Here is a 53602-nt window from a genome sequence, read left to right on the forward strand (position 1 = left end):
CATAACAAAAGAACTGGGGAAAACTCAAATATCATTTAACTCGGGAATGGATAAACAATATGCCACACCCATTCATTGAAAACTAACAAGCAATAAAAAAGAAACAATATACGTAACAGCATAGCTGAATCTCAGATGCATTTCGCTAAATGAAAAGTAGCCACAAATAAAAGGTTACATATTATATGATTGCATTTATGTAAGAGTCTTGCAAAGGAAAAACTCTCAGGGATAGAAAACAGACCAGGGCTTTCCAGAGGCTTGCCTTTAGAACCAGAGAGGCCTGGCTGGCCGGATAACTACTCTGAACCTTGCTGGGCAATATCAACACCGTCAGAGGAATGTTAGGAATGAGTAAAGTAATAATATCTGCCATGTAGTGTGAGAATTGTTCACTGCCTCTACTCCCCGCGCCCCATAATTCTGTGATCCAGAAAAAAGGCCTCATGAAATTCCAACGGTTAACTGGGCAGGGAGAGGGCTTGAACACTGGTCCAAGTAGGAGCAGCGCTGCCTTCTGCGGTTCCCAGGATGATCTGGGAAAGTCTCCCCTTCATCTTCCCCGCAGCCGAGCAGTTTAGAACTGGGATCTCACTCCGCGGAGGAAGGCCGGTCCCCAGCCTCGCCCAGTCCGGGGCGGAACCCGCAGCGCAGGGGGTCTGCCCGGCGGCGCTCCCGGGCTGGGCGCATCGGCCCCGGAGCGCGCACCGCGAGTGCGGGAGCCCGCAGCTGGGCCACGGGACGCCGGCCGAGCGCAGCCGCCCCGGGGGCCCGCGGGGAGGCGCGCGCGGAGCCGGCTCCCGCGGCTCCCGCGGACCGGCTGGCGGGCCTGGCGCGCGCCGCGCCGGCTGTCTCGCTCCGGAGCCCGAGCGAGCGCGGCTGCTCCCGCGTCCCCGAGGGGCAGCGGGCCCCGCCGCCGGCCCTGCCCGATGGCGAGGCTGCGGGATTGCCTGCTCCGCCTGACGGTCACGATCCGGTCCCTGCTCTTCTGGTCCCTGGTCTACTGCTACTGCGGGCTCTGCGCCTCCGTCTACCTGCTCAAACTTTTGTGGAGCATCGGCAAGGGACCCGCGCAGACCTTCCGGAGGGTCGCCCGGGAACACCCTCCCGCGTGTCTGAACGACCCCTCTTTGGGTACCCACTGCTACGTGCGGATCAAGGTGAAGGCCGGCGCGGGCCCGGCGGTATCGGGAGGGAACGTGACGGCCGTGAGAGCAGAGCGCGCTGGGCTGCTCCTTCCATGACGCCCAGCGTCCCCTAGTGTTCCCGGGGCTAGCAAGAGCGTGCGGCGGGGACAGGGAAGATGCCAGGGGGAGGCAAGGCAAGAGGGGCGAGGTGTGGCGGGAGAGGGGTCGAGACCGTGTGTGTGTGTGTGTGTGTGTGTGTGTGTGTGTGTGTGTGTATGTGTGTGTGTGTGTAATAGAGAGAGAGAGAGAGAGAGAGAGAGACAGAGAGAGACTGAGAGAATGAGAATAGGTTATAAGGGGGTTCTCTCATCAGGTCCTATATATAATACAGTCCCCTCCTGCTCCACCACAACAACCCAGAATGATTCTGCTCTCTGTAAGGGAAGGCTGTCTCTCCTGTCACCTTTTTGCCCTTTAGAGCTCAGATCAGCTGTAGGGAATTGTTCCTGGTCGTGCCCTACTGTCTCATGAGGCTGTCCTTGCCCAAATATTAGAGATTGAAAGAGTAAATAGAATACGGAAATAGGACGTTATTCAGAGTAGCAGAACGGAGCATTCCCAGATGACCTACCAGCATGAAACGATAAATAAATGGTGTATGTTTGTGAGCAAAGAAGCTGACTTACAATGTCAGAGACCAAAGAATGGAGTAAAAAGTGAATGTCAACCGTGCATTCAGACTGGAACTGTTCATGCTTGTCCCAAGCCTCCCGGCAGCCCACGGATATTCCATTTCCTGAGGCGCCAGGTGGTGAGGGGATATGGCCCTTCTGGATGCCCCCTGCAGTCTGACTCACAGGCCTGTCAAACTAGCCTCACAGGAGGGGTTATTTATGTCACCAAGTGCAAGAGTCCTATTAGGAGATACACTGTCCAGCTGCTAGAGTTCAAAAGACGAAGGGCACATTTTTCATACCCTTATCAGCCTGGAGTATGTATGAGGATGAAATGAATTGATGTTTGTAAAACAAACAAAGAAAAACCCAAATAAATAAAAACGTAGAGCAGTGCCTAGTACATAGGAAGTGTAACAAAATATTTGTTCACTAAATCCAGTCAAGTGGACAAGACTCATCACCAATAAAAGAAGTTACTAAACTTCTAGAAAGGCATTCTGCAGTTGAGGGCAAAGTCAGTTTTGTTATCTTGGTCCAACCTGGGGTGGGGAAGCAGTGAAAAAGTGTCCTCTGGAATTCCTCATACTGCTTTTCCTCCTTGTCTGGCCACCTAAAGAGTTTCCCCCAGAGACAGAAACCATGGAGTGGAAAGAATATTGTCCTCTAAGGTGGGACAGAATGGGGTTCTGGTCACAGCCCTGCTCCCAAGCACCTTTATGACCCATGTGAATATCTTTGGACTTTAGTTTCCAAATCTGTAAAAATGATGGGGTTGAATTAACCTTTTAAGATTTTCTTACATCTGGAAACCCTCTTGCTTGGGTTACCTGATGTAAAACTCAGTCTCTGTGCTCATCTCTTGGTTCTCGGTTTCTTTCTTCACTTTTTTTCTGAATTTTTGTTTTCCATTCTTGCTCCCCTCCCCCCATTTTCTTCTTTTCAGTTTGCTTTGTGTTTGCTGTATTCCTGTCTCACCCCCATGCCTTTTATTTTCCTTGGGCAGCCTTGTCTCCCACATGCAGAGAGAAGTCTTGGGCACTCAGAGAGTTCTGCTGTTAGAAATACATTGAGGTGACATGAGGAGCAGGAAGCAAAGGGAGCTGTACATGCAACTCTCAACTTAAAATAATAATGTGGGAAGGAGAGAACTAAAAATAAGGAAAGGAGGTGTGAATTATATAACTGATGGCACAGCTCTTGACGGGCAAGCTGAGAAAAGTACATGACTAGGAGGTAAACATGGCAGGAATATAAATTCAGATCAGAATTATTTACATGTCCTGTGGAATTTGAATGAGATGAAATGTGACACATCAGTAAGATGAAAGTCACAAATTGTGACATTGTTCCAGAAGCTTGTAACTTAGAAATTGACCTTGTAAATAGAACAAGAAGGGAAAGTACTATAAAGGAAATGTCAACAAAAGTAAATCTAATTTACTCTATTAATAAATCATGGAGTTTTTTTTCTTTTTGAAATTGAATGATATCTACTTTATTTCTTGATATTAAAAATAATGCAAATGAGCTTTTTCTCTAATGAAATTAAAATACTGAATGCACTACTTTTGGCAAAATATCACTAAAATCCCATGCCTTCTCTTTTGTACTACAGGATTCGGGGTTAAGATTTCATTATGTTGCTGCTGGTGAAAGAGGCAAACCACTTATGCTGCTGCTGCATGGATTTCCAGAATTCTGGTAAACTTACCAACCAACTTTTTCTTTTGCATTAAGGCCTTGTCTAGTCACAGTGTCATTTTCTTGTTATGACTTTTAATCAACCTTACTTTATGGTCTCTTACCCAGTTATCCTTCCTGAATGCTCCTGAATAATAGGGATGGTTTTCCTTCTATCTCATGAAATGTGCGTGGTACCAGCCTAATTTTGTTCCGTCCTTCCTCCCTGCCTCCCTCCCACCGTTCCTTTCTTTCCTCCTTCCTCCCTTCCTCTCTTTCTCTCTCTCTCTCTTTTTGGTGAAAAATTAAAAGAAGTATTGTTTAGTGTTTCAAATTTCTGAACTAGTTACTAAACAGTTTTCATAGTGTCTACTGTGGACCATATGCCACGTTGGGCAGGGAAAGGAGATTGAAAAGAAATCAAAGGTATAGAGTGCCTGTTATCTGGAAGGTCTACAAGAAGCCTCAGGTGAGGGGAAGATGGAGAAAGAAGAGGACTCTTAGAAACTGAAGACGAACTATTTCCTATGCATGTAACAACAAACTCATGAATGCAGGATAAATTAAGGGCCTAAATATTTTGCATTAGGAAGAAACCTATAACCAAAAATATACAGTTGCTAGTTACCTAGAAGAAAATGTTCTGTTCTCCTTTGAACCTCCTAGAGCCAAATAAGTACAGATGATGGCAACATATGATTAAACTTTAAAAATATGAATATCTTTTTAAAAGATGCTACATATGGTGGTAAAAAGACAACCAAGCCTTTTGACAACAGGGCTATGATCTCAAGATAGTTCCCAAACTAAATGCGAAGAAATGGATGAAAAATAACCATATCCTCCGAGCCGACTGAAAGGCAGAATATGTTATATCTTTTGAAAGGTCTGGATTTATGCCCTGTCACCAAATTTTTCCCTTATTAGCACTCTTAACACTTAGAATTTCACCATTACGTATGGTACACCTCCTTCACAGTTTAAAAGATTTTGTCTTATCCAAAGTCCTAATTTTAAATGCATCTAGCTCTCAGAAATATGACCCTAATACACTTTAATTAATACATTATCGGTGAAAGAGACTTAATTAATAAATACACTGAGAACACTAGTGCATGAGGAAGTATTAGGTATTGAAGAAAAGAGTGGAGTGTGGCAAAACTCCATGGACCTCATCATTTTTCCAGAGCAAAAAGCCTATAGATGTCTTTTTTTCTGAGATTTTTCCCCATCATGAAGATTTTTCTCCCCTCTGTATTCACCTACATGAATAAACATAAGTCGCTTTCATGTTCAACTTTTATCTGTGCTTCCATCTGGAGACAACTTAATTAGGTGGTAAACAGCCCAGTGCAATTCAAGCGTATGTATGTAGACTCGGTTAGTGGCATGCTTGACATGATTGGCTCACAATAAAATTTAAGTCGGAAGCATTAGTCAAATCTGCATAAAGTAACATAGGCGGTGAATTCTGGCTTAATCACTTACTCTGCAGGATCCCGCACAGTCATCTGCAATAATCTTACCGAGTTGTTGGGAAGATAAAGAGTCAAAATATGCAGAAGGCCTTTCACAGAGCCCCAGTGAATACTCAGCAAATGTTCATTTTCTTCCTTCCTTCCTGTTCACCCAGTGCGGAGAGCCACGCGCCGGGGCTAGCATCTGCCAGGCATTTATTAATAGGGCCCCTCTCCCTAAGAAACTATTAACTAAAGTGCGCTGAGATCATACTTGTTTGAGAGCTAGCTGCATTTTAAATCAGGACTTTAGATGATACAAAATCTTTAAAATTCTAAAGGAGGTGAAATATACGGAATAGCGGAATTCTAGTTTGAAGAGCGAGAGTAATGAAGACATTTGGAGATAGCCCATCGTCCCAGACCTGGGCAAAAATAATTTCTTGAATGCTGCTGCTGCTGCTAGTTAACATTTATGGACTGTTTACTATGTGCCAGGCACTCTTCTAAGTGTTTTACTTACCTCTCATTTAAACCTCACAGCTAGCCTTCTGAAATCAGCAGGGTCAGAGCGTAAGGCATATCCTATCTTTGACCATCAGAACTGACCTCTCCTGCTTGTCCTCAGGATGTAGGAATGATAATCATCGGACATCAGGCAGAGCTTTTCACCCTTCAAATTTCACGCCTTATAGAAACATTCAAGAGGGTGTTAAAAGTTAGCTAACCACGCAAGAACACCTCCCTCTAACATTTTGGATCATTGTTCTAAATAAAATTCGTGATCTGTTGGGGGGGCGGTTGATATTTAACTTTGTAGAAAGAAAAGACTCAAAAGTTCTTCTGTCTTTCCACCCCACAGCAACCCCAGTACTCATCGATGCTCTTTTCTCTTGGGGAACTTCACTTCCTTTACACGTGAGGTTGTTACCATAAAAATAAACATAAACAAATCTACAACTTCTTCAGCAACTTGGTAATTGTTGCAAAGAAACAGCAAGTAGCAATGATATCCTTTTGATAGAGGACAGTTGGTGCTGTCTGTCATATTTCAGAATGATACTTTTGTACATTTTTCACACCACTGTCCCATTATTTACTCTTCATAAGAGCCTCCTTACAAAATAGAAATGCCTGGTGATTCTTGTACGTGTCTTCTAATCTTCAGTGGACAAGACAGCCTGGGAGAAGCCCAGCACTGGTCCCTCCCTGGACATCAGTCCAATTTGCTCTGGCAAAGTCAAGTCTTGGATGTGTTACTCTGGGAACTCCCTTGCTATGACTTTAAAAACAAAACAAAAAACAGTGAACCCCCATAGCTCAGCTACTCAAACAGCATATTGAATTTACTAAGCTTTGCTGCCCCTTAATCTCAAAGCTATCCGGTTGTTTAGGGAAAGTCTAAAAGCAACTACGTGGGGATTGCTGATAATCAGAAACCTCTGCTAGACTATGTCATACCCTAAACCAAGACTTCTGTGTTGAACTTTGTCCTTCCTTCTGGTCAGACTGCCACTATTACCTATTAGGAGTCTAGTTGATTCCATTCAGATGCTCCATTCAGAAAAATGTTAAATAAATTTCAGAAAAAAGTCGTTTTGATTAAACCACTTCCAGTCTCTCTCTTGGCCTTCCTCTCTTTTTTCAAAAGCCCATTCTCTTGCATTTCTATCTTCTTTAAAAGCCAAAAACAACAAAGCAAGAAACTCTGTCTGACATTTCAAACCAGTTCAAATTTGCATAATAAGTATAAATATTATTCCTCTATTAATCAAGTTTTGCCTAAATACATATGAAACTATAAGCTTATTTGTAGATCAAGTAGGTCAGAATATTTGACACAATGAAAACAAAATAATCATAAATTGGCAATGTGTATAAAAATGATTTTAAACAGAAAAGCACTGTACACATGCAAAATATTTTCTGCATTTATCATCATTACCTAAGAATAGCTGTTGAGAATTGATGACATTTAATATAAGATGTTACATGAAAACAATAAAAATTCTGGGTCTTCTTTCTTAAAATCTAAAGGAAACATCAAACAGGATCTGCATCTTGGAGACTGTTAGCTAAATTATCCCAAAATAAAGTTGTTTGTCAGGAGATGGTTTTTCTCCCACTCTCTCTCCACCTCAATTTGCATCGCTTTTAAAAATATTTGGAGCTGATGCAGGCAGTTTCTTTGAGTTGTCTTCATCACCAGCTGTACGGAGTGCATTCGTCATTACTCAAGTGCTGAGGCAAGGGAGGGCTCTTGGTACACACAGCTGAGCCCAGAGGCTGATGACTATGGCCTTTTCTCTGTTGTGAAGGGGAAAAGGATATTCTACATCTGAATGTGGCTATCCTGGTAAACCAGAAGTCCTCTTATGTCAAGAGTAATCACTAGGAAGGGGGTTGCTTTTTTTGAGAAGAATCATCTGCTAATACCTGAAGGTACCAGAAAAAAAAATGTGGATGAAAATAGCTAGCTGTGTTTCTTTGTAATATTTTTAGGAATTACTGATTTTTTAAAAGTAGGCTCCTTGCCCAGTGTGGAGTTTGAACTCATGACCCTGAGATCAAGCTTCACATGCTCTGGCTCTGTGGACTGAGCCAGCCAGGTGCCCCTGAGTTACTGATTTTGTAATATGTTTCATTTCTGGGTCAAGGGGCTCAATTTTGTTTACTATCATATGAATGAGATGCCCATCCATCTATCTCTGGGGTGATTTCTTTTTCAGCTTAGTGGGTGAATCAAATATGCTTTGTGAATTCTGGGAAGGTTACATTTAAGATTTTTTTTTTGCGATTTATTAAAATAGCAGCTGCCCTGTTTCTTAGAAATGCTGAAGATATTGTTTGGCTCCTCTATGGATGACAGCAATAGTTGAATTTATTTGTAAGACAATTTAAATTATTAATAAGAGAATGAAATATGCTTGTATTATGTTTGTATAATCTCTAATGCAATTTTAAATGTAAAATATTGCAGGATTCTACACATTCCTTTGAGTCAAATTTCACAGACGTTGACTATAAATTCCCCAACAGGAACTTGGGAACTTTAGTCATCCCTGCCTCATGGTTTGAACTGGGGCAGAGTTTTATTGAGCAGCTGGTCCTTCTAGCACTGTCAAGACTCAGTCCTTCCATTTGTTTGTTTCACTTATGCAACACATTTTTACTGAGCACCTACATAGTCTAAATATTGAGTGGAAGCACCCGACGCAGTAGATCATTGTAAAGCTCATGCCCAGTCCCCTGAAGAGTGTATGTGCAAGTGGGAGAGTAAGAAGGGCTTCACCCAACCCACCGAGAAAGGTGGGGGCCAGCGGGTTCCCCTGGAAGTGGAGATGCTCAGAGTGAGGAGTTCAGTGAAGAGGAAGGGCAGGGATTTGGGGGAGCAGGGAAATGGCAAAGAATGTTGTTGCAGACAGAAGATATCACAGGAACAAAGTCAAAGGCAATATGGCCATTGGATCGCTACAGGGGGCTTCCCGCTACAGGGGCAGTGTACCTGGGACTCAGGACAGAATACCTTGGTGTGAATCCTTGCTCTGCTCTTTGCTAATTCTGTGGCCTTTGGCAAGGCAATTAGCCTTTCTGTGCCTCTGGATTTTTTAGGTCTGCTGTGGGGATAATAATAATATCTACTTCACAGTTTTGTTTTGCAGATCAACATTACTATATGTGAAACACTTAGAATGGTGCCCTGGCATGTACTAAGAATGATATAACCGCCCGCTCCTTTGATCATACAGCAAATGACAAAGAGTGTAAAATAATCAGGCTGGAAGATTGGGTCTTAGTCAAATCTTGGAGGTTTTGTCTGCCATGGTGATGAGCTTGGGCTGCATGTTATGAGTACAGGCAGACCTTGTTTTATTGTGTTTCACAGATACTGCAGTTTTTGGTTTGGGGGTTTTTGTTTTTGGTTTGGGTTTTTTTTTTTTTTTTTGGATTTTTAAAATTTTTTATTGTTTTCACAAACTGGAGGTTTGTGGCAACCCTGAGTAGAGCAGGGCTGTTGGAGTCATTTTCCCAACAGCATTTTCTGATTTTGTGTCTCCGTATCACGTTTTGGTAATTTTTGCAATATTGCAAACTCTTTAATTATTATTGTTACATTTGTTATGGTGATCTGTGCTCAGTGATCTTTGGTGTTACTACTGTAATTGCCTTGGGGAGCCATATACCACACCTACATGAGATGGTGAACTTAAGGATGGATGCCTGTTGTGTGTGTTCTGATGGCTCCACCAGTAATGGAGCCATCTCTCCATCTCTCTCCCTCTCCTCGGCTCTCCCTGTTCTCTGAGACACACAATATTGAAATTAAGCCAGTTGATAACCCTACAATGGCCTCTAAATGTTCAAATGAAATAAGGAGTCCCGTATCTCTCATTTTAAATCAAAAGCCAGAAATGATTAAGCTTAGTGAGGAAGGCATGTCAAAAGTCGAGATAGGCTGAAAGCGAGGCCTCTCCCACCAGTTAGCCAAGTTGTGAATGCTAGGAAAAGTTCTTTTTTTTTTTTTTTTTTTAAGATTTCTTTTTTTTTTTTTTTTCTTTTTGACAGAGAGATAGAGAGAGAGCACAAGTAGGCAGAGCAGCAGGCAGAGGGAGAAGGAGAAGCGGGCTCTCTGTGGAGCGAGGAGCCCGAGGTGGGGCTTGATCCCAGGACCCTGTTAAGCACCCAGGCAGGTACTTAACCAACTGAGCCACCCAGGCGCCCCTGCTATGAAGAAGTTCTTAAAGGAAATTGGAAGTGCTATTCCAATGAACATACAAATGATAAGAAAGTGAAACAGCCTTATTTTTGATATGGAGAAATTATCAGTGGTCTGGGTAGAAGATCAAACCAGCCACAACATTCCCTTAAGCCAGAGCCTAATTCAGAGCCAGGCCCTAACTATCTTCACTTATGTGAAGGCTCAGGCAGGTGAGAAAGCTGCAGGAGAAAAGTTGGAAGCTAACAGGGGTGGGTTCATGAGGTTTGAGAAAAGAAGTCATCTTCAGAACAGACAAGTGCAAGGTGAAGCAAAGTGCTGATGTAGAAGCTTCAGCAAGTCATGCAGAAGGTATGGCTCAGATCAGTCCTGAAGGTGGCAACAATAAACAATAAATTTTCAAGTAGATGAAACAGCCTTCTATTGGAAGAATATGTTTTCTAGGGCTTTCCTAGCTAGAGAGAAGTTAACACTTGGCCTCAAAATTTCAAGGACAGGTTGACAGTCTTGTTAGAGGTTAATACAGATGGTGACTTGAAGTTGAAGCAATGATCACTGATTATTCTGAAAATTCTAGAGCCCTTAAGAATTATGCTAAATCCATTCAGCCTGTTTTCTATAAATGGAACAACAAAGCCTGGATGACAGCACATCTGTTTACAACATGGTTTGCTGAATATTTTAAATCCACTGTTGAGATCTACTGTTCAGAAAAAAAAAAAAAAAAGGTTTCTTTCAAAATATGACTGCTCACTGACAATGCACCTGGTTACCCAGGAGCTCTAATGGAGCTGGACAACGAGATTACTGTTGTTCTCATGCCTGCTAACACAACATCCATTCTGCAGCCCGTGGGTCATGGAGTAATTTCTACTCCTTAAGCCTAATTCTATAGGAAATACATATCATAAAGCTGTAGCTTCCATGGTGATGACTCTGATGGATCTGGGGGCAAAGCAAATAAAAAATCTTCTGGAAAAGATTCACGATTCTAGCCGCCACTGAGAACCTTCATGACTCATGGGAAGAGGTCACAATGTCAACATGAACAGGAGTCTGGAAGAAGTTGATCCCAGCCCTCATGGGTGACCTGGCGGGCTCAGGACTCCAGTGGAGGCAGGAACAGCAGATGTAGTGGAAACAGCCTGAACATGTGACTGGATGGCTGTAAACTCCTGATGGATCATTCACGGCTAAGGAGCTGCTTCTCACTGATGAGCAAAGACAGTGGTTTCCTGAGCTGGACTCTACTCCCGGTGAAGATGCTGGGAAGATGGCTGAAATGACAACAGAGGATTTAGAATATGACATAGACTTAGTTGATAAAGCAGAGGCAGGGTTTGAGAGGACGGACTCCAATTGTGAAAAAACTTCTACTGTGGGTAAAACACTATCAAACAGCATCACATGCTACAGAGAATCATTCATGAAAGGAAGAGTCAATCAATGCAGCAAACGTCATTGTTGTATTCTAAGAAATTGTCACAGTCACTCCAGTCTCCAGCAGCCACCACCCTGGTCAGTCAGCAGACATCAACATCGAGGCAAGACCCTCCACCAGCAAAAAGATTACAACTCTCTAAACATTCAGATGGTGGTTAGCACTTTTTTAGCAATAAAGTATTTTTTTCTTTTTCTGATTTTGTTATGCTTTTAACTTTAATTCTAGTGTAGTTAATATACAGTGCTATATTAATTTTTGGTGTTCAATATAGTGATTCAAAAGTTCTATACAAGCAATACTTCTTCTTTTTTTGAACTTTTTCATATGAGCTTATTTATTTATTTATTTATTTATTGCTGACATATAATGTATTATTTGTTTCAGGGGTACATATCTGTGATTCATCAGTCAAGCTATACTTTTTAAATTCCAATTTATACATTGTTTTTAGACATAATGCTATGTTACACACTTAATAGACTACAATGTAAATATAACTTTTATACTTACTTTATCGTGATATTTACTTTATTGTTGTGGTCTGGAACCAATCTGTAGATCTCTGAGCTATGCCTATAGTAGGGATTGAAGAAAAGATGTTAAGCAGTGAAATGACATTTGCGACCTCAGTCTGATTTTGTGGAAGACAGCACTGGGGGGAGTGAAATGCATACAGACCAATCAATAGGTTGCCGCATTAATGGAGGCCTGAATTAAGGTAATGATAGTAGGGATGGACAGGAAAAGTGATTAAATAAATATTTAAAAGCTTAAATCTGCAGAACTTTATTGATTAGGCATGAGGTAATCTCTGAAGAGGGACGAGTTAGGCTCCAGTTACAAAGACATAAAAAAAATCAATTGAAATTTTTAAGTAAGGCTAATGAGAAAATAATATTGTTGTTGACAGATGAGATTCTCTGAGGAAACACACTGCTTCATTTGTTGCAACCTAAAGACAAGATTAGTAAGATTGCTATGATCTCACTAGGAAACATACTTTTTCTTAACATTTTCAAATATGTCTTCATTGGTAATCCTTTTCAGATTTTCACAAATCATAGGTATCCTGATAATAAGTCAAATATTCTGTATCCATGCATAATTACAAATATGTGTCTGACACTCTTCCTGAGGACTTGTTGATGTAAAGCCCACAGTTTGCTTCATTGATCTTACTGCTTTGTGACACCTCACCTGGCAGTCTCTCTCTCACTATTGGCTTACAATCGCAGATCCCTGTGTGCACCTGGCTATTGCACTCCAAAAATCTTTTCAGACAGTTATCTCCCATTTGGCTCATGTCAGATAATTCTACACTGTTTCCATGAACAGATGTGCATGCGGACCCATTTTTTAAATGCCTATTTGTCGTTCCACAACAATCACTTCTCAGTCTTTTGGCTAAGATCAAGTGTGGAGTTCCACAACATACTGAGTCACTTTGAAAAATCCGCATCTTTTTTTTCCTCTTTGTTATCCAAAATAATGTTGCTTGTTTGAAGAAGAAAATCTCTTGGTTCTGGGTGACTGACTGGCTCAGTTGGTAGAGCACATGACTCTTGATCTTCGGGTTGTAAATTTGAGCCCCACATTGGGTACAGAGGTTATTTAAAAATAAGATCATTTAAAAAAGAAAAGAAAAGAAAGTCTCATGGGTCTTTTTATTTCATTTAATTCCGCAGTTCCCTGATCAAGCACAGCGGCGGCGGTGGGGTGCGGGAGCGGGGGGCACCTGGCGCTGCAGAGGTCTCCAGGACTTGGCTGTAGCACACTGGCCATTCATTTTTTTTTTTCTTAAAAAAAAAAAATTATTTATTTGACAGAGAAAGGGAAAAAAACAAAAACAAACAAACAAGAAAAAAACAAGCCAGGGTTTGGAGGAAGATGAGGAAGAGGGAGAGGTGGATTCCCACTGAGTGGGTAGCCCAACGCCAGGCTTGATCCCAGGACCCTGAGATCATGACTGGAGCCAAAGTCAGAAACCTAACCCACCAGCCACCCAGAACCCCCCAATGCTGGCCATTTTAACTGGTCAGTTAATGCCAGTGCCATTTTGGCTGTTAAGTGTGTGGGTCTTTTTGGGTTTTGTTTGTTTGTTTTGTTTCCTAAGATTTATTTATTTGGGAGCGATTGAGCACAAGTGGGAGGGTCATAGGGAAAAGGAGAGAGTCAAGCAGACTCTGTGCTCATCGCAAGCCTGATGCAGCCCAAGATCTCATGACCCTGAGATCCTGACCTAAGCTGAAACCAAGAGCTGGACACTTAACTGACTGTGCCACCCAAGCTCCCCTTAAATTTTTTTTTTTAAGATTTTATTTATTTATTTGACAGAGAGAGAGAGATCACAAACAGCCAGAGAGGCAGGCAGAGAGAGAGTGGGGGAAGCAGGCTCCCTGCAGAGCAGGTAGCCCAACATGGGGATGGATCCCAGGACCCCGAGACCATGACCTGAGCTGAAGGCAGAGGCCCAACCCACTGAGCCACCCAGGCACCCCTCCCTTAAATATTTTTAATATCACACTTGCTTGTACTCTTTCAGGATCTTCTCCACAGAAGCATATGTAAGTACAGATTCCCTGATAGCTGTGAGCATTATTTAAGGAAGGCTCGAAAATTGATTTCTTAAGTACATATAGAAGTATATTAGTTTTAGAATCTAATATTTTGTAGTGTCTATAAATAATGGTCGTCTGTTACACCCCACTGGAGCTGGTAAAAAAAAACAACAATAAATTTTTATAAAGAACTTCAGTGATCCCTTCTGAAACATGTCCCTTCCTCTGGCTCACAGATGGCCTTTATAACCTTTCTCAAAATAGACAGTTTCTTAGAGTTGTCCACGTAGAAAAGCTATGTTACTCTCTGGATTTGCTACTGTGGTATTTTTAGTGTTTCTTATTTCCTGCAGGTATTCTTGGCGTCACCAACTAAGGGAATTTAAAAGTGAATATCGAGTTGTAGCGCTTGATCTGAGAGGCTATGGAGAAACAGATGCTCCCATTCATCGAGAAAATTACAAATTGGACTGTCTAATTACAGATATAAAGGATATTTTAGACTCTTTAGGTAGGTCAGCTTTAAAAAAATAGTATACTCCCTTTTAAGGGACTAACATTCAACAAATTGTGAGTTGGTAACCTCATTTCTTGGGAGGAGGCATTTTCCATTTACCTGAGCTGTTGTCTGGATCCTGTCACCATGGTTTTGGGTATACAGCTGAGAATATTTATAGAGGATATTGAAAAGAATATATCCGGAATGACGATTCAGTCCACCAGCCAAGAATGACTTTGAAAACTTGTTTTTAAAAGTATTTCTAATGTATGCAATTAATTATTTTCAGAACTAGTTTTTGGAAATTTGATTCTTGTACTCAGAAAATTTGTTTCTTCAGAATGCACATCTAAATAATCATTTAAAAATGTTATAACATGCACAAGCACTTGCACAATCTTTCTTCTTTTTTTTTAAGTTTTTTTTAATTTGAGAGAGAGAACACAAGCAGGAGGAGGTGCAGAGGGAGACAGAAGAGCAGACTCCCCACTGAGCAGGGACCCCCCCCGCCCAATGTGGGGCTCAAGCTCAGGACCCTGATATCATGACCTGAGCCAAAGGCATATGAACCGACTGAGCCACCCGTGTGTCCTGCGCTGTCTTTCTTATGTTCTTCATCTAGTGCCACAATGTGCCAAACATGGCCATAGGCATTTATTCACATGCTTGTGGGTATGAAGGTCAAATGTAGGCTGGACCACTGGGTCTTTGCCTCAGGTTACAGGTCCTGCTGGGACTGACTTCTCCCTCTGAGTTGGGCTGCAACACAAGTAGTTTTTCCTCTTCTCCTGGAAATGACAGAAATGGCAAGAGGGTGAGCCCAGATGCAGAACCTTTTTTCAATTTTCTGCTTGCAGCACATTGATCAAAGCAAGTCATAAGGCTGAGTCCAAAGTCAAGTCATACTCCTATGACCAAAGCAAATCACATGGTTAAGTCTAGCATAAAAGGGATAGTAACATATACTGCTTTTATGACAGCAGGGAGAGAGGAGAAGTAAATATTTTTTTAACAACAGTCGAATCCACTACATCTTTTTTGGCTAAAACCCAGCTGCTACCATGGTATGTTAATGGAACTAATATTGTAAGAAACCCATGAAATCAAATTAAAGGCCTTTTCTACAATAATCTAAAGAGAACATAGATCAGGGCAATACTAAGAGGAGAAAAAAATGGATGAGGTCTGGGGTATCAAAGCAGTGTTGTCATTTAGTCTGATTACAATAAAATAGAATCAAAAATATTGATTTCCATCAACCATATTTCATTCTTCTTCTGTGGTAATTCAGTCAGACTTGGCCTAAATTTGTCTTCATGAAATTTTCTAGGCAAATTAATAATATAGTCTTGCTTTTGACCTAATTATGTGTAATTTTTACCATGGTTTTCCAAATTCGGGTTCATGGAACAAGAGCTGAACTAGCTATTTCTGATTTAAAATATATATATATATATATGTATGTATATATATTCATTCCCAGGACAGATTCTGAATCTGTAGGTCTAGAATGGAGGCTGGACATCTAAATTTTCCAAAAAGCTACTTAGGTGATTTGGACATACAGGTTTTGGAAACACCAAACTCAGTATCTTCATGAAGTGCATAATTAGAGTCAGATTATGATGGGAAGATTAGTTTCAAAAGTGTACCCATTTTATGTGTTGTAATGATGCATCCACCTTCAATGACATCAATATTTTTTTTCTCCATTACAGGATATAGCAAATGTGTTCTTATTGGTCATGACTGGGGGGGGATGATTGCTTGGCTAATTGCCATCTGTTATCCTGAAATGGTGATGAAACTTATTGTTATTAACTTCCCTCACCCAAATGTATTTACAGGTGAGTATAAATTTCAATTAAAATATTTTTGCTCATGATAATTCACTGTTGTCACTGACACTTTGGATTAAAAACAGTAGTTTTTTAAAATTAAATGACTAAAATATGATATTAGCATATGACAATGTCAGATACCTTGGCTTTAAATATTTTACAAGAGTGACAAATTGTAGCTTCATATTTGCTTGCATAATTTTATTTTTTAGAGAATATTTTAATGCTCACTTGGATAGGGATAAGCGGAAAAAATACAGTAACATTACTTTGACAGTAATGAATCTTGACAATCTAGAAATAAGTTCTCCTCTTTCCTGACTGCTTGGGCTATCAGGAATGACAGCATTCTTTAAAGCCGTAGTTCTCAAATTTTGAGTTTCAGGACTCTTTTATACTCTTAAAAATTATTAAAGATCCATTGAGCTTTTGTTTATATAGGACATACATAAAGATATTTACTGTATTAAAAATTAAAAATGAGAAAATTTAAAATTATATATTAATTCATTAAAAATAGTAAATTCATGATCTGTTAACATGATTAACATTTTAATGAAAGCTAGCTACATCTTCCCAAACAAAATGTTAGTGAGAAGAATGTCACTGTTTTACATTTTTGCAAACCTGTTTAATTTTTGGCTTAATAGAAGACAGCTGGATTCTCAGATATGCTTCTGCATTCTGTCTGTTACAATATGTTGTTTGAATTGAAGTGTGTGAAGAAATCTGGCCTCACACAGATTTGTAATTGGAAAAGGGAGGAGTATTTTAATAGTCTTTTCAGATAACTGGATTTTCTTCTTTAATACAACACCAAACTCGAAAACTGGTGGTTTCTTAAAGGTTAGTAACAATGTAGAATCTGATGTCATATTAATGAACTTCTTGTACTCTATTACTTTAAATCCATTAGTCTCTCTAGCACTTTGAAGGTATTTTTTACCCATGTGTAATTTTGCATCATCATGCAATGGAAGATATTGGTTTGTAGAGATATATAGATCTTCCATAAGCTGGCACATTTTATGTTATATCAAAGAATCACATTCACTAATATTGCCCCAGTTTCATCAAAATGTCGTTGAGTATTGCAATGCTGTCATGCTCGCAGTAGTAAATGCACGTCTCCAAAATTCTAATTTTTATTTGAAAACTTGAATTTCATTGTTGGCAGCAAATACCCTTGATTGTTTCCCCCTGCAAGTGACAGGTTCACTTTGTTCATTTTCAAGAGACTATCTGTCAAATACTCAAGTCTGACCAATGATAATTTGTTAGCCATCCTTTCAAGTAAAAAACGGTATTCCATAAGAAATGTAGCTAATTCATCTAATCAACTCAAAGGATTGTAGGCATGCTATTCCTTGAGACAACCATTGTTCTTGGGTGACCAACAGAACTGCTTTATGTGTACATTCTGATTCATCTCAACGTTCAAAGGCCATGTACACAAGGGTTGAAATGTAATAAAATTAATAATTTTTGCTATTTTATCTAGGACATTCCTGAGTGAAACTGGCACTTAATTTTATGTGTTTATGTATTTGTTTGCTGCAAAGAAGACAATGACTGCTCCTGCTAAGACTGTTTAGTAACACCACCTTGCTTTGTGCTCAGGCAGCAATGGCTTTATCTACTATGGTTTTTGTACCATAAGCACGAATGTCAACCAAAGGAGAAAAGCTAAAAATGTCTTAGTATTATAATGAAATAGTTTTGATTGTCTGGATTGCTTAAAGGGGTCTTAGGGATCCCCAGAGGTCCACACGGGCTATACTCTGAGAACCTCTGCTATAAAGGGAACTCTTAAAATCCTCAGAGTGTTTAAAGACCAGTGAGCCGTGGCTAGGCACATTTTTATTTGGTTTTGCCAAAAACTATCATCTTATCCTCTTTAACTACCCTTGTCAAGTTTTCCGAGTTTCAGGTACTGCTATGACTCACAGCAGCCCTCTAGGGAACAAAAAAATTTATGTTGGGAACATGACTACATAAAAGGGAGAAAGGAAACATGACTACATAAATATTGTATAAGTGTAAGAGTTGGATTTTATTTTATTTTTTTAAAGTATTTATTTATTTATTTATTTGAAAGAGAACAAGAGAGGACAAGTGTGGCGGAGGGAGAAGCCGGCTTTCTGCTGAGCAGGGAGCCCAATACAATGAATGGCTTAATCTCAGGACTCTGGGCTCATGACCTGAGCTGAATGCAGTGCTTAACCAACTGAGACACCCAGGCATCCCAAGAGTTGGGTTTTAGATATAGATCCATTTGTCTCATTTCTGAACTGAAATTCCCTGTATTTTTCTCAGTTGTGTTAAGTAGCAAAAGTGGTGTTACATGCTTATTCCATTGATTGGGATCCTTGAGTAAAGGTTATTTTTGTGATGTTGCTAAAAGGACAAATTGTAATTGATCATTTCAGCAAGAAGATTCTTGAAATATTTCTGGAATTGTTTTATTCAGATTAGGTTCAACCTTAGTCAGCTTAATATAAGGTCTTCAAGTAATATGCCTGTATTTAACCCTTAATTGTATTGCTATCTCTCTTTTTTTTTTTTTAAGATTTTATTTATTTACCAGAGAGAGAGAGAGGGAAGAGAGCGAGCACAGGCAGACAGAACGGCAGGCAGAGGCAGAGGGAGAAGCAGGCTCCCTGCTGAGCAAGGAGCCCGATGTGGGACTCGATCCCAGGACGCTGGGATCATGACCTGAGCCGAAGGCAGCTGCTTAACCAACTGAGCCACACAGGCGTCCCTATATTGCTATCTCTTAAGGCAGGGCTGAATAAACTCTGTTCGATGATGACTTTACAAAAAGTATAGCATAACTTATCTCCACTTATCTGAGAATTATAGTTCTAAAAATTCCAACTATGTGAACACTAGCCATGTTAGTTACAAAATTAGAAATAAAAAAGATGACCTCTATAGCAAAAATTATATATACATAGTGCACAAGAAAAAATAAGTATGCATACTTAATGTGTGTGATTACACTACTCACCAGTTCAAAGCTTCAGTGTCTTTCCAAAGCCCTTAAAAGTCCATCTCCTCTGGCCCTCCCAGACCAGATTTCTGTTTTGCTCTCTGACTCATCTCATACAACCTCTCCCTCCTCATTCACTACACACCAGCCACACTGACGTTCTTTCTTCTTCCTAAATGTGCCCAGCCCAGGACCTACTTTTTGTTCTTGGATTTTCTCCCTAGATCTTTGCATAGCCACCTCCCTCTTACTTTTCAGGACTTAGTCCACATATCACATCCCCAGAGAAGCCTATTCTGATCACCTCTGCTAAATAATAGTCCTCCACAACACCCAATCATCACTCTCAATCAGATTACCTTGTTTTAATTTTCTTTATGATATTATTGCTATCTAAAATCATCTTTTAAAGTATCAATACTTATTGTATAAGCCCCTTATTTTTTTTTTTAAGATTTTATTTATTTACTTGAGAGAGAGACAGTGAGAGAGAGCACGAACGAGGAGAAGGTCAGAGAGAGAAGCAGACTCCCTGTGGAGTTGGGAGCCCGATGCGGGACTCGATCCCAGGACTCCAGGATCATGACCTGAGCCGAAGGCAGTCGTCCAACCAACTGAGCCACCCAGGCGTCCCTGTATAAGCCCCTTATTAATGGAAACCTCTTCTGTCTTGTTGACTGCTAAATCCCCTCACACACAGTAGATATTCAAATATTCCCTGAATGAATGAATTTTCTAGTATAAACTTACGGAAACACTTTAGTTTCTGTTGAGGCCCAATGAATAAGGTATTCAAATCCCCCTGTAAAGAAAGTCTTTATTTATTTTTTTTTAAAGAATTTTTATTTATTTATTTATTTGACAGAGAGAGAGAGAGAGCACAAGTAGGCAGAGAGGCAGGCAGAGAGAAGAGGAAGCAGACTCCCTGTTGAGCAGAGATCCTGATGCAGGGCTTGATCCCAGGACCCTGAGATCATGACCTGAGCCGAAGGCAGAGGCTTAACCCACTGAACCACCCAGGCACCCCAAGAAAGTCTTTTAAACAACAGAAAATTGGGGCGCCTGGGTGGCTCAGCAGGTTAAAACCTCTGTCTTTGGCTCAGATCATGGCCCCAGCGTCCTATATCATCGGACTCTGCTCAGCAGGGAGCCTGCTTCCTCCTCTCTCTCTGCCTGCCTCTCTTCCTACTTGTGATCTCTCTCTCTCTCTCTCTCTCTGTGTCAAATAAATAAATAAAATCTTAAAAAAAACAAAAACAGAAAATTACCTCCCCGTATATCCCTAGGAAAAGTGTGAGGTTACTGATAATAACCTTGGAGAAAAAGCAGTGTCGTTTGGGTTTCCCGTTCCTTTCTGAGTCAAGACTTCATAAAATGAAGTTTTCTTTTTATTTAAAGGGTTATAAACTTTCTAAACACTTGAAATATCCATAATAAAATATAAGAACATAGAAATTGTTCCAAAGATGATGTAGCCACTCTGGAAAATAGTATGGAGTTTACTCAAAAAGATGAAAATAGATCTACCTTACCTGAGTATTTACCCCGAAGTTACAAATGTAGTGATCCGAAGGGGCACATGCACCCCAATGTTTATAGCAGCAATGTCCACAATAGCCAAACTATGGAAAGAGCCCAGATGTCCATTAACAGATGAATGGATAAAGAAGAGGTGGTATATATATAATGGAATACTATGCAGCCATCAAAACCTCTGAAATCTTGCCATTTGCAATGACGTGGATGGAACTAGAGGATATTATACTAAGTGAAATAAGTCAATCAGAAAAAGACAATTATCATATGATCCCATTGATAGGAATTTGAGAAAAAAGAGGCTTATATAGGGGAAGGGAGGGAAAAAATGAAAAAAGTTGAAAGCAGAGAGGGATACAAACTGTAAGAGACTCTTAATCTCAGGAAACAAACTGAGGGTTCCTGGATGGAGGGGGTGGGAGGGATGGGGTGGCTGAGTGATGGACATTGGAGAGGATGTGTGCTATGGTGAGCTCTGTGAATTGTGTAAGACTGATGAATCACAGACCTGTACCCTTGAAACAAATAATACATTATATGTTAATTTTTTTTAAAGAAATTTTTCCAAAGAGAATATACAACGGCTTACTTGTGGATTTTTTTCATCTCAAAGGTGAAATTGCCTTAATTTCTTTCAATAGTAAGTGATGAATACACCTTGGATAAGGTCTAACGTAGCACTTTAATTTCAGAATATATTTTACGACACCCTGTCCAGCTGTTCAGATCCAGCCATTATTACTTCTTCCAAATACCATGGTTCCCAGAATTTATGTTCTCAATAAATGATTTTAAGGTAAGTCAATATGGTGATGGATGTTAACTAGAATTATTGTGGTGATCATTTTGCAATGCATATAAATATACATTGTATATTTATTATGTATATGTGTATATATATTATGTTGTATACCTGAAACTAATATAATGCTATAGGTCAATTATACCCTTAGAATAAAACTGAAAAACTGGAGCCCAAGAAGATGACAAAATTAGGAAGTCAAAACAAAATAAAATTATACAGAGGCACTAAAATAAAAAGAAAAAAAGAAAGAATTGGCCCTTTTTATGTTGTCTGATTTGTTTAAAATATGCATTTATTGAGGGGCGCCTGAGTGGCTCAGTGGGTTAAGCCACTGCCTTCGGCTCAGGTCATGATCTCAGAGTCCTGGGATCGAGTCCCGCATCGGGCTCTCTGCTCAGCAGAGAGCCTGCTTCCCTCTCTCTCTCTGCCTGCCTCTCCATCTACTTGTGATTTCTCTCTGTCAAATAAATAAATAAAATCTTAAAAAAATATATGCATTTATTGATTATTGTGATATGCTGTCCACTGTTAGGCATTTCCTCCTATGTAAGAAAAAAATGAGTCAAACAAATAATGTATTTATATTAATGAAAAACATTTCAAAATCTATCCTTCAGAAAGAAATATAGGCAAATGCTAATATTTAATACATGCTTCTAAGACCTAATCTATAGGCTTATTTTTACAGTCTCTGTATATTTGAATGACTGGATATTGTTCAATTTTTTCTAAGAGCCTGTGCCCCTATAGGCATATCTCTTTTCAGAGAACATTCCATGGGGAGACAAGGGAATATGAATGCCAGGTGAGAGAGTTTGACATAGCAGAAGTGGAGGCCTTTGGGTGTAAACAAAACCCTGAAACAAAGTAAGCATGCAGGAATTGTGTACCATATACGTGGACAACCAGGAGTCATGTATTGTTCCTATTTCTTGAAGGTCTATCAAATGCTTCTTGTTTATCTAACGGGGTGTTAGGTATTTAAGGCAGCTTTAAAAAAGACAATATTATTTTACTTGGAAATACTTCTGCATATATCTCTGACAGAAAAGGACTTTTTTTTTTAAAGCATAACTCCAATACCATTATCAAACCTAACAAAATGAATAATTACTCCCTACTATGACTTAATATTCAAATTTTCGTTCCATTGACTCTCCATTCAAATTTCCTTAACACTTTACTTGTTTGAATCAGGAACCAAACAAGGTCTACACACTGTATTTGATTTTTATAGTTTTTTCAATCTACAACAGTTCCTTCTTTTTTTTAACCACATTTTTTAATTGAGGAAATTTGGTCATTTGTCCTGAGGAATGACCCACATTTTGGATTTGGCTAACTACTTCATCATGGTGTTATTTAACTTGTTCTGCTAACCCTTGTTTCTACTTCATGGATGATACTAACCTAGAGACGTGGTCAGATTGATTTTTAATTTGATGAGAATACTTGTAGGTGGTGCTGTGTATTTCTGAATGTATTATATCAGGGAAGCACATAAGGTCTAGTTCTCTCAGCTTTCATAACACTAGCACTGACCAGAGGGCTCACGAGTTGTCAGATTATCTAAATTTCCTAACATTTCACCAAATAATTTTAGCGTACACTGATCATCACTGCCTCGGTCCGTTATTTTATTAGGATTTGCAAAATGGTGATTTCCTAATTCTATCATTTTTATCTGCTTATATTAACTGGAATTCTTCCTTTTATTAACTGGAATTGTCCACATCTACTGTTTGGTTATTTTGAAATACAGTTCACATAAGAATGGCAGGATAAATGCTTCATTCTTTACCTTTATAAACAACTTCCAGAGTAATGACTTGGTGCCCTAGAACTCTCCAATGATAACCAATGAAGTTTTCTTTTTTCCATATTATTATGAGCTCGTGAGTTTTGAAAATATATTTGGCATGTATCAATCAATTACAGTTCTTTCTGATGCTCAGATTGTCTCATATTAGGCCAGTGGAAACTCCATCTGGTTGGCTCCTATGTCCTTTTGACATAAATCTTCAGTCAGTAATAGTTTGCTTTCTTAATGTCCTGGGTTCCTTTTTTATTTGCTGCTGCAGATCTGGAATCAGACATTCATTGAAGGAACTTGGGCTCCTATTGGTAGGAAATTTTACTTAGAAACCATAGTCCTGGTGTCAAGGTTATCATTGTTACTGGGTTTTTATTGCTTCTAGATATTTCCATTGGATAGAATTTATACATACGTATTTTTAGAGTGAAAAAAATCATAAGTTCTTATTCGAATTTCCAAAGCAAAATTGAGACTACAAAGTTTTGCTTAGCTTTTATATTTTATAAAAACCATTTAAGCGGTTCTAGTCATAATTCTACTATAAGGTGCAGAGAGGTCTCGCTTAGGTCTCTGTTTCCTGTTTCTCTGTCTCTATCCTATTTCCTCCTCTCAGTAGGGAAACCGCTTGGTTAGTTTTTTTTTTTTTTTTTTTTTTTTTTTTAAAAGATTTTATTTATTTATTTGACACAGAAATCACAAGTAGATGGAGAGGCAGGCAGAGAGAGAGAGAGAGGGAAGCAGGCTCCCCGCCAAGCAGAGAGCCCGATGCGGGACTCGATCCCAGGACCCCGAGATCATGACCTGAGCCGAAGGCAGCGGCGTAACCCACTGAGCCACCCAGGCGCCCCTTGGTTAGTTTTTGTTTCTTTTTTTTTATGGTTTCTTTTTTAGAAAATATAGGCATATATGTATGTATTTTTCTACTCCTTCTTACACAAAAGATAACATACTATAAACACAATTTTACACACACACACACACACACACACACACACACACCCCTTAAAACTATGTCCTGGGGATCAACTACTCCATAGTACAGTAATCATCTCTATCTTCTCTTGGAGTATTCAGAACACATACCATCATGTGGCTATACCATAGTTTATTCAACCAACCTCCCACTGATGGAAATTTTGTTTCCAGTCTTTTGCTATTACAAATAATGTTTCAATTAATCACCTCCCCCATAAATCATTTCATAGTTTTGCAGGTGTGTTTTGGGGCTGAGGGATCTGCATTTTATTTTGTTTTTTAAGGACTGATTTATTTATTTTGGAGAGAGAGAAGAAGGAGCAGAGAGGGAGGGGAGAAAAATCCTTAGCAGATTCCCCACTGAGCATGGAGCCAGACATGGGGCTCATCCCAGGAACCTGAGATCAGGGTCCCTGAGACCCTGAGCTGAAATCAAGAGATTGATACTTTGTGGACTGAGCCACCCAGGTGCCCTGAGGGATTTGCATTTTAAATAAGAATCCCAATGATTCTGATGCAGGTGATTTGATCTACACTTTGAGAAATGCGGGTAGAGAGCAGTGTTTTTAAATTTGTGGGTGGGGCCCACTCGTGAGTCAAGAAATCAGTTTAGTAGCTTGCAATTTGAATTTTTAAAAATAAAGTAGAACAGAAGTGAGTTGAAAATATCACTACACACTATAATAAGAGTAAGGGATATTTCTTTTAACTTTTGTTTCAGAAGTGTAAGTGTAGGAGTATAGACTGGATCATGATATAAAATGTGTTTGTTACTCTGGATTGTGGTTAAAAAAAAGTTCATACAGTTGTGGGGGGGAGAATAGATTGGTTGTCAGTAAACAGATCAACTACTGTTAGAATATTATGGAAGGCTTTAGAGTGGTGATACTATCTGAGCTTAGCCTGGTAGAAAGTGAATAGGCACCAAGAAAGACAGGTTGCTTTTCCTAAAGGTGAAGTGTACATGGGGGATTCAAAGGGAAGAATATCAAAAGTCAGGCCAGGAAAGCAAAAATGTGTCTAATGTGTTTGTAAACAATGAGGTCTTCTACTTGGCTAGAGCAGAAAGGGGGAGTTGTCACTCACACTGACCATTCTCTTTCAAAAGCCAAAGCTTTAGTTTATGGTGAGGTAACTAAAAAGTTTTAATTATTTTCTTTTCACTTAAATTAGGCTTTGAAACATTTGTTCACCAGTCACAGCACTGGCATTGGAAGAAAAGGATGCCGATTAACAACAGAAGATCTTGAAGCTTATATTTATGTCTTCTCCCAGCCTGGAGCATTAAGTGGCCCAATTAACCATTACCGAAATATCTTCAGGTCAGTATAATTTCTTTTTAGCTAAATGAAATATTCATTCCCTGAAAAGCCAATATTTTTTTTTCCCAAGTTTTATTTAAATTCCAGCTAATTAACATACCATGCAATACTAGTTTTAGGTGTAGGATTTAGTGATTCAACACTTAACATGCAACACCCAGTGCTCATCTCAAGTGTCCTCCTTAATACCCAATCCCTGTTTAACCCACCCCCTATCCACCTCCCCTCCAGTGATCTTCAGATTGTTCTCTATACTAAAAGGTCTGTTTCTTGGTTTGCCTTTCCGCCCCCCGCTGGCGTTCATTTGTTTTGTTTCTTAAATTCCACATATGAATGAAATCATATAATTTTTGTCTTTCTCTGACTGACTTCGTTTAGCATAATACTCTCTAGCTCCACCCATGTCATTGCAAATGGCAAGATTTCATTATTTTTTATGGTTGAATAATAGTCCATTGTTGTGTGTGTGTGTGTGCGTGTGTGTGCATATATATGTATATATATATATATATATATATATGTATATGTGTATGTATACCACATCTTCTTTATCCATTCATGAGTCGATGGACATTTGGGCTCTTTCCATAATTTGGAAACTGACAACAGGAAAAAACAGGTGTTGGCAAGGAAGCAGAGAAACGGGACCCTCTTGCACGTTGGTGGGAATGCAAACTGGTGCAGCCACTCTGGAAAACAATATGGAGATTCCTCAGAAAGTTAAAAATAGAGCTACCTTATGATTCAGCAATTAAATAAACTAGGTATTTACCCAAAGGATTAAAAAATGTGAATTCAGAGGCATACATGCAGCCCTGTGTTTATAGCAACACTCTCGACAATAGCCAATATTTTATTTTTAAGATTACATTCACTGTTTATCCAAAGACTCAAATAAAGTGTTCTGATTTTGTAAGTTGCATAATCTTTTCTTAAGGAAACTTTAAACATGGAAAAGTAGAGAGAATAGTATAATGGATCCCCCATGTAGTTGTCACTTATTTTATCTGTAACTCTATCCACTTCTTCTTTACCTTTGGATTATAATGAATAGATGTGTATTTGTAATCTTATTTTTAATGTTCATTATTCATTCAAGAAATATTTATTAAGCACTTTCTACATTCTGGCCTATGCCAGCACTCAAGATAAAGTAATAAGCAAAACTAGACAATAGTTCCTGATCTGACTAGCCAAGGGGGAAAAACAGACATCAAGCATGTAACCACAGCAATGAATATATTGTTATAAATAAAGACATTGAAAGAAAGGGATGAGAACTGAACAAATAATGTTTGAATAGAGAAATGACGAATGAGTTGCATAATGACTAGATAAAGTTGGGGATGGAGGGACTGACATTCCAGAAAAAGGAAATAGCATGTACCAAAGCTGCATGGGAAGACAGAGAATTGTGGTTTTAAGTAATACAACGAGGGCTAATATGGCTAGCACAGAGAAGACATTGAAATGAAAATGGTTCCAAGAATTACAGTGGCTGGTCATGCAGAGCTGCATAGACAATATTAAGTACTTAAGAGCTATGAATGTGACACTAATAAATGAGTGTTTCAAGCAGTAAAGAGAAACAATCCAATCTCTGTTTGGATAAATTCATTCAATGTAAGAAAAGTACAGTGGTCCAGGCTAAAGAGCATGGTAGTAGCCTGAAGTAGTCTGAAGGCAGTGGATATGGGGAGAATCAGTAGATTTAAGAGACATTTAAGAGGAAAAGTGACAGGGGTTGGTGATGGGTTAGTTGGGGGTGGGTAGGATGAGAAAAAGAGGGATGTCAAGGATGGCTCCTGAATTCCTGGCTTGAACAGCTGTATGGATAGTCATGCCATTCACTGAGATAGAAAACACTAGAAGAGAACTGGTTTTGAGGGGAAGTTCATAAACTTTATTGATCTTGAACTAGTGGAGATTGAGATGGTACCTTAAATATTCAAAAAGGTAGATAGATACGAGGGTTTGGAATTCAAAGGTTGGGAATCTGTGCTGAAGAAATGTAAAATCTTGGTGTCACTGGCAGAAACAAATGACGCTTTTGTTCAGAAGATATTGTCTAGGGAGGGGCGCCTGGGTGGCTCAGTGGTTTAAAGCCTCTGCCTTCAGCTCAGGTCATGATCCCAGGGTCCTGGGATCGAGCCTCTATCGGGCTCTCTGCTCAGCGGGGAGCCTGCTTCCCCCTCTCTCTCTCTGCCTGCATCTCTGTCAAATAAATAAATAAAATCTTTAAGAAAAAAAAAAAAAGAAGATATTGTCTAGGGAGAAAGTATAGAATGAAAGACAAGATATGGAGATTTGTCTGTTTGGGTTTGGGCTCTAGATGGGAGAAAAATATTTCCCTTAAGAATTTGCAACCCAGGGGCACCTGGGTGGCTCAGTGGGTTAAAACCTCTGCCTTCGGCTCAGGTCGTGATCCCAGGTCTTGGTCTCGAGCCCCGCATCGGGCTCTCTGCTTAGCAGGGAGCCTGCTTCCCTTCCTCTCTCTGCCTACCTCTCTGCCTACTTGTAATCTCTGTCTGTCAAAAAAAAAAAAAAAAAAAAAAAAAAAAAAAGAAAAAGAAAGAAAAAAAAAAAGAAAGAAAACAAAAAGAATTTGCAATCCACAGCATGCCTTGAAAAGGGTTTAGGACCTTGAATTTATGCTACCTCTGTAACACTAAAATTATCAGGGAAAACATTATATTTCAATATCATTCTAGGCTGGTAACAATTCCTAGCAAGCTTGGCAAAAACAAAGGCAGAATTTCTCTGGAGGATACATGTCAACTAAGACTTACAATATTCCCACAGATAAAAATCCTGTGAAGATGAGTTCATAATCCAAATTATGAAAAACACTAATCTACCATGAACGAGTCAGAAAACAATTGCAGCAGAACCCTTACACATTTCAAATACCGGAACTATCAGATTATGAAGTATGTTTAAATCATTAAATATATGAAAGAATAAAAAATAAGAGAAAGAATAAGAAAATATCAAGACTGCTGGAAAGAGCAGAAAGGAACAAAAGAAGTTCTCGAAAAGAAAAACTTGGTTATTGAAATCTAAAATTCCATAAATGAGTTAAATAGCAGATCAGACAAACTAAAGAGAATTATGAATTGGAAGATAGCTCTGAAAAAATCACCTAGGATCTAGCTTAGATAAAGAAGTGAAAATATAAAAGATAGGTTATATTTGACATAGAGGATGAAATTAGAAATTATATAGATAGATGATAGCATTAGATACACATATTCATGCTAAGAATTTTTTTCTAGTAAAATAAAATAGAAATAGAGTGTATTATTTTCTTTTTAAAAGATTTTATTTATTTGACCGAGAAAGATACGGAGAGAGAGGGAACACAAGCAGGGGGAGTGAGAGAGGGAGAAGCAGGCTTCCCGCCAAGCAGGGAGCCTGATATGGGTCTCGATTCCAGGACCCTGGGATCATGACCTGAGCTGAAGGCAGACACTTAAGGACTGAGCCACCCAGGCGCTCTAGTGTATTATTTTCAAACCAGTAGAGGGTGACAAGAAAGCTATTTATTCAAAACAAGGCAGGAAAAGAGAAAAAGGAAGCAAATAGAAACCACAAAATAAGATGTCAAAAACAATTTAAATATGTCAGTAAGCATAATAAATATGAGTGTATTATACTTGTCAGTTAAAAAACTAAATATCAGATTGGATTGAGTCACAATTAAAGCATAAAGACACAAAAGGGTTGAAAGTAGGAAGATGGGAAAAAGTTACAGTGGGTATGTTTTATTTTATTTATTTAAAGATTTTATTTTAAGGTAATCTCTAAGCCCAACATGGGGCTTGAACTACAATCCCAAGATCAAAAGTTGCATGCTCCACCGACTAAGCCAGCCAGGTGCCTCTCTAGTGGGTCTTATTTTAAACAAAACAAAGTCTCTCAAACTCTTTGAATAGAGAATCCAAGGGGAGTCATGAAATTATATGAATGGTGGAGAAGAGGAAAACCCAAACCTTCTTTTTTGACTAACAACAACAGAATTTATAAATATAAATGTAAAAATCTTCAGCAAAACAGAGATGTTAATTTAAAGCATATTTGTGGGTACCCTTTTATCAAACAAGGCAATGATTAGAAAGGCAGACTGACATTGCTTATGCTACAGGTTATATCTCGTAGGATATAGCAGCACTGTCAAGTCCATGTTTTGTTATTTGTTTGTTTTTTAGAAATAACATTTGTAAAGAGAGCTCTAAGAGAAAATAGAATGACATATTTTCATACAAGTCTAAATTTTTAATAGGAGAAAAAAATAATAGTTTTTAAATGTTCTTGATTTATCCCTTTATCAAAGTTACCTTTGTGATACAAAGCAAGTAGCTACAAGGAAAGAGAGAAAATATTCTCATCTTTCTGAGGCTCTTTTACTAACAATTGTTCATTAGGAGGCCCTGCATTCCCAAGAGTAAGCTCTAGAATCCTACTAATTAGCATGGAGAGAGAAAGAGTGAAAAAAAGCAGGCCTGTGAAGGTCAAAACTTAAAATTTTATATAAAGGTGAAAGACAATTTGAAACTAGTTGCTATAGGTTAAATCTAGCTGGGTCAAGGTCACATCAGACCTTCTGGAAGCTCAACTGACCTCTTCTGATGGTTCTTTACAAAGGGGTAATTGAGACCACGTACATAATTTAAAATGGTTATGCAATATATAATGACTACAAAGTATGGTATATTATACTCAGCTAGGGAAATCCTTCTCATTTATCACCCTGTTTCCTCAGGACCATAACCTCAAACATTGGGAGCCAAGGAACTAGAATGAGCTAGGAATTGGATTAACAGTAGGATCTAACCTGCAAAAAGATAAATAAGAGAAACCTATAACAAAACATCAAATAATAAAGCAAAAACTGAAACTTACAAGGAAAAATGACAAATCCACAATTACTACTTGAGATTTAAATAACTTCTCTCAAAAGTTGACCAATCAAGCAGGAAATAAATTAAATAAATTAATACGGAAGATTTGAATGACATCTTTGATCTGATGAACAATTCTAGAATCCTGCATCCAATAATCAGAAAATACACAGTATTTTTAGGTACATAGAAATGTTTACAAAGATTGATTACATACTAGAGTACAGAGCAAATCCTAACCAATACTAAAGAAAGGATCAATATCATATAGATTGTTTTCTCTGAATATAATTCAGTTAGAAATGAACAATAATGACAAACTTTTGGAAAACTCCATATATTCAGAAACTTAAAAAACTTTTATATTACTCATGGCTATGATCCATTAATTGCACTATTAGGTATTTACTCAAAGAAATAAAAAATACTGACTCAAAGGGATACAAGCATTTTTATAGTAGCATTATCAGCTATAGCCAAATTATGGAAACAGTCCCAGTGTCTGTCGACTAATGAATGGATAAAGATGTGGTATACAAATACCATGGAATATTACTCAGCCATAAAAAGGAACGAAATTTTGTCATATCTAACAATATGGATGAAACTAGAGAGTATTATGCTAAGTAAGAAAAATAAGTCAGTCAGAGAAAGACACACACCATATGAATCCATGCATATGTGGAATTTAAGAAACAAAACAAATGAGTAAGGGCTAAAAAAAGAGAGAGAGAGACAAAACAAGAAACAGAGTCTTAACTATAGAGAACAAACTGATGTTTACCAGATTGGAGGAGGGTGGAGAGCTTGGTTAAATAGGTGATGGGGATTAAGGAGTGCACTTCTGAAGAGCATCAGGTGTTGTATGGAAGTGTTAAATTACTATATTGTACGCCTGAATCTAGCATTAAGCTTTATGTTAACTACCTGGAATTTAAATAAAAAGTTTTAAAAAATTATTCATGGATGCCTGGGTGGCTTAGTTGGTTAAGCATCCATCTCTTGATTTCAGCCCAGGGTCATGAGTTCAAGCTCCACATTGAGCTCAAGGCTGGGCATGGAGTCTACACAAAAAATGTTTTTTAAAAAATTACTCACGAATGAAAAAAATAATGGAAATTAGTAAACACTAACAAAAAATAATAAAAGCAAAACAAAAGCAAATAAAATCAAAGACTAAGACGCAATAAAGAGAATCAAAAAAATCAAAAGCAGATTATTTGAAGATCATTAATACAGACAAAATTTTGCCAAGATTGGTTTAAAAAATGAATAAACAATATTGAGCAGAAAATAGATATAAGTATAAACTTATAACTTACAACATATATATAACTCACATAAGTTATAACTTATATATATATAACCTATATAACATATATAACTTATAACTTATATATATGTATAACTTATATGTTATAAGTTTATACTTATATCTATTTTCTGCTCAATATTGTTTATAAACTTTATTGTTTATAAACTTATAACTTATAGTATAAACTTATAACTTATAACATATATATATATAACTTATATAAGTTATAAGTTTATACTTACATACTTATATAACATAACAGAGACGACAATATAAAATTTAGATTAACAAATTGGAGAACTTCGGCAAAATGGGCAGCTTTGAAGAAAAATATAGCGGCTGTGGCACCTGGGTGGCTCAGTTTGTTAAGCATCTGCATTTGGCTCAGGTCATGATCAGGGTCCTGGGATCAAACCTGCGTGGGTTCCCTGCTTAGTGGGAAGTCTGCTTCTCCTTCTCCCTCTGCCTGCTGCTCCCACTGCTTGTGTTCTCTCTCTGTCAAACAAATAAATTCTAAAAAAAAGAAAAAAGAAAAATACAGCAACCAAATTGACACGTGAAGAATTAGAAAACCTGAATAGACATAACAGTTATTGAACTTGAATTACTAATTTAAAGCACTTCCGCAAGAACACAATACACATCCACACAAACAGGCATAGGTGGTTTATAAATAAGTTCTGATGCAGAAATTCCACTTTTTTTTTTTTTTAAGATTTTATGTATTTAATTGAGAGGGCAAGGGAGCATGAGCAGGGGAAGGGGCAGAGGGAGAGGGAAAAGCAGACTCCGCATTGAGCAGGGAGCCTGATGTGGGGCTTGATCCCAGGACCCCAAGATCATGACCTGAGCTGAAAGCAGACACTTAACTGACTAAGGCACCCAGACACCCTTAGAAATCCCACTCTTTAATAGACACTTTTAGACATTATAGAAAGAAGCCATTTGCTTCAGCTCATTTTGTGAAGCTGGTATAACTTTCACTCCAAAACAAGACAAGGACTGTATAAAACAGGAAAATTATAGGTCAAACTACATTATGAACATGATCCATAAATGCAAAATGAAATAATTTTGAACTGAATCCAGCATGCTTTGAAAGTTAAACCAGTTAGCATTAAAATTCATTACTTTAATTTACCATAGTAACAGATTAAAAGGAAAAAAATGATCATCTAAATAAATTAAGGGGCACCTGCGTGGCTCAGCTGGTTAAGCATTTGCCTCTGTTCAGGTCATGATCCTGGGGTTCTGGGATCAAGTCCCATGTAGGGCTTCTTGTGGGGAGACTGCTTCTCCCCCTCCCTCTGGCCTTCCTCCCTGCTTGTGCATGCTCTCTCAATCTCTCTCTCTGTCTTTCAAATAAATATATTAAAAATCTTTAAAAAACAAAATTAAGAAGAAGGATTCAATAATATTCAACACATACTCATGTAACAGCTCTTGGTAATCTAGAAACAGAGGATGTGAAATTGGGCCTCAAGCTAGATAAGCCAGAATCTCCTGCAGGGATAGTTTGAGAAACTAACCTTTGCTTTACTTAATTGTCCAAGAAAAAAATATAAGGTTTTGAAAGTGTTTTTGCACTGGTTTTTTGCATTTGGGCAGCTGGCAGGCACATAAAAATATATTCCAGGAGTCAGGACCAAGAGAATAAAAAGCCTATACCAAAAGCAGAAAATACTTTGTGGTATTGTCCAATAGCTGTATCGCCATGGGAAACTTTGGAAGATCTGGGAAGTCCTTCCTCTATCTGATAGAATAATGTTATCTTCTGTTTATAAAACCACCTTTGTAGGTTTCTTTTCCCTTTGCCATTAAACTTGATATTCTCTGTGTCTGTTAGTGTCTTTCTATTAATCACAATATGGTTCCATTATTACAACAATGCAGAAGGGAACTTCTGTCTACCAGAAACCTGTAACAAATATCAGACTTTATGATGACACACTGAAAAACATTTTCTTCAAAAATGAAGTCTAGGGGCACCTGGGTGGCTCAGTGGGTTAAGCCACTGCCTTCGGCTCGGGTCATGATCTCGGGGTCCTGGGATCGAGTCCCGCGTCGGGCTCTCTGCTCGGCAGGGAGCCTGCTTCCTCCTCTCTCTCTGCCTGCCTCTATGCCTACTTGTGATCTCTCTCTGTCAAATAAATAAATAAAATCTTTAAAAAAAAATGAAGTCTAAAGATAAACTTGGTGACTATAACTGCCTCTGTATTGGAGGTCTTAGCCATATAAAAAAAAAAGCTGGAAAAGTGTAAGTATTAGGAAAGCAGGAAACAAAGCCATCAATACATATATAATGTGGTTGTTATCTAGAAAAAAAACCTACAGAAAACTTATTCAAACAAAAATAGTTCAGCGAAGTTGATATATGTAAGTGTAATATACAAAAATATGATCTTATAAATGAATAATTTGGAAACACATTTTAAAAATAGATACCCTTATAATAGCAAAAAAAAAATTATGTATATAGGAATGAATCTAACAAAAGATCACCTTTATGGATTGTCAAAGTTGATTGGAATTAGTAAAGAATACAGACTAAGGGCAGTAGCTAATTACTAATCAGTAGAGAAATATTTTAATATTTTAACAATCCATAAAGACTTGCTATTGTAAACCAGTGAAAATTAGTCCTGGTTTATCATATTCATGATTGAAAAACTTCAATATCATAGTTGTTGATTTTTCACAAATTTGCCTATAAATGTAATTTCAATCAAAATCATAAGAAATTTTAATGAAACTTGAAAAACTGATTCTGAAATTTGTATAGAAGAACAAAAGGCTGAGGATGACCAAGATAGTTTAAAGAAAAGGATAGATGGGTGTCTAACCCTATCCAATATTAAGGCTTATAATGAGAATCTAAAATTAATAAAATATGGAGTTTACTCTGGGATAGAAAGGTTGATTAATGGAACAGAAAAGAAAGCCCCAAAATGGAACTGTACATATGGAAACTTGCTATGACATAGAACATTTTAAACCAGTGGTTAAAATATTCCATACATGTTGCTGGAACAATTGGATATCCAAATAGAATAACATGAGATTAGATTCCTAGCTCTTACTAAATAAGAAATCAACCTTAGGGAAATTTTTTTTTAAAGATTTTATTTATTTATTTTACAGAGAACAAAGTAGCAGAGAGGCAGGCAGAGAGAGAGAGAGATAGAAGCAGGCTCTGCACTGAGCGGAGAGCCCGATGCGGGGCTCAATCCCAGGGTCCTGGGATCATGACCTGGGCTGAAGGCAGAGGCTTTAACCCGCTAAGCCACCCAGGTGCCCCAACCTTAGGGAAATTTTAAAAAATGAAATATGATAAGCAAAAATTTCAAATGTTTGGAAAGTAAGAAAAAGCTTTCATGACCTCAGGTAGGAAGGATTTCTTAAATAAGACACAAAGAGCTTAAATTATGAAGAATACTGATAAATTTGACTACATTAAAATGAAAAACATCTATATAATAAAAGATACCATAAGAGGCAAGCTTTAGATGGGGAAAAGTTAATTGCAATACACAATCAATCATGAACTAATAATATCTAGAGTTTATAAAGAATGGAATGGATAAAGAACATAAAATGGGTAAAGGATATAAAAAGGCAATTCACAGAAGAGAAATTAAATGGTCAATGACTTGAAAGATGCCCAAACTTACTAATAGTCAGATATAGGATATAAGTTTTACTGCTTGTAATAGAGATCTAAAATAAAAGCATAAAGAAATATATATATTTCTCTCACAAGTGAAAGTCTAGGCTGGTGTATTGGCTGTGCTCCATGAAGTCATGGAGTTCTTAAGTCACTCTTCGACCAGAGATGTAGGCACTTTATGTTTTGTTCTGCCATCCTTGGGGTGTTGCCCTTGTTCTTGGGATGCAAGAGGGTTCACCACCATGTTTACATTTCAGTCAGTGGGAAGACGGGAAGGGCGGGCATACTGGACACAACTTAGAAGATGCACACATTGTTTCTAATAAATGACATATCCTCACCTTGCTGCAAGAACGCTTGCAAGTGTATTCAGTCTTTATTCTGGGTGGCCCTTAGTCCAACTGAAAATTGGATTTTCTATCACTATAGTGGAATGGAAGAAGTTTTAGGGAACAATCTCTACATCAATGAGAAGTATTCCATCTCAAATGAATGGAAAAATTTAAACTTTCGAGAACAAGTGTTGGCAATGGTGTAGAGGAAGATGAATTCTTACATACTGCTTTGGAGCCTACAGTCCATTTGGAAAACAGCTTGACAATATTGACTAAAGTTGAAGATGTCCATATTCTCTGAGGAAACAATTCTGTTTGGGGAATGTACTTTAAGAAAACCTTCCATAAGTGCACAAGTGTACAAGAATAAGATCAATATTATCTGAATCATCAAAGTAATTGGAAAATTTTAAGTGGCCATTAACAGGACAATGGATCAACTGTGGTATAATCATAAGATGAAATTCTATATGGGAGTGAAAATGGAGTAGACTAAATGTATCATCAATGGATAATCTTAAAAATAAAACATTAAGGCACAAAAGCAAGTTGTGGAAGAATATGTACAGTATTAGATCATTTATGTGAAGTTATAAAAAATGTAAAACACCTCCATCTATTGTTTATAGAAATATATGTACTGTATTAGGGAAGAGCTGATAAATAGTACCCCTTTTTCCTGCTCAATTTCTGAGCCAGTTCAGAAATCAAACAAGAGTCAGCAAATGAAAACCAAACTATCACCTTCATTACTGATAAAGGAGAGACTATGGCTTAATATGAGAACCAGAATGGTCTTGCTAATGCTCTAGTGCCAGTCTAAACTTTAGAACAGATCACCTGTGGAAAAGTTTGCAGAACGAACTCTACTTCCCTTGCCTCTCAAGTCACTGCCTTCCACAAATCTGGTAGAGAGAGGAAGAGAAAGGGATTGAATTTCTTACTCTCAGGACATATTTGATAGACCCACCTAGTTCTACGCCCTGAACCAGCAACTGTCACTCACCATTCAGGGGCGGAACATGATCCAGGAGGGGTTAAGGAAAACCACTCCTCAAAGAAACCATAGGAATGGGGAGAGGTATCTTAATACACACAATACAAGTTTAAAAACATCATGGGGATGATAAGAACTAAATTCAACCTAGTCATTCCCCTTTGGTAGTGGTTCTTCACCATAGTGTGTATCAGAATCACGTGGAGAGCATGTTAAAACGCAGATGGCTGTACCCCACCATTCGGTCTGGGATGGGTCCTAAGTGTTGTCATTTCTGAGAAGTTCTCAGGTGATGCTGATGCTTCTTGTCTGTTGACCACACTTTGAGAACTACTGCCTTAGGGTGAGTAGAAGAAAAATGTTATCAAGGAAAGGTCAAGAGAAAGGTGTCATCATATTTGCAGTGTTTTATTTCTTAAGCTGGTAGTGAGTATATTGATGCGATTGTTTTCTACAGTGTCTTCTTAAAGTAGTAAAATATTTCCACATAGAAAAGTAAGGATGGAGTGTATAACACTCTGGAAATTGCTGGTTTAATACTTATACATCAGCTGATAATTCAGACTTTGGAAAAGTAATACGGTAAAACAGACTTATTTGAAATAAGTATGTTAAAAATATATTTTGATAGGTTGGATAATTAGCAATATTGACCAGAAATTGTTACTACTTGTTACAGTTTTTAGATTTTTCAAATTGTTTCTATACTTAGTAAGATTAGTAATTTTTAATCACATATATTTTATCAAGTGTTTTCCCAATAAGTTCTTCAGCTTAACATACTCTCCTAAAATAATGTTTTACTATTTATTTGCTTGTTTATTTGCTTATTTTTTTATATTGAGGTATGATTGACTTAAAACATTATAGCGGTTTCAGGTGTACAATGTAATGATTCAATATCTGTATACATTGTGAAATGATCACCAAAAGTCTAATTAGCATTGTCCCTATACCGAGTTATAAATTATTTTTCTTATGATGAGAACTTTCAAGATCTCTCTCAGCAACTTTTAAATATGCAGTACAGTATACTGTAGCCACAATGCTGTACATACTTTGTTTTTTTTAAAGATTTTATTTATTTATTTGACAGAGATCACAAGTAGGCAGAGAGGCAGGCAGAGAGAGAGAGGAGGAAGCAGACTCCCTGCTGAGCAGGGAGCCTGATGCGGGACTCGATCCCACGACCCTGAGATCATGACCTGAGCCGAAGGCAGCGGCTTAACCCACTGAGCCACCCAGGCGCCCTGTACATACTTTTTAATTATTTTTTTCTTTTCAGGTTTTTATTTAAATTCTACTTAGTTAACATATATGCTAAAATTGATTTCAGGAGTAGAATTCACTTACATACAATACCCCAGTGCTTCTCACAAGTGCCCTCCTTAATGCCCATCACCCACTTAACCCACCCCCCACCCACCTCCATCCATTAACCTTCAGTTTGTTCTCTATCATTTTTTCCTTCCCGTATGTTCTTCTGTTTATTAAATTCCACATGAGTGAAATCATATGGTATTTGTCTTCCTCTAACTGACTTAATTCTTTTAACATAATATACTCTAGCTCCATCTAGGTCATAGCAAATGGCAAGATTTCATTCTTTCTGATGGCTGAGTAATATTTTATTATATATTATTTTATAATATATAATATTTTATAATATATTATAATATTTTATTATATATTATATAGTTATATATAAATATTTTTATATATTTATATATATGGTGGTATATATGGTGAGATATATCTATATCTATATATCTATATTTACATCAATCTATCTATATCTATATCTATCTATCTATATATATGCCATAATTTCTTTATCTATCCCTCAGTTGATGGGCATTTGGGCTGTTTACATAATTTGGCTATTGTTGACAATGCTGCCATAAACATTAGGATGCATGTGCCCCTTTGAATCAGTATTTTTTATTTTTATTTTTATTTTTATTTTTATTTTTTTTTAAGATTTTATTTATTAATTTGACAGAGAGAAATCACAAGTAGACAGAGAGGCAGCCAGAGAGAGAGAGAGGGAAGCAGGCTCTCTGCCGAGCAGAGAGCCCGATGCGGGACTCGATCCCAGGACTCTGAGATCATGACCTGAGCCGAAGGCAGCGGCCTAACCCACTGAGCCACCCAGGCGCCCCAGTATTTTTTATTTTTTTGGGTAAATAGCTAGTAGTGCAATTAATGGGTCATAGGGTAGTTCCATTTCTACCTTTTTGAGGAAGCTCCATACTGTTTTCCAGAGTGGCTACACCAGTTTGCATTCCCACCAACAGTATAAGAGATTTCCCCTTTCTCCACATCCTAACACCTATTGTTTCCTGTGTTGTTAATTTTAGTGATTCTGACAGATGTGAGGTGGTATCTCATCCTGGTTTTGATTTGTATTTCCCTGATGATGAGTGATGTTGGGCATCTTTTCATGTGTCTGTTAGCCATTTGTATGTCTTCTTTGGAAAAGTATCTGTTCATATCTTCTGCCCAATTCTTCTCTGGATTGTTTATTTTTTGGGTGTTGAGTTTGATAAGTTCTCTACAGATTTGGGGTACTAGCCCTTTATCTGTTAAAATATTTGCAAATATCTTCTCCCATTCTGTAGGTTGCCTTTTATTTTGTTGACTGTTTCCTTTGCTGTGCAGAAGCTTTTTATCTTGATGAAGTCCCCATAGTTCATTTTTGCTTTTGTTTTCCTTGCCTCCAGAGAGGTGTCTAGTAAGAAGTTGCTATGGCTGAGGTCAAACAGGTTGCTGCCTGTGTTGTCCTCTAGGATTTTGATGGTTTCCTGTCTCACATTTAAGTCTTTCATCCATTTTGAATTTATTTTTGTGAATGGTCTAAGAAAATGGTCCAGTTTCATTCTTCTGCATGCCACTGTCCAGTTTTCCCAACACTATCTGTTGAAGACATTTTCTTTTTTTCATTGAATATTCTTTCCTGCTTTGTTGAATAATAGTTGACCATATAGCTGTGGATCAATTTCTGGGTTCTCTATTGTGTTCCATTGATCTATGTGTCTGCTTTTGTGCCATTATCATACTGTCTTGATTCTTATAGCTTTGTAATATAGCTTGAAATCTGGAATTATGATGCCTCCAGCTTTCCTTTTCTTTTTCAGAATTGCTTTGGCTATTTAGGGTCTTTTGTGTAGATTGCTTTGGGTAATATGGCAATGTACTTCCAATTCATGAGTCTGTAGTATTTTTCCATTTTGCTGTGTCCTCTTAAATTTCTTTCATCAGTGTTCTATAGTCTTCAGAGTGCAGATCTTTTACCTCTTTGGTTAGATTTATTCCTAGGTATCTTATTGGTTTTGGTGCAATTGTAAATGAGATTGATTCTTTGATTTATTTTTCTGCTGCTTTATTATTGGTGTATAGAAATGCAACAAATTTCTGTCAATTGATCCTCTCCTGTGACTTTGTTGAATTCTTGTATTAGTTCTAGCAAGTTTTTGGTAGATACTTTCCCTTTTTTATTATTTTATTTATTTATTCAACAGAGAGAGACACAGCAAGAGAGGGGACACAAGCAGGGGAGTGGGAGAAGGAGAAGCAGACTTCCCACTGAGCAGGGATCCTGATGTGGGACTCCATCCCAGGATTCCCGGATCACAACCTGAGACAAAGGCAGACACTTAATGACTGAGCCACCCAGGCATTCCTGGTGGATACTTTCTTTTATATGTAACATATTTCAGAGGCATCTGGGTGGCTCAGTCAGTTAAGCATCTGACTTTTGATTTTGGTTCAGGTCATGATCTCAGTGTTGTGGTATTGAGTCCCACATTCAGCTCTGTGCTCAGTGGGGAGTCGGTTTGAGAATCTTTCTCTCCCTCTGTCTCTCCCCCCACTCACGTGCACACTCTCTCTAAACTGGATAAATACATCTTAAAAAAAAAAAGTGTAATATATTTCATGTGAAGTTCAGCGATTTAAAACCCCAGGACCAGAGAATATGTCTTCTTTTCATTTTCTGGAAACTTCTCCCTTGTATCCCCAATTTGATCTGGTGATGAATTTCTATTTTTCTTGCTTTTATTCTTTTTTGTAATTCAAAAATTTTATTTATTTTTTAATTGTGTTAATTCAACTATAATTGTCATACAGTATTCTTTTAGGTTCAGTTATACAATATAGTGATTCAACGATTCTATACATTACTCAGTGCTCTTCACCTATTTCCCTCATTTCCCTGACCCACTTCTCTTCTGGCAACTACCAGTTTGTTCTCTACAGTGAAGAGTCTGGGTTTTTTGTTGTTTGTCCTTTTTTATTTCTTTGTTCATCTGTTTTGTTTTTTAAATTCCACATATGAGTGAAGAATTTATTTTTTTCTTTGTTTTTTGACTCGTTGTCTTTAAAAAAAATTTTTTTTTCATTTATTTATTTTCAGCATATCAGTATCATTATTTTTTCACCACACCCAATGCTCCATGCAATCCGTGCCCTCTATAATACTCACCACCTGGTACCCCAACCTCCCACCCCCACCCCCCACCACTTCAAACCCCTCAGATTGTTTTTCAGAGTCCATAGTCTTTTAAAACTCCTTTTACGTTACTGATTCAATTATTAGATGCTCACATATTGTTAAATATGTGGGTAACTGTTATAAAATGTTTTATTTTTGAATATTTTATGACCTCTAGAATTTGAGTGACTTGCACGTTTGTATAGCAATCCATGTATCAACATTAAGTATAAAGTTTATTTTTCTATTAGTTTACCCATTCACAAAGAAATTAATTTTTAAGAACATTATAATCAAATGATGGCCACTTGAATGGGAGTCAAATGTTAAGTCCTTAGTGAACATATGTTCTAGCAGCATCCTATCAAACCCAAGTAGCCACAAGTCATTATTTTTGATAACTAACAAAAATGGAAGTCAGTGCTGGAGAGTGTCTAGTGACATGTTCATTCTCATGCTTAGTCAACAAGAATGTAACTAATCCATCCCACCTTTCTGAAAAATAGTGTAGTAGTAGGTGTTCAAAGCTTTAAAAATATTTATTTTCCTTAGCTCAGGAATTCCACTTCTATGGCTCTACCTGAAAGAAATGATCTGAAATGCCAAAAAAGATTTAGGCACGAAATGCTCATTATAGCATCACTGAAAACATCCCCTTGTTTTAACTGATGATATCATCTAAACATTCATTTATACGACAATAGTCATTTATGGGTCATAACAACCACAAAATACTCTCTCTTATAATTACTTTTGAAAAACATTATAACATAATATATAACATTATAAAATGAGAAAATTCTCGATATAATTTTATACATAACTTTATATATATTTATATATTTTATTTATCATTATATATTAAGTATATATTATGTTATTCATATATAAATATATACTTAATATATAATGATGTATAAATATAAATAATAAAATATATAAATATATATAGTTCAATAAATATACACAATTTATATACAATATCCATACTCACACCTCATATTGAATTATAACTTGAGAATTTTCTCATTTTATAATGTTATATATTATGTTATTAATAGATATACACTAATATTTATATTATATTTATATTCATATATAATATATAAATAAATATATAATGTATAAGTGCATAAGTATATTATAAATATATTACATTGCATTTAATATAATATATTTATAATATATTATATAATTGCTATTTAAATATTATATAAATATTATATTCATATAATTTATGTATTTATATAATTTATATATGTAAATATAAATACATTCATATGTAATATAGTTAATAAATTATAAAATATAAATATATCATAAATATATTATAACCACTTAAAAATTAAATATGAATTTAATTTACATGGATTTGCATGTTTAATTACATTTATTTGCATGTATTATTCATTTGCATATATTATATTTTATACACATATAAATTATCATAATATTATTTATAGATTTATATAAATATATAAATAAATATATCTTTATATTTAATATATTTATAAATATATATATTTCTATATTATTCAACTATATGCATAGAAAATAACCAAAAGTTTATCTTTTATTATGGAATTATGTATGGTTTTGTTCTTTATACTTTAAGAAAATACACAATAAATCATTGTTTAAAAATAATCTTCCTGCAACATAAATATAGTGTCATTTAATAGTAAAGTTTAGGCTGTATATATTTTCTGAATTTTTAGTTCCAATTTCACATAAAATGTTATGTATCTAAGAAACAATTTAAAATATATTTAACACCATTTAAAACTCTTTCATCACACAATTCAGAAATTCTGGTATCCTTTTAAAGCAAATTATTCTTCATAGTGATGAATTTCATATTTAATTTATAATCTTTATTACAAGTTTTGCTGCACTCACCCAATTAAAAATTTTATTGAGCCCTTTCTTAAATAGCCTTTTAAATTTTTTATTGTATAGATTGATTGCCTGTTTCTCAACAGAATACCGTGTTTCTCAACCATTTTTTCATCATCACCTCCTTAAGGAGCCTTTTTAGACATTTTTTTCCCCTAAATTACCCCCCATGAAATTTTAATATCTGTTTATGTACTATGTGTATATCCATGACTTATACATTAAAAAAAATTTTTTTTTTTCACTCTCACAAGAATCGATTTTCACGCCATTGGTGGTGATATAGCCTCCTTTGAGACTATATGGCTTAAAGGAACATTATGGAAAAATGTTACTTTAACTTTTACAATGAGTCTCAAATCCACGTGTTTTGTTTTCATAGCTGCCTGCCTCTCAAACATCACATGGTGACCATTCCAACACTACTACTGTGGGGAGAGAAAGACGCATTTATGGAGGTTGAGATGGCTGAAGTCACAAAGATTTATGTTAAAAATTATTTCAGGCTAACTATATTGTCAGAAGTCAGTCATTGGCTTCAGCAAGAACAACCTGACATAGTAAACAAACTGATATGGACATTTCTGAAAGAAGAAACAAGAAAAAAAGATTGATTTTCTATATCTTCTATGAGGGGTCTATAATGAAATCTCTAAATAATTTTTAATAATTGTTCATCAACCTCTTTAAGCTTCATTAGGAAAAAATGTTTTAATATGCTTTATCATAAATATCCCAACAAATGATATTGAAAAAAATCTGAGAATGTGTGGATTTGTAACATGATGTTGATTTTCTTCTGTTGAATTTTGCACGGGAAAGCATCTGCCTTAAAATGTATACATTGGTACAAAAAGGAAGTTGGGGCAAGTGGCTTAGTTTTTATTTCCTGCATTCTTTACCCTGTTAACATCTGGTGCCTTTTATAAATGTATATTAAAGATTAGCTGTGCCATGTTTAAAAAGGCAAACCTGCAATGGTATAAATTTTCATTTTATTGTTCAAAACTTCTTTTTACTATTTTTCAACCATTAAAAAATTCTATTGTCAAATCTCTTGGATTTATAATATGCTTATGAGTTTGAAGGCAAAGATGATTAGAAGAATATGCATTCTTAAAACAAGTCATAAATTCTATTTATACTGGAAAGATTAACAAGAGATAATGTAGAGATTCTCATGTATATGTGTGTGTATTTAATACTGCAAAGTTGGAAAGCACATCTATCAAATTACTTATCTTAATTTTCCAGCTAAACTGGTAAGAGATTTAGATGAAAGATCAAAATATCCTTTTGTCCCTATTATGCAACCAGAATTGAATTCTGTACTTCCTATGTGCAGTAGAATCTAAGCTCCACAAAGCATAAATTTTTTACTGTTTTATTACCTGACACATATCCAACATCTGGAATAAGGGCCTGGCTCCATTGTGAGCACTCACTTACCTGTTTAATGAATAAATAAATATCTGACACACTGTTAGGCAAATATAAAGGAAAGATGGCATGGTAATATGGAACTTTCCTTAGGAAGTATACACAGGAAAGAAAAAAAAAAGAAGTATACACAGGGGCACCTGGTGGCTCAGTCAGTTAAGCGTCCACCTTCTGCTCAGGTCATGGTCCCAGAGTCCTGGCATTGAGCCTTGCGCTGGGGCCCCCTGCTTCTCACCCTCCTCCCCACTCATGCTCTCTCTCTCTCTCTCTCGCTATCTCTGTCTCTCTCTCTCAAACAAATAAATAAAATCTTTTTTTTTAAAGATTTTATTTATTTATTTATCAGAGTGAGCACAGGCAGATAGAGTGGCAGGCAGTGGCAGAGGGAGAAGCAGGCTCCCCGCTGAGCAAGGAGCCCGATGCAGGACTTGATCCCAGCACAGGACGCTGGGATGATGACCTGAGCCGAAGGCAGCCGAAGGCACCTAGGCGTCCCAAATAAAATCTTAAAAAAAAAAGAAGTATACAGAGAATGTAGTTAAGTTAAACAAGGATTCAAGAGTAGTAACAAACATTACAAATAGGAGTGGGAAGACTTACAGAAGAGAGAATGATACAAGCTCAAGGTAGTACTACCCATTCACTTGGGTTGGTCTCATCTGGCATCGGAGACAACCAGTAACATTGCCAAATCATGTCTCCTTAGAGGCTACAGCTATGTTCCCAACTAAGACTAAGTTGGTGAAAAAATGTCTCCCTCACTAAGTGTAGTTCTGATAGTGACAGAAGAAAGTGGAATGTTCTTAAGAATTCTCATTATTGTATCTTAAGCAACTTTTATTTATTAATAAAAACCCAACTTTCTATATACATTTTTGCTTGTGCTTCATAATAACATTACAAGATAGAGGGTATTACCAGTTTACAGATGTGAAAAATAAGGTTGGCCAATGCCCGTGGTATAATTGTTAGAAGCAGAATCTGACCTAAATTCATTTGGTTATAAAGCCTCTAATCTTTCCAATAAGATAACAGGCTCTGTATCTACACTGTTTTGTTTTACTGGTAACCTGATGTGCTCCAATAAATAGAAACATCTCTCAGAAACCTATAATTTGACTTTTAATTCTGGGGAAAGGAATTTAAATCAGTAATTAGCAAATTAGCATTGTCAGAGTTGCAAATGTTACAAGGTATAGAAGAGAGCCTGGTTCACAGCGACTTTGATTATGCTTCCCTCTTGATCATTTCTGAATGGCAGCAAGAAAGGGAAGAATAGGACTTTGACTGTTTATGTTGACCCAGTAAAATAATCCTGACTTGCTTTACTGAAAACTGGTTACTGACTAAGGTGATTTTAAGGTTTGTTGTTGTTATTTATATCAGTTTGGAATGGTGACTGGTTCATGTGGACTCATGTTAATAATATGAATCAAATGTGCTATGGCTAATTCCAGCCCATGATAATGGATGTATTCTAATTTGCTATGTATGTAGAAGAGGGCTTGTAACAGATATAAAGGCTCATGGGTGCCATCAGTTAAACCTCTTAGCATAAAGAGATATCATGGTCTCTGTAGAGATCAATTTGTAGGGAGAGTAAATGAATTTGGCTTACCAACTCCCAAAACATTTCACAGTAAGTAAACTTTACTGGTAACGGCATTTAAATTAAAAAGTTATAATTAAATATTCATCTATTTAAATTATTATATCCCTAGTAGGCATATAATATATCCTTAATATAAATGTAAGAAACCATGTGAAAATAATTAAGCCTATATGTCAAAAGGAAGACATTTAGAAAAAGCAAAAAAGATTGAACTGTTGATATGATTCTAATTCTATTACACTACTTATCATTTTTAATTTTTCTAATTTTAAGAAATCATCAAGGGTAAGACACCCTCATTTCTGATTAACCCACACTGTATCTGAGAGTTCTAATTATGTGTGACTAGAAAGGGCACTTAAATATGGGGAAGGGGTTTGCTTTGGGGGGTTGCCCTCAGACCCAGTCTACTGACATCCTGAGACCCCTGAGAAGTTGGCCTCATGGCTTGGCCATCCTTTGACTTGGAGATGGAGGTGTGAGAGTCTGCCTTCCACCACGGGATGATCAGGCCGCACAGCCCTCAGTGGCCAATCTCTCCATGCAGCCGAGGTTTATCAGCCTGTGGTGCTGGCTACATCATCTTCGCTGCGACTGTGCTGGTGCCAGTCTGGGAGTCCTGCATCGCCTTCTTCATCATCGTCTTCTGGCCAATGTCCTCACTTTCCACCGAGGGCGATTCTGCTTGACCAGTCAATCCCGCGAAGAGTTCGGTGGAAAAAACTGGTGCAACCACCTCCCAAATTCTTGTTTCAGGCAACGTTCTGTTTAGCAGCATCCCTGATTAAAGTGAAAGGGGAAAAGGGACCTTAGATGAGGTCCTCATCTTCATTACAGCCCCACACTCCACTTCCTTTAACCAAATCACCTCTGAGGTGATGCAGTTTGGGGGAGAAATGGATAGGAGGTGCCATGGAGGGGAGGGAGCTGTGGTCACAGAGAGAATGGAACACATGGGGGAACATATAAGAGAACACTTCCCCAAAGCCATTGGCTGAGAAATGAGAGGGGATGATTTTCATGAGTTTCTGCAACAAGTGGGGCTCAAAGAATGGAGTTTTAGAGGTTGGCAGGCTTGGCTGTGATAGTCTTAAAAGCACTGCCCTATTTCTGGAGATAAGGCAGACAAGCAACCCCAGGGCAGACAATATGATCTGAGGATCACTTAAGGAGCATGGCCAGGGGAGTAGGGGGCAGGGGGAATGGGACTATTTGCTCTTCTTGGAGCTTATCTGTGAAAGGTGGCATTCACAGAGTCATCTCTCTGGGAACAAAAGAGTTAGCAGGTGCTAACATTTCCCTCCTCTGCTCCTCAGCATAGGCACAGAGACACCTGCTGAGGGCAACTAACCAGACACTGGCTGTTTAGCCTGCTTTGCTCCAAATCCTACACTCCCGTGTTCTGGCATGACTGCCTTTCTTGGTCAAACCTGTATCCATCCCAGTGCTGCAAAACCCTCCCCCAGGAGACCAGTTTAGGCCCGTGCCACAGCACGTCCCTAAAGTTTGGAGTTTTAAAAGTCAACAGGATTGGCTGGGATAAAGCCCCAAGGGCATTGCACTGCTTCAGGCAGGCAAGCAACCTAGAGACAGATTGCATGAAAATAGCAATCTGAAAAACACCTGAGACACATGCGGAGAAATTATTCACTCTTCTGGGAGTGCTTCACCAAGAGTAGCAAGCACAGAGACCCCTCCCCAGGGATAAAGGAGCAGGCTGGCGTCATTTCCCTCCTTCAGTAAATTGCACAGCACCAACACTGTCTGCCTAGCCTACTTACACCAAGTCCCATCCCTTGTGCTCTGCTGTTGCTGGTTTTCTTGGGCAAGTGTGCCTAAGGACCAGTGCAGCAGGCCCCTTCCCAGAAGACCAGCACAAACCCCCGCACACAAAATGTCTACTGACCATAGAATTCTGCAAGGCTTCAATTCCACATCAGGTCTTATTTAACAAGTAGACCAGAGCATGCTTAGCTAAAACCACTACACTCTGGCTGAAGTCCAAACACTATCTACTGCAGGCAAGAAAAGCCTCTGCAGATGATTGACCTGAGGGATAAGTAGCTGAAATAAAGCAGCAGGGTGCTCCAGGCACACACCAGAGACCCTTGCTGAAGAAACAGGGCCTGGACACTATATGATCTTTTCTTCATAAAACCATTACTCTTCAGAGCAGGAAACACAACATGCTTTTCTGACACAGAGAAGAAGACAGAGACCTACACAAAATTCCAAGATGGAGGAATCCATCCCAAAAGAAAGAAAAAGAAAAGGTCACGGCCAGAGAGCTAATCAAAACAGATATAAGTAATTTAAAACAGTAATTATAAGAATCTCACTGGGTTTGAGAATAATATGGACAACATCAGGGAGACTCTTACCACAGAGATAAAAGAGTTTAAAAAAATCAGAAATGAAAATATATAGTAACTGAGATTCGAAATCATCTGAATGTAATGACTACAAGGATTGAAGAAGCAGAGGATTGAATAAGTGTTATAGAGGATAGAATAATAAAAAGTAATGAAGTTTAACAAAGAAGAAAAGAGCTGAAGAGAGAAAGAAGAACTATGGATGATGAGAATAGGCTGTGACTCCATCAAACATAGTAACATTTATATCATTGGGGTCCTAGAAGAAGAGAAAAAATGGCGGCAGAAGATTTATTTGAGGAAATTATAGCTAAAAATTTCCCTAATCTGGGGAAGGAAACAGACATCCAAATCCAGGAAGCACAGAGAACTCCCATCAAGATCAACGAAAGCAGGCCAATACCAAGACATATTATAGTTAAATTTTCAAAATATAGTGATAAAGAAAGAAATCCTAAAAGCAGCAAGATAATAGAAGTACCCAAATTGCAAGGGAAACCCCATAAGGCTAACTGCAGATCTCTACACAGAAACTTGACTAGCAGCAAGTGCCATGATATATTCCACTGATTGAATGGAAAAAATCTGCAGCCAAGAATGCTCTATCCAGCAAGGCTGTCATTCAGAATAGAAGGGGAGATAAAGAGTTTCCCAGACAAACAGAAACTAAAGGAATTCATGACCACGAAGCCAACCTTGTAACAAATATTGAAAAGGACTCTTTGAGTGGGAAAGAAAAACCAAAAGCGACAAAGACTAGAAAAGAACACAGAAAATCTCCAGAAATAATGACAAAATAAGTAATAAAATGGAACTAAATACATATCTATTAGTAATTACTCTGAATGTAAATGGACTAAATGCTCCAATCAAAAGAAAGAGTGTCAGAATGGATAAAAAAAACAAGATCCATCTATATGCTGTCTATAAGAGACTCATATTAGACCTAAAGACACCTTCAGATTGGCAGTGAGGAGTCAGAGAAAAATTTATCATGCAAATTCATGTCATAAGAAAGCTGGAGGGACACCTGAGTGGCACAGTGGATTAATCCTCTGCCTTTGGCTCAGGTCATGATCCCAGGGTCCTGGGATTGAGCACCGCATTGGGCTCTCTGCTCAGCAGGGAATCTGCTTCCCTTTCTCTCTCTGCCTGCCTACTTGTGATCTTTCTCTCTCTGTATCAAAAAAAAAATCTTTTAAAAAAAGAAAGAAAGAAAGCTGGAATAGCAATACTCGTATCAGGCAAGCTAGATTTTAAAACAAAAACTATAACAAGAAATGAAGAGCACTACACCATAATAAAGGGGTATATCCAACAAGAAGATCTAACAATGATAAATATTTATGCCCCCAATTTGGGAGTGCCCAAATATATAAAACAATAACATACATAAAGGAACTCATTCATAATAATACAATAATAGTAGGGGACTTTAACACCTCATTTACGCCAAGAACAGATCATTTAAGCAGAAAATCAACAAGGAAGCAAGACAGTAAATGACACAATGGACCAGATGGACTTAACAGATATATTTAGAACATTTCATTCTAAAGCAACAGCATACTCATTCCTTTCAAGTACACATGTGACATTCTCCAGACTAGATCACTTACTGGGTCACAAATCAGGCTTCAACCAGTACAGAAAGATTGAGTTCATACCATGTATATTTTCCAACCACAACACTATGAAACTAGAAGTCAGCCACAAGAAAAAATTTGGAAAGACCACAAATATATGGAAGTCAAACAATATGCTACTAAAGAATGAATGGGTCAACCAGGAAATCAAAGAAGAAATTAAAAAAAAAAATGGAAACAAATGAAAATGAAGACACAATTGTCCAAAACCTCTGAGATGCAGCAGTAGCAATCTTTTTTTTTTTTTAAGATTTATTTAGTTAGTTAGTTAGTTATTTGATAGACATCACAAATAGGGAGAGAGGCAGGCAGAGAGAGAGAGGAAGAAGCAGGCTCCCTGCCAACAGAGGGCCCGATGTAGGGCTTGATCCCAGAACCCTGGGACCACGACCCAAGCTGAAGGCAGAGGCTTTAACCCACTGAGCCACCCAGGCACCCCAGCAATAGCAAGCAGTCTTAAAAGGGAAGCTTATAGCAAATAAGGGCTACCTCAAGAACCAAGAAAAATGTCAAATAAACAACAAAATCACACCTAAGAAGCTATAAAAAGAACAACACGCCAAGTCTCAAGTCAGCAGAAGAAGAGAAATAATAAAAATTAGAGCAGAAATAAATGGTATATTGGGGCACCTGGATGGCTCAGTCGGTTACCATCTGACTTGATTTTGGTTTAGGTCATGATCTCATGGTTATGAGATTGAGCTCCACATTGGGCTCTGCATTGGGTGTGGAGCCTGCTTAATATTCTCTCTTCTCCCCTGCTCCTCCCTATTTCCTATGTTTATCCCCCCCCCAAAAAAAAAAGAGAGAGAGAGAGAGAGAAAAGAAATGAGTGGTGTAGATATTAAAAAACCCAGCAAAACAGATCAATGAAACAAGGAACTAGTTCTTTGAAAGAAATTAATAAAATTGATAAACCTCTAGCCAGACTTATCAAAAAGAAAAGAGGAAGGACCCAAAATAAATAAAATCACAAATGCGAGAGAAGAAATAACAACTAACACTACTGAAATACAAAAAATTATATGAGAATATTATTTAAAACTATATGCCATCAAATTGGACAATCTGGAAAAAGTGGACAAGTTCCTAGAAACATATAAATTACCAAAATTGAAACAGGAAGAAATACAAAACTTGAACAGACTGATAACCAGCAAAGAAATTGAATCAGTAACCAAAAATCTCCCAACAAACAAAAGTCCTGGGCTAGATGGTTTCACAGGGAGTTCCACCAAACATTTAAAGAAGATTAAATAGGGGCGCCTGGGTGGCTCAGTGGGTTAAAGCCTCTGCCTTTGGCTTGGGTCATGATCCCGGGGTCCTGGGATTGGGCCCTGAATGGGGCTCTCTGCTCGGTGGGGAGTCTGCTTCCTCCTCTCTCTCTCTCTGCCTCTCTGCCTACTTGTGATCTCTATCTGTCAAATAAATAAATAAAATCTTTTAAAAAAAAAAGAAAGAAAGAACACTTAATACAGGGGCTCCTGGTTAAGTTGGTTAAGCATCTGACTCTTGGTTTGGGTTTAGGTTGTGATCTCCACTTCATGAGATCATGCCATGTGTTGGGCTCCATGCTAGGCATTGAGTCTGTTTGAGATTTTCTCCTTCTCCCTCTGCCCCTCCCCACCTTGTGCACTCATGCTCTCTCTCCCTTTCTGTCTCAAATAAATAAATAAATCTTTTAAAAATGGGCAGAAGACATGAATAGACTTTTCTTCAAAGAATACATACACATAGTAACAGATATATGAAAAGATGCTCAACATCATTCATCATCAGGGAAATACAAATCAAAACTACAATGAAATATCACATCAGTCAGAATGGCTAAAATCAACAACTCGGGAAACAACAGGTATTGGCTAGCATACAGAGAAAAGGGAACACTCTTACACTGTTGGTGGGAATGCAAACTGGGGCAGTCAGTCCAGAAAACAGTATAGAGTTTCCTCAGAAGCTAAAAATAGAACTACCCTATGATCCAGCAAATGCAGTACTAGATATTTACCCAAAGGAAACAAAAATACCGATTTAAAGGGATATATGCAACCCAATGTTTAGAGCATCATTATCAGCAATAGCCAAATTATGGAAACAGTCTAAGTGTCCATTGACTGATGATTGGATAAAGAATAGGTGGTATACAGTCAGAATGACTAAAACTTACAAGTCAGGAAACACCAAATGTTGGCAAGGATGTGAGGAAAGGGGAACCCTCTTATACTGTTGGTGGGAATGCAAGATGTACAGCCACTCTGAAACACAGTATGGAGGTTCCTCAAGAATTTAAAGATAGAGCTACCTTATGACACAGCAATTGCACTACTGGGTATTTACCCCACAGATACAAATGTAGTGATCCGAAGGGGCACGTGCACACCAATGTTTATAGCAGCAATGTCTACAACAGCCAAACAACAGAAAGAGCCCAGACGTCCATTGACTGGTGAATGGATAAAAAAGATATGGCATATATATATATATATATATATATATATATATATTCTATCTATATATCATATATATGTGTGTATGTATATATACATGAACATACATAATCGAATATTACTCAGTCATCAGGAAGGATGAATACTTACCATTTACATCAACATGATTGGAACTGGACTGTATTAGGCTGAGTGAAATAAGTCGATCAGAGAAAGACAATTATCATATGGTTTCACTTGTGCAATATAAGAAAGAGTGGAGAGGATCATAGGAGAAGGGAAATAATCAGAAAGAGAGTCAAACCATGAGAGACTCGTAACTATAGGAAACAAACAGGGTTTCTAGAGGGGAGGTGGATGAGGGCATGGGCAATTGGCTGATAGACATTAAAGTGGGCATGTGATATGAGAGCACTGGGTGTTATATGCAACTGATTAATTATTGTATAGTACTCTGCCATAAAAAAGGATGAAATCTTGCCATTTGCAATGATGTGGATAGAATGAGAAAGTATTACACTAAGCGAAATAAGTCAGAGAAAGACAAATACCATATGATTTCACTCCTATGTGGAACTGAAGAAACAAAACAGATGAACATGGCATTGGGGAAAGAGAGACAAACCATTAAACAGACTCAACTATAGACAATAAACTGAGGATTACTGGAGGGGAGAAGGGTAGAAGGATGGGTATTAAGGAAGGCACTTGTTGTGATGAGCACTCTGCATTGTACATAAGTGATGAATCACAGAATTCTACATCTGAAACTAATATTACACTGAATGTTAATTAACTGGAATTTAAATAAAAACTTAAAAAAGTAGATTAGAAAAAAGACATCTATTGATAAACATTGTTCACCTTGTTAATATCTATCTTTTGTTTAGTGTTAAATTAAGGCCAGAGGAACATTTTAGACCATTGCCTCTTCTTCATTTTTGCAAAGAAAATATCTCATTAAGAGCTCCATTGGCAATAAATAAATACGTGTAACACTACAGTACAAGAAAAATAAAAATAAACATCAGTAAAA

At 37.6% G+C, this 53602-nt stretch overlaps 1 protein-coding gene across 1 annotated transcript; it reads left to right on the forward strand.

Annotated features, from left to right (window-relative positions):
- The first annotated feature begins 824 nt into the window (after positions 1-824).
- Positions 825-46133, forward strand: EPHX4 (epoxide hydrolase 4). Its single transcript, XM_059137551.1, has 7 exons — positions 825-1160; positions 3420-3505; positions 14014-14171; positions 15878-16006; positions 21221-21324; positions 25298-25446; positions 43432-46133. The coding sequence occupies exons 1-7, from the start codon at positions 930-932 to the stop codon at positions 43661-43663; spliced, it is 1089 nt and encodes a 362-aa protein (XP_058993534.1). The 5' UTR covers positions 825-929; the 3' UTR covers positions 43664-46133.
- Positions 46134-53602: the final 7469 nt, after the last annotated feature.

This window comes from Mustela lutreola, chromosome 10, assembly GCF_030435805.1.
Source record: "Mustela lutreola isolate mMusLut2 chromosome 10, mMusLut2.pri, whole genome shotgun sequence".
Classification (NCBI taxonomy): domain Eukaryota; kingdom Metazoa; phylum Chordata; class Mammalia; order Carnivora; family Mustelidae; genus Mustela; species Mustela lutreola.

Excerpts from the sequence above, each read along its gene's own strand:
- EPHX4 (XM_059137551.1), top strand. The coding sequence starts at position 930 with ATGGCGAGGCTGCGGGATTGCCTGCTCCGCCTGACGGTCACGATCCGG. Across the intron at positions 1,161-3,419 it reads ACTGCTACGTGCGGATCAAG|GATTCGGGGTTAAGATTTCA; the intron begins GTGAAGGCCGGC and ends TTTGTACTACAG. Across the intron at positions 16,007-21,220 it reads TCACCCAAATGTATTTACAG|AATATATTTTACGACACCCT; the intron begins GTGAGTATAAAT and ends CTTTAATTTCAG.